General features: G+C 49.5%; 1 protein-coding gene across 1 annotated transcript; it reads left to right on the top strand.

The window, feature by feature from the left end:
- The first annotated feature begins 17,939 nt into the window (after positions 1–17,939).
- On the top strand, positions 17,940–62,778 carry PRAG1 (PEAK1 related, kinase-activating pseudokinase 1). Its single transcript, XM_043969527.1, has 6 exons — positions 17,940–18,117; positions 21,594–21,957; positions 23,321–24,906; positions 43,266–43,426; positions 56,517–57,115; positions 61,411–62,778. Exons 2-6 carry the CDS (start codon positions 21,643–21,645, stop codon positions 62,362–62,364), a joined length of 3,615 nt encoding a protein of 1,204 aa, XP_043825462.1. The 5' UTR covers positions 17,940–18,117; positions 21,594–21,642; the 3' UTR covers positions 62,365–62,778.
- The last annotated feature ends 7,948 nt before the right edge of the window (positions 62,779–70,726 follow it).

Raw genomic sequence — 70,726 nt, 5'->3', positions numbered from 1 at the left:
TGACTTTCCAACCTCTCAGCCCAACTTCTGTACAGGTCACACATGTCTAGATGTCACTCCCCTACTTAATCCAATTGTCTGAGAAGACAGTGAGAATGCTGGGGGGTGGGTTGGGGAGGGGGTACAATGTCTGGCACACAACAGGCACTTAATAAATGCTACTTGACCTGAATGCAAAAAATGAGTCTTCAGAATAATGGAAGTATGGGAATTTTGAGCCACAAAAACCCCTCTTGGAAGCTTGTCTCCATGCAGGATAAGTTAGAGAACTGGTCCCCTTGGAAACAAATTGACATGATAACTTTGTTGTATATTCAAGTGGAATAGCAAGTTGTGCATAGTCAATTTGCAGTTTCATGTGCGATCATCTTGTTTATCATACTATGTTATGGAAATGCTTGACTTATTCCATAGATTAAAAATAAATTTTGGGGGGCAGCTAGGTGGTGCAGTGGATAAAGCACCGGCCCTGGATTCAGGAGTACCTGAGTTCAAATCCGGCCTCAGACACTTGACACTTACTAGCTGTGTGACCCTGGGCAAGTCACTTAACCCCCATTGCCCCGCAAAAAAAACAAAAACAAAAACAAAAACAAAATAAAAAAAATTTTTTAAGAGTTTAAAAAAAGAGTAACCATAGCTGGGCACAGCATAGGGATGATTGGGTGAGTTAAGTGACAGGAAACAGAGGCAATGGAGCACAGTGCTGGTGGCAAGATGACAGTGGAGGAAGATAGAGGATGGGAGCCTTTGGTGAGAAATAGCCAAAAGTGACCCCCAGCTAAGAAGCTGAGAGCATGAACTGAGAGTTTAGTGGGCACATAATGTGAAAAAGACAAAGCAAATAGGCATTTGTGAGGGGAGAGAGAAACCCAGGTGTGCCCAGTGGAAGCCCTTCCTGACTGTAATCTAAGTCACAGAAACTGAAGAGGTTCTTGGGGAGCATCTGTTTCCATTAACTTGTAATAAAAACCATTCTGATTTTGAGCCTTGTAAAACTGTGTGCTTTTAAGGGGGAGCTGGTAACAGTCCTTGGAAGGAGGCGCTTCAGACACAGAAATTCCCAGATTATCTGGATGAGAGATAATCCAGAGAAGTGAGACATCCCCAGAATGTAAAAAAGCCCTTCTTATCAGGGAGGAATATAAAGATTAGACTTAAAATATATATATATAATGCCTATAATTTCTTTTTTTTTTTGCTGGGCAATGAGAGTTAAGTGACTTGCCCGGGGTCACACAGCTTGTGTCAAGTATCTGAGGATAGATTTGAACTCAGGTCCTCCTGAATCCAGGGTCGGTGCTTTATCCACTGTGCCACTTAGCTGCCCCATGCCTATAATTTCTTAACAAATGCACTTTGACACACACACATAACTACACTGAAAGATCCATTTCTCTGTGTGATCTCCCTGTACCTGTTGATGAATCCTGCTGCTCTATTCCATGATGCGATATGGCACTGTAGAGATAAATCAGGGTCCAGAGGCCAAAGACCTGTGCTCTGATTCTGGTCCTGTTCGTTACTAGATGCGGGATCTTGGACAAGTCATCTGACCTCTCAGAGCTTTCTTTGTGTTACCTTTCAAAGGGAGGCGTGAGTGGAATAATCTCCAAGGTGCCCTTCTGTGACCACCCTTCTGAAGCCTTTCAGGAATAGGTGTTGAGGGATCAGTCCTATTTCACCTGGTGCAAAGATGCAGAGAGATCCTTAGATCCTCGGTAAAATACAGAATGTCATGGGTTGATAGGCCTTGCTCTTGCAGGCCCAGAATGACATAGCAGCAGGCAGGTCACAGATTGTGTGAAGCATGGGGCATCTCTGCTGGGTCATAAAGTGGTCACTTGCTCATGTTGGACAAGGGAGAGAGTTCCAGAGGTACAAAAATAAGTTGGGGGACTTTCCAAAGCATCATTTCCAAAGCATCCCACCCACCCTGGGTTTGGACATGGAGTCTGAGCAAAACAGGATGGAGAGATCTCTGTCAGCATTCTTGTGATTAGCTATGAACTGATCCAACCCTTCTGGAGAGACCTGTGCATAACCTTTGACCCAGCAATACCACGACTAGGACTACATCCCAAAGAGATGATAAAAAAAGGGGAAAAGATCCACATGTACAAAAATATTTATAGCTGCTCTTTTTGTGGTGGCAAAGAATTAGAAATTGAGCAGATGCCCATCAACTGGGGAATGGCTGAACAAGTTGTGGTATATGGATGTAATGCAATTCTATTTTGCTGTAAGAAATAATGAGCAGTTCTGTAAAAAAGGGAGGGGACTTCCGGGGCAGAGCCAAGATGGCAGAGGAAAGGCAGTGAGCTCCCGAACTCATAACACAATCACTCCAAAAAACATCCAAATAATGCCATAGGAAAATGCCCAGAGCAGCAAAACTCACAGAAGAATGTGCTGAAATCATCTTCTAACCAAGAACGGCTTGGCAGGTCAGAAGGAGGGAGCTGCTGTGCTGATACAGGAGTTGGGCCCAACCCCACAGTCACCCTGACACAGATCCAGTCTTAGGAAGTCCTCACCAGAGAAGGAGACCCCCAGAGCCTCTGAATCAGCTGAAGCACCAGTGTCATCTGGAACTAAGATCACAGTCTGGTGAGTGGGCTAAGCCCTGGGCAGGGGAGAGACTACAGGGGTCTATGCTGGTGCTAAAGCAGAACTTGGATTTTATACCCCTACTGAGAACCAGGTGGTAGGTTCAAGTAGAAGTGGCCCAGGTGGGGGAGGGGCACAGGCTTGTTGGAGCTAACAACCACAACACACAAAGCTGGTTGATTGGCAAGTTGGTCTGGGGTCATCTAGAACCAGGAAACAGGCTGGGCGAGGGAAGAACCTGATTCTCCTTCAATCATACCACCTGGGACTTCTGAAGCTTGGGATACTGCAGCCTGGAAACAGTGCCCCGCTTTAAGGAGCTAAAAGTCTAGTAAAAGAAAGGCAAGATGAGCAGACAGAGAAAGGTGAGGACCATAGAAAGTTTCTTCAGTAACAAGGAAGACCAAGGGGCACCCTCAGAGGAAGATGTCAACATCAGGGCTCCTATATCTAAAGCTTCCAAGAAAAATAAGAATTGGTCTCAGGCCATAGAGGTGCTCAAAAAGGACTTTGAAGATAAAATTAGAGAGGTAGAGGAAAAAATGGAAAGAGAAATGAGGGTAATGCAGGAAAGACGTGAGAAAAAAGTCAACAGCTTGAAAAGTCAAATGGAAAAGGAGGTACAAAAGCTCTCTGATGAAAATAATTGCCTAAGAATTAGGATTGAACAAATGGAAGCCAGTGACTTTATAAGAAACCAAGACACAATAAAGCAAATCCAAATGAATAAAAAAATAGAGGGCAATGTGAAATATCTTCTGGGAAAAACTGCTGACCTGGAAAATAGGTCCAGAAGAGATAATTTGAAAATTATTGGACTACCTGAGAACCATGATCAAGGAAAGAGCTTAGACATCATCTTCCAAGATATTCTCAGGGAAAATTGCTCTGAAATTCTAGAAGAAGAAGCTAAAATAGAAATTGAAAGAATCCACCCATCACCTCCAGAAAGAGATCCCCAAAAGAAAACTCCTAGGATTATAGCCAAATTCCAGAGCTCTCAGGTCAAGGAGAAAATATTGCAAGCTGCCAAAAAGAAAGAATTCAAGTACTGTGGAGCCCCAGTCAAGATAGCACAAGATCTAGCAGCTTCTACATTAAAGGACCAGAGGGCATGGAGTATGATATTCCAAAGGGCAAAGAAAATGGGATTACAACCAAGAATCACCTACCCAGAAAAACTCAGCATTATCTTTCAGTGAAAAAAAAAGGAACTTTAATGAAAAAGAAGGCTTTCAGATATTTGTGATGAAAAGACCTGAACTGAATGGCAAATTTGACTTTCAAATACAAGACCCTAGAGAACCTTTTATGGAGCTGGGGGACATACCTGGGGTCGTACAGTGGGCAACTGTCTTGTGTCTGAGGCTGGGTTTTGGCTGGGATCCCCCTGGGTCCAGGGGTGATTTGTCCACTGTGTCACTTAGCTAAATAACATCTTTAGGGTTAAATTGAGGGGTGAAGGGAATTCATTGGGGGAGGGGGAAGGACAGAAGTGAAATCCTACATAAAAGTAACAGGAAAAGGCTTATGGAGTGGGGGAAGAGATGGGAGAGGAGCAGGGCAGTAAATGAATTTTACACTCATCAGAAAAGGCTCAAAGATCTTAAACTCATCAGAGCTGCCTCTAGGAGAGACTAATAGACACACCCAACTGGGTGGAGTAATCTATTTAATCTGGGCAGCAAATGAGCCTAACACTCAATCTCATTAGAATTGGCTCAAGGAGGGAATAATGTACACACTCAATTGGATGGAGTAATCTCTATAACCCTGCAGCAAAACGGGAGGGAAAGAGGATAAAGAGAGAGGGGCAAAAGAAGGAAGGGCAGAGTGGAGGAGGGGACAGACAGAAGCAAATCCCTTTTGAAGAGTGATAGTATGAATGAAGATGGATAATAGAATAAATATCATGGGGAAGGGAATAGGATGGAAGGGAAACAGTTAACAATAGTAATCGTGAAAAAGAGAAAAGGGGGAAAAATTGTAAAAAAAAATATTTATAGCAACTCTTGGTGGAGGCTAAGAATTGAGAATCAAGGGAATGTCCATCAATTGAGGAATGATGGAAAAAGCTGTGTTATATGATTGTAGTGGAATGGACTTGTGCTACAGGAAATGACAAACAGGATGATCCCTGAAAAATCTTGAAAGACTAATGAACATTGATGTATGGTGAAGTGAGCAGAGCTGAGAGGACATTGTGCATAGTGACAGCAGCATTGTTCAGTGAGTAATTGTGAATGACTTAACTACTCTCAGCAGTGCAATGATCCAAGACAATCCCAAGGAACTAATGAGGAAGCTTACTATGCACCCCTATGAAAAGAACTGATAAAAAGAACACTTGTGAATTTTACATATATAACCTGATTATGGATCTTGTGGAGGGGGGAGGAAAGGGAGGGAGAAAAATTTAGAACTCTAAATCTTATGAAAATGAATGTTGAAAACTACCCTTACATGTAAATGGAAAATAAAATAAATGTTTGTTGAAAAAAAAAAAAGAAAGAATGAGCAGGGGCAGCTAGGTGGCACAGTGGATAGAGCACCGGCCCTGGATTCAGGAGGACCTGAGTTCAAATCTGGCCTCAGACACTTAACACTTACTAGCTGTGTGACCCTGGGCAAGTCACTTAACCCCAACTGCCTCACAAAAAAAAAAAAGAAAGAAATAATGAGCAGATGGATTTCAGAAAAACCTGAAAAGACTTTTATGAATTGATGCTGAGTGAGATGACCAGAACCGGGAAAACATTGTACACAGTATCAACAATATTGTGTGATGATCAACTGTGATGGACTTGGCTCTTCTCAGCAATACAATGATCCAAGACAATGCTGAAAGACTCATGGGGGAAAATGCTCTCAACATCCAGAAAAAGAACTATGGAGTCTGAATGCAAACTGAAGCAGGCTATTTTTCACTTTTGTTGTTGCTGTTGCTGTTGATTTTTTCTTGCATTTTTCCCCTTTCTTCTGATTCTTCTCTTACAACATGAGTAATGTGGAAATATGTTTAACAGAATTGTAATGTATAACCTACATCAGATTGCTTGCTGGCTGCAGGAGGAGAGAGAGAAGGGAGGGTGGGAGAAAAATTTGGAACTCCAAAAAATATCTTTACATGTAATCGGGAAAAAAATTAAAATAAAATAAAAAATATATGTGTGTGTGTGTATGTGTATATATATATATATATATATATATATATATATATATATATATATATATATATATATATATATATATATGCATGTAAGTATAAAAAGAGAGTCATTTGCCTAAAAACAGACAAGGCTGTGTGTGTTCCCGGCTGTCATGGCTGGGGCAGTACCAGGGTGGCCTCATGCCCTTCCCCCAGCTCTCAGGGAGGCAGCTCAAAATCTCCAAGGGGAAGTGGATGGGGGGGTCCCCCACTTCACCCACTCACTGGGCTCCAGTCCAGGAATCCCCATGTCACTGGTTCTTCCAGCTTCAAAGGGCCTGCCTTTAACAGCTTAAAGTGGCTCTAAGGCTTTGGGGACACTCTATTGGGGTAGGAGAGGACAGAAGAACCCATTTATTTTCCATCTAAGCTCCAGCAATGGGGTTCTTGTACCCTAAAGGGGTTTTCTGTAACTTATGTACCAGTGATTGCCTTGGAATGAGTCCATGCTCTGGTGCCTCCTTAGGGAGATCCAACGACCCTACAGCCTCAGTGCTGCAGCCCCACAGCCCCACCAAAGTCCACATGCCCCCTTTTTTCCCAGAGTCTCTTGGGAGCTTGCACTGCCCAAGGCCTCGCTGTGAGAAGCTTTCTGGCATCGGCTGCACAAAGGCAGCTTGTTGGTTCACTCCTGTGTCAGAAGCAGAATCTTAACAGGGGGAGGAAGAGGGGAATGAAGCTGTTAGAACCTTTGGCCCCCAAGATTCCTTGCCTTGTTGGCTGGCTGCAGCAGGGTGGCAGAGAGGAAGCCAGAAGGACCAGTGTTCAAACCCTAGCTCTGCCCTATATTAGTTCTGTGACCCCGGGCAAGCTCCTTAACCTCTCTGTGAAGACTAGAAGCTGCCTTGGTTGAGGGAGGTTCCTTACCTGACACTGACAGTGGTTCGGCCACCCCATTTGCCAGTTCTTTTAGAACCCAAGGATGTTGTTCACCTGAGCCAAGATACTTGAATTCACCAGGCAGCTAAGGGTTCTCTTACTAATTCCTTACTTAATTTGAGTATCACCTCCCCTTTAGTCACTCTTGTTCCATCATCCCCAGTACAAAGGTGCATTCTCCTTTGCAGAGCAAATAGAAATCAAAATAAGAATTCACCATTTTCTCCTCCCTCTTGTAAATTACTATTGTCCTATCCACCCCAGTTCAAGGTCCTATTCCTTCTTCAAGCCTACCTTTTCTCCCAATTTAACGAAAAAACGAAAACCATCCTTAGGTTCCCTCACTAGCATCAGCTCAATTTGAGCTTTAGTATATCCAACACTATGTGATACAGTTGAAATAATGTTGAAATAAGCTCTCCTATTTATCTTCTGTTCCATGAACTTGTTTCCATCTCCTTAACACTTATTTTACAAATCTATGTCAAATGGGGATAGACTAGAAGCCTTCCCAATAAGATCAGGGGTGAAGCAAGGATATCCATAATCACCATTATTATTGAATGTTGTAATAGAAATGCTAGCTAAGGCAAGATAAGAAAAAGAATTTGGAGCAATAAGGAAACAAAACTATCACTCTTTGCAGATGATATAATGGTATACATAGAGAACTCAAGAGAATGAACTGAAAAATTAGTTGAAACAATCAATAAATTTAGCAGAACTGCAGGATATAAAATAAATCCACATAAATCATCAGCATTTCTGTGTATTACCAACAAAACTCAGCAGGAAGAGATAGAAAGAAAAATCCCATTGAAAATAACTGTAAAGGACAGTGAGGTAGCACAGTGGATAGACCACCAGCCAAGAAGTGAAGAGGACTTGATTTCAAATTTGGCCTCAGACAATTGCTAGCTGTGTGACCCTGAGGAAATCACTTAATCCCAATTGCCTCCAATAAATAAATGGAATAACTGTAAACAGTATAAAATGCTTGGGAGTCTATCTGCCAAGACACAACCAGGAACCCTATTAACAGAAATACAAAACACATTTCACACAAATGAAGACATTTTTTTGAGAAATATTCATTGTTCATTGGTAGCCTGAGCCAGTATAATAAAAATGAAAATAAAGCCTAAATTATTTTACTTATTCAGTGTCATACCAATCAAACTACCAAAGAATTGTTTTACTGAGCTAGAAAAAAAAATAGCAAAATTCATTTGAAAGAACAAAAGGTCAGGAATATCAAGGGACTCAGTGGGGGATGGGAGGGGAGGAGGTAAAGAAAGGGGGCCTAGAAGTACCAGATCTCAAGCTATATTACAAAAGAGTATTCATCAAAACAATTTGGATTGTTTTGGATATTGGATAAGGAATATATGGTGGTTCAGTGGACTAGATAAGGTACACAATGATAAATGACCACAGGAATTTAGTTTTTGATAAACCAAAAGATCTGGGGGCAGCTAGATGGCACAGTGGATAAAGCACTGGCCCTGGAGTCAGGAGGACCTGAGTTCAAATCCAGCCTCAGACACTTAACACTTACTAGCTGTGTGACCCTCTGCAAGTCACTTAACCCCCAATTGCTTCACTAAAAAAAAAAAAAAAAGAGAGAACCGAAAGATCAAAGCTTTTGGTGCAAGAACTCACTATTTAGCAAAGACTGCTGGTAAAATAGTCAAATTAGAAAAGGAAGGACTAATTTTCTTGTCAGAACTGTGGAGAGGGTAAGAATTTATGACCAAAGATGATATGGAGAACATTATGAAATGCAGAGTGGATCATTTTGACTACATAAAATTTAAAAAGTTTTGAACAAACAAAACCAATGCAAATAAGATTAGAAGAAAAGCAGAAAGCTGGAAAACAATTTTTATAGACAGTGTTTCCGATAAAGGCCTCATATCCAAAATATATAGAGGACTGAATCAAATATATAAGAAGACAAATCATTCCCCATTTGAGAAATGGTCAAAAGATATGAACAGACAGTTTTCAGATGGTGAAATTAAAACTATCTATAGCCATATAAAAAAAATGTTCTCGGTCACTATTTTTTTTTTGCAGGGCAATGGGGGTTAAATGACTTGCCCAGGGTCACACAGCTAGTAAGTGTCAAGTGTCTGAGGCTGGATTTGAACTCAGGTACTCCTGAATCCAGTGCCGGTGCTTTATCCACTGCACCACCTAGCCACCCAGTCACTATTAATTAGAGAAATTAAAACTAAAACTACTCAGAGGTACCACCTCACACCTATCCAATTGGCTAATATGACAAAGAGGGAAAATGGTAAATGTTGGAGAAGATGTGTGAAAATTGGAACACTAATGCACTGTTGATGGAGCTGTGAACTAATCCAACCATTCTGGAGAGCAATTTGGAACTGTGCCCAAAAAGCTTTAAAACTGTGCATACCCTTTGACCCAGAAATACCACTACTAGGTCTATATCCCAAAGAGATCATTAAAAAGGGAAAAGGACCCATATGTACAAAAATATTTATAGCTGCTGTTTTTGTGGTAGCAAAGAATTAGAAATTGAGGGGATGCCCATCAGTTAGGGAATGGATGAACAAGTTGTGGTATATGAATGTAATGAAATACTATTGTGCTGTAAGAAATGATAAGCAGGGGCAACTAGGTGGTACAGTGGCTAGAGCACCGGCCCTGGATTCAGGAAGACCTTAGTTCAAATCCGGCCTCAGACACTTAACATGTACTAGCTGTGTGACCCTGGGCAAGTCACTTAACCCCAATTGCCTCACCAAAAAAAAAAAAAAAAAGAAATGATAAGCAGATGAATTTTAGAAAAACCTGGAAAGACTTATATGAATTGATGCTGAGTGAAATGAGCAGAACTAAGAGAAGAACACTGTGCACAGAAACAGCAACATTGTGTGTGATCAATGATGATGGACTTGGATGTTATCAGCAATACAATGATCCAAGACAATGACAAAAGACTCATGGTGGAAAATGCTCCACACATTCAGAAAAAGAACTATGGAGTTTGAATGCAGACTTAAGTGTATTATTTTCACTTTTGTTGTTCCTTTTTTATTATTGTTCTTGTAGGTGTTTTTTCCCCTTTTGTTCTGAGTAATGTGGAAATATGTTTAACATGATTCTAATGTATAACCTATGTCAAATTGCTTGCTGGCCTTGGGAGGGTGGAGAAAAATTTTGAACTCAAAAAATATCTTTACATGTAATTGAGAAAAATTAAAAATAAAAATAAAAAATTTTTAAAACTGCTGGTAAACCTGGAAAGCAGTCTAGCAGAAACTAGGCTTAGATCAACATCTCATACCACAAACCAAGAAAAGGTCAAAATAGGTACATGATTCAGACAAAAAAGGGTGATATTATAAGCAAATTAGGGGAACATAGAAAATTTTACCTGTTAGATCTATAGATAATGGAAGAGTTTATGATCAAGTGTGAAAAAAATTAACTATAACTAATCTGAAAAATATATAACTATACTTTTATGAAAAATTATATCTATAAGAAAAATAATAATTTTAGAAAAATTATAATTGGGTCGAAAGTCCCATCTGGGTCACCATTCAAATCTAAGAATATTTTACTAACTTGGGGGGACTAATCTATGGATGTTTGACTGGCTGGCTATCTGACTGCTATTAACTTAGTATGGGCTATTTAAAAATTTCTCCACACTGCTCTGCTCCCAAATTGATAAGCAAAAGATTAAGAAGCCTCTTAATTAAATAATCAAAGCAGAGTTTATTTATGAGATACAATTTAAAAATAAGAATACAGGGGAGCAGAGCCAAGATGGCAGAGGAAAGACAGTGAGTTCTCGAACTCATGACACAATCGCTCCAAAAAACATCCAAATAGGAAAATGCCCAGAGCAGCAAAACTCACAGAAGAATGTGCTGAAATCATCTTCTAACCAAGAATGGCTTGGCAGGTCAGAAGGAGGGAGCTGCTGTGCTGATACAGGAGTCAATCCCAACCCCACAGTCACCCTGACACAGATCCAGTCCCAGAAAGGCCTTACCAGAGAAGGAGACCCCCAGAGCCTCTGAATCAGATGAAGCACCAGTGTCGTCTGGAACTAAGATCACAGTCTGGTGAGAGGGCTGAGCCCTTGGCAGGGGGGAGACTACAGGGGTCTATGCTGGTGCTAAGGCAGAACTTGGGTTTTTTCATCCCTGCTGGGAACCAGGAGGCAGGCTTGAGTAGCAGTGGTCCAGGTCAGGGAGGAGCACAGGCAGTCCCTCTTACACAGAAAAAACCCCTGAGGGCCTAAGGCTTTTTAATCTCAGCCCAAAGGCAGGGTCTCCAAATCACAATAAATTCCCACACAAGTAAGAGAGAGGACCACAGGAAGTGAGATGGATAATCTTGATTTCATGAAATTAAAAAGGGTTTGCACAAACAAAACCAATGCAGAAGGAAAGCAGGAAACTGGAAGGAAAATTTTTATAGCAATTTTCTCTAATAAAGGTCTCGTTTCTCAAATATATAGGGAATTGAGACAAATTTATAAAAATAAGAGCTATTCCTCAATTGATAAAATGGACAAAGGATATGAATAGGCAATTTTCAGAGAAAGAAATATAAGATATCAATATTCATATTAAAAATGCTCTAAATCACTATTAAAACAACTCTGAGGTACCATCCTACACCCACCAGATTGACAAAGTTGTCAAAAAGAAAAAAAGAGGGGGCAGCTAGGTGGTGCAGTGGATAAAGCACTGGCCCTGGAGTCAGGAGTACCTGAGTTCAAATTTGGCCTCAGACACTTGACACTTACTAGCTGTGTGACCCTGGGCAAGTCACTTAACCCCAATTGCCTCACCAAAAAAAAAAAGAAAATAAGAAAAATGGCAAATGCTAGAAGAGATGAGGGGAAATGTGTCTACTAATCCACTGTTCCTGGAGTTATGAACTGATTCCAACCATTCTGGAGAACAATTCTGAACTATGCCCAAGGGCCTATAAAGCCTTGAGTACTTTTTGAAGTAGCAATACCATTACTAGGCCTATACCCGGAAGAGATCAAAGAAAAAGAGAACGGCCCTATATTTACTTTTTATTTTATTTTATTTTTTTTTGCAGGGCAATGGGGGTTAAGTAACTTGCCCAGGGACACACAGCTAGTAAGTGTCAAATGTCTGAGGCGGGATTTGAACTCAGGTACTCCTTTTTTTTTTTTTTTTTTGGCTATTGGAGCATTTTATTTGTATGTATGTTTTACACCCTTAGAAAAAGAATCCCAGGATTTTTCCTCCTGTGTGTTTTCGTCTTGCTTCCTCATGGTCCATGATGCCAGCTGAGGTTGTAAGCACAATGAACCCAAATTGACGGTGTGGTAAAAAGTTTTAACAGTCGGTTAGATAATGGAGAGATGCCAGTTTTTGGGTTTTTTTAGGACCACCCTTTTGGGGAGGAGACCAACAGCATTGCCTGCTGAGCACTCAACTTCTGACTTCCGGGGTGCGAGCTTAAAAGGCAAGGAGAGTACGGAAGTGGGAGCTTTTTCCTGCTCCGCTGGTCTCCTGGCTGCGCTGCACAGACAGACGCGGACTGGAGTTGGACTCAGCCCGGCTCTCGGTTAACAGCACGCGCTTGACTAGGTCTCTCTCCCCAAAAGTGGCCTTGGGTTTTGGTGAGTTAGTCTATACAGAATATAGACTAAGCCTAGACTTAAGACGATTTGTATTGTATTTTTACTTTCCTATCCTTCTAATCAACATCACCTTTGACTACCATACAATAAAGGCTCTATCTAGAAAACCAGAAGCTTCTTCCATTTACTAGTCTGGGAGATAAATTAAGGGAAAGGTTAAGTAGGGGAGATTTATGATCTAATATCCAATTTTAATCTGCTACTTTTCCAGATCTTTCAATTGAACATCAAATCTGGGGCTGATTACACCACACTTGTTTAATTTGCCTGTGAGGTTCACAACAATTTTTCCTGCTCTGTGATCATCAATGATCTCAAATTTGCCAATGTAACTGTGCTTCATCATCACAGTTAAGAACCTGATGATTACTTTAGAGCACGGCCTAATGAGAACCTGGCATTTTCCTCATTTTTCTGCATTGTTGATGCTTTTGAGAGCATCTGTCAGGACATTCATGCGCACCATGGTGGTGGCACTGCAAGATGGCAGAAAGAGCAGAGAACTCAGGTACTCCTGAATCCAGGGCCGGTACTCTATCCACTGCGCCACCTAGCTGCCCCCAGCCCTATATTTACAAATTTTTTTATAACAAACATTTTTGTGGTGGCAAAGAATTAGAAATTGAGGGGATGCTCATAAATTGGAGAATGGCTAAACAAGTTTTGGTATATAATTCTGATGAAATACTATTGTATTATAAGAAATGACAAGGGGGGTGGTTTCAGAAAAACCTGGGAATATTTATAGGAACTCACAGAGAGTAAAGTAAGCAGAATGGGGAGAACATTGTACACAGTAACAGTAATATTGTAACAACGATCAACTATGATCAACTTCAATATGATGATCCGTGACAATTCCAAAGGACTCATGATGAAAAGGTTAGCCATTTCCATAGAGAAAACTGATGAGCTCTGAGTGCAAATTGAAGCATTTTTTTTCATTTTCTTTATTTTCCTTGGGATTTTTTTTTTTTGTCAGGGTGGCACAATATGGCTATATGAGAATATATTTGCAAGACTTCCTATGTATAATGGGTATCATATTCTTTGCCTTCTCAATGGAGTAGATGGAGGAAGACAATGTGGAACTAGAAATGTTTAAAATAAATAAATAGTTTTGAGGAAATAATTTTTCAAATTAATGGTAAAAAAAATCAAAGATAAATAAATAAAGTCTAGATGATCTGGCAAGTTCCCTATGCATCCACATAGGTCTCTTCAGACAAATTCTATTTTTTCCTCCTCATTAGAATTATTTTCTCTTGTGTCTTCAGAATTTCATTCTGAAGTTGAAAGTTGAAGAATGGGAATCTCTTGCAGAGGTAATTTGTAAGTCCATTTCAAAATGGAGAACAGCATGAGGTAAGATAGGAACAAGAATTTGGGACAGAGAGCAATCCAGTTAAGTAGGGAGACTGCAGTATGTATGGTGGGGTAGTCAGAGACAAAGCTGGAAAAGGAAGGTTAGGCTTAAACAAGGGAATGCCAAAATCAAAAGTTTATCTTTCTGGTCCAATAGAGAGAGTGCTGGGCTTGGAGTGAAGAAGAACTGAGTTCAAATCTGTCCTCAGATGCTTACTAGCTATGTGACCTGACAAGTTACTTAACTTCTGTCTGCCTCAGTTTCCTCAATTGTAAAATGGGTATAATAATAGTACCTACCTTCCGAGATTGTTGTGAGTATCAATATTTGCTAATATTTGTAAAAGTAGTTAGCAGAATGCTTGGCACATAGTAGGTATTTAATAAATGATTATTTACTTCCTTCTTAAAACAGTGGGAGAACACCTGAATGTTTTTTAGTAGAGGAATGATATTTAATTCAACTGAAAAAATACAAAAGAAAAGAACCGTGAAAAAAATAAATGAAAATAGTCTGCTTCAATCTACATTGAGACTCCATCTGCTCTTTCTCAGCAGGTAGAGAGCATTTTCCATCGTGAGCCCTTTAGAATTGTCTTGAATCTTTGTGTTGCTGGGAAGAGCTAAGTCATTCATAGTCAATCATCTAACAATATTGCTGTTACTGTGTACAATGGTCTTCTGGCTTTGGTCACTTCACTTTGCATCAGTTCAATTCATGCCAGAGAGAGAGAGAGAGAGAGAGAGAGAGAGAGAGAGAGAGAGAGAGAGAGAGAGAGAGAGAGAGAGAGAGAGAGAGAGAGAGAAAGAGAGAGAGAGAGAGAGGGAGAAAGAGAGAGAGAGAGAGAGAGGGAGGGAGGGAGGGAGAGAAGAGATCTAAAGCAGCAGAGTAGCCTATGCCCTCCAATGGGACACTCAGGAACGTTTTTAGGAATCTTGAACCAGGTAAAGGTCACAACATGTTAGAACATGGCCTGGGGTTAACATTACAGCATTGTTGAGTGAGCTTGGGTCTCTATTCCATTTCCTGCAGGAACTCCCCCTCCCCCCTCCCTCCAGAAAAGATTTCAAACTTTTTTCAGTGGAAAAGGGTCGGGGACAGCACTGATCACTTAGAAACTAGAGTGAAATGTGGTCATCAGCCCACCTCCCTCTGTAATCCACTTCCCTAAGAAAGGCCTTTTCTCCTCCAAGACTCACTTTTCTTACCTGGGCCTTTTCCCTAGTGTCTGGAAAGGGCTTTAGAGGAAAATATCATTTCTTAAGATTTCTAGAGAAACTACAAAAGAGGTTTGTCACCTGCTTGCCGAGTATAAAATAATTTCTAAAGGGGAAGTCAGCTAAGAGGGGATTCAGCCAGAAAGACCTGGATTCAAATCCCATCTCAAACACTTACTAGCTGTGTGACCCCAAGCTAATCATTTTACATCCCTTAGACTCAGTTTTCTCATCTGTTAAATGGAGATAAAGGATTGTTGTGTGGATTGAATAAGCTAATGTTTGTCAAGTACTTTGCAAACCTTAGAGTGCTATTTAGATGCTATTGTTGTTATTATTATCATTAGATTGACCTCTTGAGGCATCTAGATGACACAGTAGAAAGAGTCATGGGCCTAGAGTCAGGAAGACCTAACTTCAAATCCAACCTCAGGCACTTGTTGTGTGACCCTGGATAAGTCACTTAGCTTCTGTCTACCTCCGTTCCCTCATCTGTAAAGTGGGAATAACAGCACTTCCCTCCTAGGGTTGTTGTGAGGATCAAATGAGATATTTATAAAGTGCTTAGCACAGTGCCTGACACATAGTAGGTGCTATACAAATGCTAGCTATTATTACCATGATAGTAAACAGTAGAGAAATGATCATTAAAGCCATGGGAGCAGATCATGTTTCCAAGAGACCCAGGCTCCAGCCAGAGCTTTGGAGGAAAGAGCTGGTAAGATAAAGGGATTTCATCATTCCTGAATGTGGAGGCACATTTGTGGGTGTGACCATCCTTGTGGGTGACTGAGATGGAGTGGTGTCATGAGGGGGTTTGAGGGGAGCTGTTCTATATGTTGAAGTCTTCCAGGAAGAAAGCAGGCATTAGGAAGGAGGCAAGAACTGTGAGCCATGTCCCAAAACTCATAATAACCCATGGGAATCGATACCATGGACAAAAAGGATGGAGAGAAAGGCAGTCCAGGAATGAGACTTGGGGAATGGTCCCACTTGGGGATATGGAGATGGATCATGACTGAGTGAAGGAGGTTGAGAAAGAGCCCTCCTTCAGGAAGGAGAAAGTGTCGTTCCACACTAGAGCAGAGAAGCGGGGGATCAGTAGGAAGGGGTAAGCAACTGTGGTGTCAAAATTGCAGGGATGTCAGTGAGGACTGAGGAAAGCAACATGAATATTGAAGTCTCTAAGTCCAAAGACAGTAGTTGGGGAGGGGAGGAATGCTGTGATCCTGGAGAAAGCAGGGAGAAGGATGTGGTGGCCAGCTGATGGTTGAGGGGAGGCTGCTGAATGAAGGTGGCAGAAGGAGTCAACAAGGGCCCAAGGGACCCTGAACCAGTGTGTCTTTCAAAGTTGTACCAGTATTGGAGAGGCTGGCCAGCTATGGAACCTCTTTTCCCAATGAAGCTGGGTCCTCAGGTGAGCCAGAAAAAGCAAATGGCCAGAGGGATGAAGGGAGTGGTCAAAGATGAAGGGGAGTTAGTGGCAGTCCAAAGGGGGCAGGGACACAAGAGGGGAGCAAGGAAAAGAGATTCATCTCCCTTTGCTGGCTCTTTCCATCAGGACTTGTGGGGCCCAAGCAACCCCTGAGCCCAGAGGGGCTGCTCACCAATGCCTGAGGCTGGGCTTTTGCTGCAGATGAAGGCTGAGTCAGGGCTGATAAATCCTCAAGTAACCTGCTAAAAGGCGCCCCCCCCTTTTGTTCAGGGTGCAAATCCTGCCCTGTATACCATGTGACAGCAAGTCAGTCTTCCCTGGTCCTCAGTTTCCTCCTCTGTAAGGTGAGGAAGTTAGACACAACAGCAACTGCCATCCCTCCCAGTTCTATACTTAGTATCCTGTGTGTGACCTTGGATAAGCCACCTTCTCTTTCTGAGCCTCAGTTTCCCCATCTGTAAAGTGAGGAGGTTAGGCACAACAGCATCTGCCATCCCTCCCAGTTCTGTACTTAGTATCCTGTGTGTGACCTTGGATAAGCCACCTTCTCTTTCTGAGTCTCAGTTTCCCCATCTGTAAAGTGAGGGGGTAAAGGGAGCTCTGTGAGGCTGTGATCCTGGGCTTGTTTGCTGTCTCTTTTGCCACTATCTCATCTACCTTTAGTTTGGTTGTGTGCTTAGAGTGCTTACTCCCCACCCCCCATCCCCTCCACCTCCCCCAGTAGATCTGTTCCTTGAGGGATCTGAGGATCCCAGAGCCAGAGATAGAGGGGACCTCCTTGGAGACCATGGAGTCCTAGAATCTTGATCAGGGTCACAGAATAATGAGACCCAACGAAGGGGGGGCGGGGTGAGGTGGGGTGGGGGGAGGCCCGTTAATCCCGGAGCCCTGCACGGAGTTGGGGAGGGAGGGTCTAGCTGCTTTAGCCTTTTTGGGTCCTGGGGGGTGCTTCCTTAGGTCTCTGGGGACGTAGGGGGCCAACCGACGAGGGAGGGGTCACAGCCTCCCAGGGTGGTGGAGCCGACGGAGGCCTCAGGACTCCCTCCTCAGCTTCCCGGCCCAAGAAGCCGCCCCCCCCCCCATCCCACCGCTCATCGGGCCTCTCCAGGCCAACCCGGACTCCGCGGAGGCCAGCGCGGAGTCTTGTTGGATCTGGCACAGTTACCGCGGATGGAGAGGCACACGCCCTCGACTCGGGGGCCTCAACGGGGTCAAGCCTGACAGGGGAGGGGGGGCCTTGCCATGGGACAGTCTCCGGTCTTGCAGGTGTGCTTCTAGATCCCTGACGAGCTGCTGGCCCGAAGGGGAATAGGGCGGGAAACCGTCTGGGGGACTACGGAGGTCCGGGGAGGGTCCGAGGAGGGTCCGAGGGGGCTGGGGCGATGCGGGGAGGAGCCGAGGTAGCGGGGCGGGTCTGATCGGGGGCGGTCTGAGGGCCGGGGCGGGTCTGGGGGCGGTCAGGGGGCGGGGACGGGGGAGGGACCGAGGGGCGGGGCGTGACGCTAGCTGGCCCTAGAGGCTGGGGCTCCGGCCCGGCGCGAGTGCACGCGGCGGCGGCGGCGGCGGCGGAGGGGCTACCTCCCACCGGGCCGCTCACACTCACACGCGGGCACACGCGCGCCTGCGCGCCCCGGGAACAATGCCCCCGGTGTCCGGGCCGGGGGTTCTGCGAGGCCGGGGTCCTGGCTCCGTTCGACCAGGCCTGGGATCCGCCGGCAGCGGCAGGTGAGTCTCTGAGGTACCGGAACCCGGGGAGTTCCGAACACAGGCGGGGAAACTGAGGCAGCCGCGGCGGGGGGGGGGGGGGGCGGGGCTCTCTTCTAGGTCTGGGGGAGGAAGCCAGGAGGGCACAGCTGGGGCTCCGGACCTGGCTCTTGAACACCACCCACCCTGTAGAGGGCTGGGACCTCAGAGGCCAGCCCCCTCATTTTACAGAGAAGGAAACTGAGGCCAGAGAGAGAGGAAGATAATTAAGGGGAGGAGGCTAGGAGAAATCTGAGCAGGATTTGAACTCAGGGCTCCCTTAGCTCTAGCCATTATACCATACTGCCTTTCCACCGTGCTCCTCCCTAGGCCTAAGTTTTCTTGAGTCCTAGATCTTGTCCAAGTGGGCTCCCATCTGTTCTGCAGACACTGGGCCCTTGCCCTCCATGGAGAGTTGCTATCAGGCCAAGGAACGTGGGAAACCCATATAATGAGACATTATCTTGTAAGGCAAGTAACAGAGGAGGGACACATCAGAGAAGGAAGTGAGGAGGGCCAGACCAGTTCCAGGAGAAGGAGGGTTGTCTCCCTGGCTGGGTGGGCAGACCCAGACAGCAAAGGGTTGGAGATGGGAAATGCCCAGTGAGCTCTTTGGCAGAAGTAGGGAGGGAGCAGACCCAGGGCAAACAGTATGAGATAAGGTCTTCCGGCAGGGGGAAACCTTTGGCACAGCCTTCTCAGGCTCAGAGTCGGGCAGCCTGGCTCTCTCCAGCTGGGGTCCCCTGGCCTCCTTTGCCTGGTCCTTGGGTCCTTGAGATGGTGTGTGGGACCTGTCAGTAAGGAGCTCCTTCCCTCCCTTTCCTTCCTCACCACAGCTCCTGAACTCTCCCTGCTCTGAGTCCCCCCAGTGTCACAAAGGAGAAAGCTGAGGCCCAGAGTTCACTGGCCGTCTCTGGTCTGGTAGCCAGCAGGCGTTAAAAGTTGGGGCTGCTAGAGGCCCAGCCTGCTGAGTGGGGGCCGCGGAGCCCCTGGGCCTGGCCATCTGTTTTGAACTGCCAAGGAACCTTTTGGTGGCTTTGGGGTTTTTCTGGACCCCAGGGATTTGCCACCAGAGACCTTGAAGATTTGTTGTTTATTTTCGGTGTGTGAATGGGGGGTGGGGATGCTGCAGGGTTGGATTGCAGGGGGTGTTCCAGGACATTCCTGCCTGGAGATTAGATTACCCAGGGTAGAAAAAAAGCTCTGCAGCCCTATGGGACTATCCTGGCTTGGTTTGTCCCTCCCCCAGCCCGGGTGGAAGGCTGTCACTTCCTTCATAACTCTCCTAGGCCAGCTGGGGGGTGTGGAAATGTGTGTGCTCGAGCACACACACACACACACATGTGCACGTGCACACGCACGCACACACATGCACACACACACGCACACGCACTCACACTTCCCCCAGAAGAGTCCTTTCCTGGTCAGACATGCCTGGCCTGGCCTGGGGGCTCTGGCTGTCCAGGCTGGCTTAAGTTGGGTTTTTTGGGGGGAAGGGACCCACTGTATTGGTCTGTTAAACTCTAGGTAGGGCCCGGGCTACTTGGTCAGGTGCTGCTTGTTTCTGGCACCTGTGTCCCTTTCACATGGGCCAGCCTGAGTGATTCCCACTAACTTCACTAGTGCCAGAAACACACCCTTCAACCCAAGAGCTCCTCCAGTGGAAGTGGGCCCAGACCCTGATAACCTCTTATCACAGCTTCAGACCTGAAGGGCTGCCCATAGATTGGGATAATCTTACTCCCCGCCTCCCTGGCTCCCTCCCACAGCTGCCGAGGGGGCCTTGCGTAATGCTGAGGCCTCCTCTCCTCAGAGGTATGGAATGTGGGCTGGCAAGGTGCCGGTCTTCACAGGTTAGCTGGAGCTGGGCAAGGGGAAGCTGGTAACCCAGGCTTCCCAGGTAAGGCCATTGCTCTGGGCTAGCATCCGAAGAGCAGACAGCCCCAGCCAGAAAGGACTTGTGAGGCCTCGCATTTGACATGTAAGGAAACCGAGGCATGGAGCCCTAGCAGCTTTGCCCAACTAGCAGCTGTCTGAGCTGTGATCTCTGCCTAGACTATTGTTGTCAGCGTGAGACACTAGGTGTGGGAGAGGCTCAGAAGAAAGGATTCCAAAGAGGCAGGAGCCTGGCTGAGGGAAGATGGGACTTGGAGAGGAAGCAAGCCCAGGCTCCGTTAGGAGGCGTGTGGCCCAGGTTGTGTGTTTGGGATGGTGGAAGAGGGCCGGAGGAAGGCTTCTTTCCTATGCCGAGCCCTGCGCCGCTGTGGGAAATCACGCCAGCTCACAATTATGTAGCACCTACTATGTGCCAAGCACTGCGCTAAGCACTTAGATGTAGGATCTCATTTGATCCTCACAGTAACTGAGAGGTGGGTGCTGTTATCCATCCTGGTTATATCCCGGGTCATATAGCTAGTATCCACAGCATTTGAACTTGGGACCTCCTGACTCCAGGTCCAGCTGCTCCATCCACTGTAGCACCACCTAGCTGTAGATCAGAGGAGGACAGCGGGCCAGCACAGGAGCTTCCTGAGAACCAAAGACTGACCATGTCACCCCCCCCCATCCCCACCCCCGCCCCTTAGGTAAACTGCAGAGACTCCCTCTCACTTCTAGGATCAAATGTGCAATCCTCTGCTTGGCGTTCAAAGCCCTGCATGACCCCACCTTCCCCATCTTCCACTCTGATCCCCTAGGATGCAGTGCTACAGTCCAGCACACTCCATCTCCTGACCCCAGCAATGCCGCCCTCCGCATCTCCTCAGATTCCCTGCAAGAAGGTTTTCCCGGTCCTCAGTGCTAGTGTGTGCCTTCCCTCTGCAATTCATCCTGTCCTGCACTCTCTCCCCCTGCACTGTCAGTGGCTTCAGGGCAGGGCCATCCCCTGCCTTCCTCTCTCTCTCTCTCTCTCTCTCTCTCTCTCTCTCTCTCTCTCAGACACACACACACACACACACACACAAACACACAAACTTCCTGCCCCGCCCTACACACCGTACACTGACAATCCCATAATCCCCTCTAGTTCACACTAAGCCCAGCTGCCCAGAGGGGAGGGCTCTGGGCCCCCAGGCCACGCTTGTGTTACACATATCAGAGAAGAAAGCTTGGGCAGCAGCCTGCAGGGTGGACACAACTGAGCAAGGATCAGGCAGAGCTGCCCTGGTGCCTGGGTGGATGGGGAGCGCCAAGTGTCTGGCCCACCTGGGTTTGGTGTCTGGCTGTGGGCTGGCAGGGATGGGCTTAGAGCTCACAGAGATCTCTTGTTCTGCAGAGGAAGAAACTGAGGCCCAGGGTGGGAGCAGAATTTGAACCTGGACCCTTTGATGGCTTTTGGTCAGGTCTGATCAGTAGATGGCAGCTGTGAATGGACCTGCCAACAGCTGCCTGCAGGCCACTTGCATCTGTTTGGGGCTCAAGGATCACTGATCAGGCCCATGTCTGGCCTTTCTTTGCAGGGACCCCGTCAAGGACAGGTGTGGACCCTAGTGGGAAGTACAGCCCAGGATGCGCCAAGCTGACCCTCTGACCTCTGGGCTCCCAAAGATGTCCACGTGCAATGAGTTTGTGGAGCACGCCTGGAAGCCGGGCTCCTGCAAGAATTGCTTCTGCTCGCAGAGTGACCACCAGCTGCAGCAGTCATCCTCCACAGTCCAGCCAGGGGCCTCCAGCCTGGCCCTCAGGCCCCGGAGGGGCCCCCCAGAGGAGGAGGGCTGCAGCTCCACCCCCTGCACCAAGCCCACCATTGCAGTGAAGCCCACCATGATCACAGAGAGCTCGGATGCCTGGGCTGGGACAGATGCAGGCTCCGAGGCCTCACAGGTGAGGGACAGCATCATGGGGCAGATGGCCAAGGGCACAGAGCTAGTAAGAAGAGGTGACTCTCCAGAGCCGGGGCTCAGGCCCGTCACGTTTGGTTGTAGATCTAGAGTTGGGGACAGCTGGGCTTGAGGCACTCCCCCAGATGCTCTTGATATGTGGCCTTCTCTTCCCTTGTCTCCCTGGCCCTTGGGCTCGACCTCTCCAGCTCTGGGCTCCCCAGATCTCCTGAGGAACTCCCTGCCTTCCGGGCCATTGACTGTGAAGCCCCCCACTTCAGGCCAATGAGGCGGTCTGAGGCCTGCCCACTTCGGCCTCTCCTCTCCCACCTCTCAGGATTTTGTCTGAGCCCTTGAGAGAGATGATGCCCCATGTTCCCTCACAGCCCCAGAGCGGAGGGGCTGGGGAGTGTGGGGAGGAGTCTCTCCCCCTCGTTTTCAGGTGGGCTAGCCCGACCCGTCTGACCTTCAGAGTCAACCAGTCCCCCTCCTCCCGCCCCTCACAGATAAGGAAACTGGGAAAGGGAAGTCTCCTCGGCCCAGCCAAGCACTGAGCACCCTCTCAGCCTTCTGCTGAACCTTCTCAGAAGGAAACTTGGCTTGTTGTGGCTCCCCAGTACTTTAGTGGAGGGAAAGGAGGCCTAAGAAGGGTAAGGTGAGCAGGGGCTGGGCATGCTTTTAAAGGCTGCTAGGGAGCACCTCAGTGCACAGGGTCCTGGGTTCCAATCCAGTCTCAGACACTCACTGGCTGTGTGACCCTGGGCAGGTCACTTCCCCTTTGTCTGCCTCGGTTTCTTCATCAGTAAAGTGGGGTAACAGCAGCCCCTTACTCTCACGGTTGTTGTGAGGAACAACTGAGATGATGTTTATGCTTGGTATGCCATAGGGGCCACATAGATGCTTAGTCATCTTCCCTCCCTCCTCCCCCCATGCAGATTTTGCACTAGAATGGGAGGAGGCAGGTGTGACAGAGTGGGCAGGGCACTCACTGCTTTTAGAGTCAAAAGCACCAGGTTCAAGTCCTGCCTCTCACTTGGCCACCTTGGGCAGCCTCAGTTTCCTCTTCAGTCTAATGAAGAGCTTGGCCAGTGAGGTCCTTGCAGGCTGAGTCCTGTGCCCTGGGGACCCTCCCCTTCCTCTGTGCTCTCTGACAGCCAGCCTGGAGCGGAGGCTCCTTTGACAGAGGGCCCAGCATGGGGGTGGCCGCTTCCCTGTGGAGCGGGCCTGGCACTGCTGCCCCTGGACTATGCTGAGCCTCTCGGGCAGGGGTGGGGGAGGGCCCTCCTACTCTCTGCCTCCTCTCCCATAATCCCATAAACAATTCCCTCCCTCCCTAATAGTCATCTCTGACCCTTGGACTTACCCAGGTGCTCTGGAGGCCCACGCCCAGCAAGCTCTCCATCCCAGAGGCCGGAGACAGCCCAAGAACTTTCTCCAGCAGCAGCCTCGGCCCTCCCAGCCTTACCACCGGCTCCCAGCTGGCACTGCCCAGCCTGGCAAGGCCAGGGAACAAGGACAGAGGAGGCCTCGAGGACAGTGCCACCCCTCCCTGTCAGGAATCTCCACCCCCGGCCCACCAGAACTTCCACCAGAAACTGGCCGCTTTCTTAGAGAGGGCTGGGGGCAGCACCACAGCCCGGAGTGGGGTCCTGCCCGCTGCTTCCACGGGCAAGGAGCTGCAGAGCTCAGCTGGCAGTGACCTCAGGGGAGAGCACTGCTCCGTTGCCGATTGGTGTCTTCCTGGTACACTGGGCCCCAGATGTGGGTACAGGCAGGCAGGGGCTGCACCTCCAAGTGTACAGGAGACTACCTCGCCCCGTGAGGAGGGCTGGGCTTCAAGCAGGGAGCGCTGCTGCCAGGACCCTCCAGAGAACAGCTGCCCCTTCACCTTGGCCCAGAAGAAGCTGCCCCAGGCCCTGGAGGCAGCTGACCTGGCTGATGGCTCGTCCAGCCCTCCCGCCAGACACACAGACGATGACTACTGCTCCCTCTCAAGACAGCCTGAGCTGAGGAGACCCCAGGGCTCAGGCCCATACAGGGGCAGCCCCAGCAAATCCCCAGGGTCGCCAACCCAGCCTCCTGAAAGCAGCCCATCAGAACCCATCTATGCTGAAGTCACCAAGAGGAAGAAACCGTGCCCAGCATCCTTCGACCTGCCAGGCACTGGCAAGCAGGCTGGGCACAACCCAGGACACGACCCAGCAGGGGGCAGCTGGGGCCAAGGCGGGTCCAGGCCCGCTGATGTGGCCCCCCAGGTGGCGGCCAAGGTGACCATCGTGGCTGCCCACATGGAGGATGACCAACGTACCATCTACCTGCGCAGCCCTGACTCGGCCGTGGGCGTGCAGTGGCCTTGCGGGCACAGCGGGCCAGGCCCGGAGGGTGCCGCCATTGGGATATTAGAGACCAGTCCTCGGGAACAGCCACTTCACAGCCGCCTGCCTGGCCTGAGGGGTGAGGACCCGGGAAGAAGAGGCCCGGCCGTCCCCCCCAAGGTCTGCAAGGGGTCCCCAGACGTCTCTCTCCTGGCCCAGCTCAAGGATGGGTCCTGGAGCCAGCCAGCTGCCCCAGGTCCCACAGACACCTTGTCCTCCTCCTCTTCCTCCTCCTCCTGCTCCTCCAGCCGGTGCCTGATGCCAGCTCAGCCTTCCTCCTGGGACCAGAGAAGGCCTCGCTTCCAGGTGGGGGCCAGGAACTATCAGGGGAGGATAGAGGAAGAAGAGGGGGAGGGGGAGCTGAATTCAGGGCCTTCCAGCCCAGGCATGGCTCAGGACATGGAGCCACCCAGCTGCGGCCAGCGCCCCCGGGCAGAGAGCGTCTCTGAGCAGCCCGGCAGAGCCGAGGGAGCAGCTGGGCCTGGCTTGAGCAAGTCAGCCTCCTTTGCCTTCGAATTCCCCAAGGACAGCAGTGAAACAGAGAAGTTCTCCCCTCCTCCCCCTCCTCCAAAGTCAAGGTAGGTGGCACATGGAGACCCCAAATTCTGGGGAGCCTGGGCTTTGTCCATTGGGGCACAGAGCTGGGAGGCGTCCCTGAGGCCCGCGAAGCTAACCCTCTCATGATCAGATGCTTGTCACCCACCCATCACACGAGCCCTGGCCCCTGGGCCACAGTGCCAGCTAAAGGAACTCATCCTCTCTGTGCATTGATGCTTTTATGAGTTGCTGTGGCCCCCAATTTTTCCTGGTGATGATCGTCAGACCTGGGCCTTCAGCTTGCCTTCCACAGGACAGGTAGGGTAGGGGGGATTGGGGGAGAGAGAGTCTGTGTGTCTGTGCCAAGTCCCTTTCATAAGACCCGTCATGGTCCATGAGGCCCCTCCCTATGTGTTTTTGGAGAGGAAAGAGTCCTGTGGTAACGCTCTTTGGAGCCAGGCTACTCCAAGGGAAGGAGTTTTTGCCCCTGGATCGAGGTCCAAACCCTGCCTCCTCCATGTGATTCTGTGGAAGGCCCTTCCCTCCCTACACCTCGGTTTCCTCCTCTGGAAGATGTGGGAGTTGGCTTCGATGGTTTGAGGGCCCTGCTCTAGTCCGTGCTACTCTGAGTCTAGGCTAGCCTGGGGATAACCCTGCTGTGGAGCCAGGCATGGTCTCAGGGGGACCTTTGAAGGTTCAGGGCTGTCAGGGAGACTGCCTCCTCAATCTGCTGCCAGGTTTGGTACTCTCAAATGAATGGATGAATGGATGAGGGAGTGAGCGAATGAATGAATGAATTGATGGACAAATGACTGAATGAATGAGGGAGTGAATGAATGAATGAATTGATGGACAAATGACTGAAAGAATGAGGGAGTGAATGAGTGAATTGATGGACAAATGACTGAATGAATGAGGGAATGAATAAATGAATGAATGAATTGATGGACAAATGACTGAAAGAATGAGGGAGTGAATGAATGAATTGATGAACAAATGACCGAATGAATGAGGGAGTGAATGAATGAATGAATGAATTGATGGACAAATGACTGAAAGAATGAGGGAGTGAATGAATGAATTGATGGACAAATGACTGAATGAATGAGGGAGTGAATAAATGAATGAATGAATTGATGGACAAATGACTGAAAGAATGAGGGAGTGAATAAATGAATGAACGAATTGATGGACAAATGAATGAGGGAGTGAGTGAATGGATGGATGGATGGATGGTGTCAAGACCTTATTGAGCGTTCACCAGGCACCAGACTTGGGGCCGAGCCTTGATTACACACACCTAGAAGAGCTGGATGGCCTCTGTTGCCCCCCAGGACTTCCCTCCCTGTGGAGGAGACAACCCATCTGGAGAGGTTGGTCTCAGCTTTAAGGAAGGGTCTCCTGGTCCCCAGGGTGCCATCAGCATCAAAGCCAGTGGTGATAGGCCCTCTTCCCTGATAAAATCGCTCTGATATTGAAGCATGTGATGAACCAGGGGCATTGAAGGAGACAGCACTGCAGAGGTGGTGGCCCAGGCCCCCTTTCCAGGCGTTGCTTTTCCTGGCAGATGGTGGCAGGACCTGAGCTGAGTCCGGAGGGCTCCTGTGGATGGGCGGTCCCCACGTGAATGAGGGGAGAGGTGGTGTGACTTGCCCGGCACATGCTGCCTCCACCCGGCTGGCTTGCCCATCGTGGGGGTGGCAGTTGGTCCCTTCTCCAAGGGCTGCTCCCTGGGGCCCATGGGGGCAGGGTGGGCAGTCTGGGGGTGCTGCCACTCTGGGGCTCTTGGTCTTGGGCAGTCACTGTCAGGGCCTCAGGGAGCTGGTGCCAGTGGTCTGGTTCTAGGGGTCCCAGGGGCCCCTTCTTTGTCCTCTAAAAGGGAAGCCTCTTGGCCTCTGAGGGCCCTTCCAGCCTTTGGATTTGAATACAGGCCTCATGGGCTGTATGAGGGAGGGCAGAAAAGTCAGGATGATGCCTCTGTACCGCCTGCCTCCCAGGCTTTGGGGAGTGGTGTGGGATCAGGGCATCTGCTGTCCTCTGGCACCAGAAGCACCCCCTGCTGTTCTGCAGGATGGAGGACTTTCCCCATTGCGACCTCTTTCTTTCCACTGAAAAAATGCCTTCTGAAGGAAAAGAGAAGATAAAGGCTGTCTTGAGGCTGCCCATGGGACTTAAATTCTGGGGAAAGTTTTTCTCTTCATCCATCAGAGTTTGGGGGTTTATCCCAAAATGAGAGTGGGCAGTCCTGGGAGGCCGAACCACTGGGCTTTGTGAAAGGGAGAAGGGGCCTGCCATGGGGTGCTGCTGCTCCACTCAGGCTTGGGAGGAGGTGCCTGGTGACTTCTCTTCCCAACTGCTCTACAAGCCTTTGATTTCCCCCATTTTATAGATAGGAAATGGTGTCTCAGAGAGGCCATGACACAGCCCAGGGTCCAAAAGCCAGTGAGTGTCTAAGCCGGCCATCCTCTGGGCCCACCAGTCACTCTTTCTCCAGCTTTCCCCCACTTTTGCCTGCTGGGGTCAAACTAACCAAGCCCCGCTTTTTGCCCTTTGCACACAGTCTCACCCTTAGTGGATGCTTGCTGCCTCCAGCTGACTTTCCGAACCCCAGCTTGGGCTCCTCTTTGTGCCTCAGCTGTTGGCAGGCTCCCTGAGGTATCCCTGTGTATGCTGTCCCCAGCTCTGGGGCTCACCCCTTACCTGGAGAAGTGCTCCTGTCCTAGTACAGAAGCAGAGGAAGGGGTTTGTCTGAGCAGCCTTTTGGAAAACGTCACCGTGAGAAAGAAAGGCCTCTGTGCCCAGTGTCCAGCGGAATTCAGGGCCATGTGCTTGTTGGAAATCTGGAGCCAGGTTAGGAGGGGCTTCAATGTCAAGCCAGAAGGGTGGACCTGATGGGGAGCCCCTGAAGGCTGTTGAGCAGAGGCCTGAGGCGGTCAGGGCTGTGCTCAGTGGAAGGCTATCTGGGCAGCAGTATGGAAGACGGCTTGGAGTGCCAAGGAACTAGAAGCCTGTTGAGGGGTTATTGCAGTTGTCTGCGGCTGTGGACCTGAGCAGTGGCCATATGTGAGTGGAGTATAGGACAGAGGTAAACGAGATGGTTAGGGAGGGAGTCTCAGCAGAGTGGCGACTGATGGGCTATTGGGGTGTGGTGCAGGGTGAAAGAGGAGAGGTGACTGATCATGAAGAAGGTCATGAGGGGGAATGAGGGGGCGGAGGGCGGCGGTTGGTGTTGCCCAGATGCAGCTAGCGGCTGGGCATAGCTGGACAGTGGGCTCCTGGTGGCTTCACACTACGCTCAGTCATCATTGGTGGCATCAGCTTTGACAGTAAGGGAATCGTCCAACCCACTTCCTTGGGGACCTTTCCCCACTCTCTCCCACATGAGTGAGGCCATCCCTGCATTGGAGGGATCCTAGGCCCAGAGACTGTCAGAGCTGAAAAGTTCCTTGGAAGCCATCAAGGCCAATCCCCTCATTTATACAGAAGGGAAACTGAGGCCTGTAGAAGTGGTAGTGGGGGAGGGGAAAAGAAATATGCACATCTATGGTGCTTACTATATGTCAGGCACTGTGCTAAGTGCTTTATAAATATTATTTCACTTGATCATCCTAGTAAGGAATTTGAACCCAGGGCTTTGGAAGTCTTTCTCTCAGACCAGAGTGCCTTCTTTTTTTTGTTTTGTGGGGCAATGGGGGTTAAGTGACTTGCCCAGGGTCACACAGCTAGTAAGTGTCAAGTGTCTGAGGCCGGATTTGAATTCAGGTCCTCCTGAATCCAGGGCTGGTGCTTTATCCACTCTGCCACCTAGCTGCCCCCAGAGTGACTTCTTAAGGGCCACCAGGGAACCTTAAGTCAGTCCCACCCATTCATTCATGTACAGTGCCAGACATGGACTCAGAGAGGGAGAGAGGACTGGTCAAACCCAGCCAGCAGAGCTGGGATTTGGATTCAGGCTAGGTAAGGGGTCTCGGGCCATCTCTGTGTGAACCTCTTGTCCCTTGTAAGTGAAAGTGTGGAAATGTGACTTATATGCGAAGCATAACCCTGCCGGCCTCCCTAGCTCAGAGCAGATCCAGTCCTTCCAAGGCCCCTACTGAGGTAGGGCCACTGACAAAGAAATACCCCCAATCCCCTGCCTCACCACGCAGCTGTCATGTCTTTACACATGGGGAGGAGGGATGCTGTCCTCCCACTGATTCTTACCTGGGAACTTGGGCGGTAGATAATGGGCAGAGGTAAGAGAAGTGCCAGAGAAGATGTTTGTAAAAAGTCCTTAGCACAGTGCCTGGCACATAGTAGGTCCTGCATAAACTTACTCCCCACCCCTTGGCCTTCGTGCTCCATCCCCTCCCCCGGGGTCTCCTCTCCTCTCACTTTGGTCTCTTTTTCTCTGATTTTAAGCTCTTACATCGTGACCATGAGTGTCGACTGTTCAAAAGCAGAGCCAAGTTCTGACCCTAGGGCGTTTCAAGGGGTCATTGATTTTAGAGTTGAGTGGGTTGTCTCTCTGCAACATCTGCTGGCAAAGGCCTGTCCAGGTGTGTTTGAATGTAGGCAGGCCTGGGGAGCCTCCCTCACCTGAGAGGGCCAGCAGGCTGGGCAGACCACCAGGTGGATCAAAGGGCTCTTCAGTCAGTCAATCAATAGGCAATTAAGCCTGACACACACTTCTGAGTAATTAAGGTGGAGGCTGAAAGCGTTTTTATTTGGAAGTTAATCACATAGTAAGCATTAATAAATGCTCATTGATTGCTGGATTGATTAATGTTCAACAGGCAGCTGGTGATATTGGGCCAGAGGTCACAACAGAGGTTAGGGCATAGGGCTAGGTTTAGAGATCTGGGAATCATTTACTTGGAGAACTCTTGGAGCTGGTAAGCTCAGAGACAGAGAGAAAAGGAGGAGGAGGAGAGGGAGGTGCTATTATTATCCTCACTTGACACTGGAGGAAACTGAGGAAGAGGTTAAGTGACTTGCCCATGGTCACACCCTGTGATGAACATTTATTGAGCATCTACTATATGTGTGGCACTGTGCCAAGCACTGGGAATACAAGTAAGAAAGAGACAGTCCCTGCCCTGAGGGAGTTTACAGTCTAATGGGGAAGGAAGCTGGAGAGGGGCAGGGGGAGAGGAAGAAGATAAAACCAAGCAGGCGCTGGTGCCAAGGATGAGCTGGCTGGGATTTTGAGCCTTCTGTAAAGGGAGGCTATGGGAAGAGTCTTCCAGGCAGAGGTGTGAGTAACAAAATGGAAGCAGTCTCCATGGTGTGCCCAGTGGAAGGATTGTGGTCAGTCAGTATGTGAGGCTGGATTTGAATTCAGCACTTCCAGGCTCCACATCCAGTGCCCTATCCACAGTGCCACCTAGCTGCCAAGGAGGCCAAGAAAGAGGAGGATTTGGCCATTGGACTTGGTGAGTGAGAGATCCTTGGCAGCTTCAGTGAAGTGATGAGGTCAGAAATTCAGAGCCATGAGGCCAAACAGAAGTATAGACGGCCTCTTGGAGGAGTGTGACTGTAAAGAGCAGAGAGTTCATCTCTTAGGACGTGGGATGGTGGCAGGCCCCAGGAAAGGTAAGTGGCCTGGCCAGAATTCAAACCCAGGTCCGCTGGTTCCAAAAAGTCAGCCCTGTTTCTGCTCTGCCATGCACGACAAATGGCTTTCCTTCATTTTGTACAAAGACAAAGATAAAGCATTGAGAACTCTGGAAGGGGGAAGGGACTGCCTGTTTGGCTCGTCTCCCTAGCACATAGCACAGTGCTTGGCACATAAGAAGCTCTAAGGAAAGCTGAATTCATTTATTCACTTAGGGGGCCCCAGTGTGCTGTGCACAAGTAGATGAATACAAAATACACCAAAGTGAATACAGAGGAGGTTCCTGGGCAAGGTGGGAGGTAGTAGAGAGACCAGTTCCCCTGAAGGATCGAAAAAAGGTGGTGGCCCCTGAGCGGCATCTTCAGGGCAAGAAGCTGGGAGTTCTCAAGGGCGAGGGGAGGAGGGTGCACATTCTAGGCAAGGATGACCAGCCTAGGCAAGAGCAGATATGAGATGGAATGTGGTGTAGGCAGGTGCCCAGCTCTCTCCAGGAAGAGAGCAGCAGAGCCAGGAGACCTGTGCCCACCACCACCGGCACTCAGAGCCTTGGTGCTGTTTCCATTTGCAGCCACCTGCTGCTAACCACTGACCAGAAATCTCCCGCCACTTGCTCTTCTTCCAATCCTTCCTATACTTAATTACAGGCTGCCTATCAGGACATATTACTCCTAACCCCAACCTTCCATTCTTCCTTATCCCTCCCCCACCCGTGTTATACTACAACTCTTTACACCTCTTCCATTGTGCCCTCCAGAATTCCTCTTCCATAACTAATATACTTTCCTTCATTTTGTTTATTTTTAAACATTTCTATCCTGTTTTTCATTATCAAGCATTTATTTCTCCCCACCAGCCCCCACTGGCAGGGGGTGGGGAGGGGGAAGAGCAGACAAAGAAAGGAAGAAATGCAGAGCCCATTTGATGATAGTCTGGTCAAGCAAAACAGATAACCATGTTGGGTATATTCAAAACTGCATTTCTCCTTCTGCATAAAACCTCCCTGTTATGAGGTGGGCAGTGCTGTTGATCCATCTTCTCTAATCATGGTTGGTCATTGTGTTGATCAGAAAATTGTTTTTACAGAATTAATGTAATGACTCCTGGTTCTGCTCACTTCCCCCTGCATCAGTTCATATAAGTCTTTCCAGGTTGTTCTGAAACCTTCCTTTTCATCATTTCTTATACCGCAAGAGTATTCAGTTATGTTTATATGCTGCAAATTTTTCAGCCATTCCTCAACTGATGCGTGCGCCTTAGTTTCCAGTTCTTTGTCACCACAAAATGAGTTAATGTAAATATTTATGTACCTTCCTTCTTTGCTCTCTTTGTAGCATAAACCTGGTAATGGCTTCATGTACTGTTTAGTAACTTTGGTGGTATTCTAAATTGCTTTCCAGAATGATTAGACCTGGTCACAGCTCCTGCAACACTGCCTTAATGTACTTGTTTTCCCACAGTCCATCTAACATTTCTCATTCTCCTTTTTGTCATCCTTGCCAAATTGAAGAGTGTGATGTAGAATCTGAGAGTTGCTTCAGTTATCATTTCTGCAGTTATTAGTGATTCCAAGCATTCTTTGCAGGCTTGAGATAGCCTTGGTTACATCCCTTGACAACTGTCTGTTCATATCCTTAGAGCATTTGTCAATTGGGGCAAAGTTCTTATTCTTACACATTTGAATCAGCTCCTTGTATATCTTGAAAATGGGATCTTTATCAGAAAGATTGTCCTTCTCTTTCCCCCCTCCCCCCCAATTAACTGTTTCCATTCTAATCTTATGTAATGGAAGAATTTTGTGCAAAACCTTTTTGATTTTATGTAATCAAAAGTGTCTTTTTTATCTTTTCTAAGTCAGGTATCAGTTTGGAGCTGATCTGGTATGTGGTAAGGGGCTGATCTGAATGTAATTTCTACCTGACTGCTGTCCAGTTCTCCCCAAGGTTTTAGGAAGTGGCTAGTTGACCCCAGGGCCTGAGTTCTTTGGGTTTATCAAACCTGAGGCTGCTAGGTTTCTTTGTTTATTGTGTGCCCAATCTGTTCTCTCTGCTTCTTAGCCAGGACCAAATCATTCTGGTGATTGTTACTTTGCTTTTCCCCATTATTTCCTTTGACCTTTGGTTCCTATATATGAATTTTGTAATTAATTTTTCTAGCTCTGTCTTTGGAAGTCTGATTAGTATGGTACTCAATAAGTAAATTAATTTAGGCAATGTCATTTTTATCATATTGGCTTAACCTACCCATAAGCAATTAATATTTCTCCAGTAATTTAGCTCTGACTTTATCTGTACAAAGAGTGTTTCATAATTGGGTTCATAGAGTTCCTGTGTGTGTCTCGGCAGGTAGACTCTCGAGTATTTTATACTGTTTGCAGTTATTTTAAATGGAATTGCTCTTTCTATCTCTTGCTGCAGAGTTTTCTTGGTAAGATACAGAAATGGCTGATTTTGTGTGGCTCTTATTTCATTGGCTAGTTATCCATCCATCTATCTATTCATTTATTCCCTTCTTTTCCTTTCATGTTCCTGTGATCATTCGGTGAGCCCCCTGGCTTCCCCCAGATGACACTTTGCATTCATGGCGATGCTGCCTAAACCCCTGAACCCACCCTGTTCCTCCTGCTCCTCAGATGCCTCACTTCTGCCTCCTTCACTTCCATCTCCACCCCTCCCCCCAGGTCTCACCATGCTCCCCTCTCTGACCATTCCTGCTCTTCATTCCATATCTGCCTATGTCTCACCTCCCTAGCCCTGCTCTTTGCCCTCACTGTGACCTCTCCTTCTCCATATTCTTTTTTTTTTTTTAAGTGAGGCAATTGGGGTTAAGTGACGTGCCCAGGGTCACACAGCTAGTAAGTGTTAAGGGTCTGAGGCCGGATTTGAACTCAGGTACTCCTGACTCCAGGGCCAGTGCTCTATCCACTGCATCACCTAGCTGCCCCCTCACTGTGACCTCTCATTCCTCACCCCTCAGCATTTCCTCAGGCTTTTCCCTTGCTCTGGCTATCATAGGCCCTCATCCCCTCTGGCCTGAACTCTTGCAGGGGCCTCCTAATTGGTCTCCCTGCCTCTACTGCCTCCCCTCTCTTGCATTCTCCACATAGCTGCCAAAGTCATTTTCCTAAAGCACCAATCTGACCATGTCACTCCCCTCCTCAATAAACACCTATAACTCCCTATTACCACCTATGTGGTTTGTCACTTAAAGCCTTTAAAACCTGGACTCTGCCTCACCATTCATTCTTTACCTCCTCCCCATTCCGTGTTCTACAGTCTAGCCAGATTAGGTACTTGCTGTTCTGACCACATGACATTCATCTCTTACCTCAGTGCCCCCCCCCCAATGCACTCCTTGTTTATCCGCATCATGGGGCCCCTTATTTCCTCAGCTCAAACATTACCTTCCGAATGGAGGTAACCCTGACCCCACCCCTGACCTCTGGTACCTATCCTCATTACCTCCTGTCCTATCTGGATACACCTCTGTACGGGTTAGCTCCCCCTTTGACCAGAAGTTTTCTGGAAGCAGAGATTGACATTTTTTGGTACCGAACAACTTGTCTGTCTGCCACGTAGTAAGTCCCAGACACATGCTCACTGATTGGTGGTTTTGTATTTTACCCTAAAGGTCATAGGAAACCCCTGAAACTGCTTTTTAAAAACACACACACAAACTTTTTTTTTTTTTGGTGGGGCAGTGAGGGTTAAGTGACTTGACCAGGGTCACACAGCTAGGAAGTGTCAAGTGTCTGAGGCTGGATTTGAACTTGGGTCCTCCTGAATCCAGGGCCGGTGCTCTATCCACTGCGCCCCCTAGCTGCCCCCCATTCTTTTTAAATTTTGAGTCTAAATTTTCTCACTTCCCCTCCCTCACTCACTGAGAAGGCGAGGAATATTATATCAATTATACGTGTGAAATCATGCAAAACACATTTTGATATTAGCCTTGTTGCAAAAAGAGAGAGAACATTATATTTTGATTTGCGCTCAGGGTCCATCAGTTTTCTCTGGAGGTACATAGTAGCATTTTTCATCAAGTCCTTTGGAATTGTCTAGGATCATTGTATTGCTGAGAAAAGCTGAGTCATTCACAATTATTGAACAACATTGTTATTACTGTACACAATGATCTTCCAGTTCTCACTTTGCATATAGGTCTTGCCATGGTTTTCTGAAACCATCCCCCCACATCATTTCTTATAAAACAATAGTATTTCACCACAATCAAGTGCTACAACTTGTTCAGCCATTCCCTAGTTGATGGGCATCCCCATATTTTCTAATTTCTTTGCCACCATAGAAATTCTATAAATATTTTTGTACATAAGTCCTTTTCCTTTTTTAAAATCTCTTTGGGATATAGACCTAGTAGTGGGATTGCTGGGTCAAAGTTTTTTTGTTTTTGTTTTTTGTTTCTTTTTTGGGGGGTCAAAGTTTTTTATAGCCCTTTGAGTATAGTTCCAAATTACTCTTCAGAATGGTTGGATCAGTTCACAATTCTACCAACAGTGCATTAGTGTCCCATTTTCCCACATCCCCTCCAACATTTCTTTTTTTTTTTCTGTCATATTAACCAGTCTGATAGGTCAGAGTTATTTTAATTTGCATTTCTCTAATCAATAGTGATTTAGAATATTTTTTGAAAAGACTATAGATAGCTGTGATTTCTTCTTCGGAAAGTTTCCTGTTCTCTTGCATCACTCTAATTTCTTTTCCCAATTTTTCCTCTACCACTCTTGTCTCTTTCTTTAACTCTTCCAGAAATTTTTGTTGGGTTTGGGTCCAGTGAACATTTTTCTCTCAGGATTTGTTTGTAACTGTTTTCACATTCTTTTGAGTTTGTGTCTTCATCTTCCTTGCTACCTTAGTGGGTGTTTTTTATGGTCAAGTTCTTTTTTGTTGTTTAATCATTTTTCTTTTTCTTTTTTTTTTTGTGTGAGGCAATTGGGATAAAGTGACTTGCCCAAGGTCACACAGCTAGTAAGTGTTAAGTGTCTGAGGCCGGATTTGAACTCAGGTCCTCCTGAATCCAGGTCCAGTGCTGTATCCACTGGGCCACTGTTTAACTTTTTAGCCTATTTTTTGACTTTGATCTTTGTTATAGTTGGGCTCTGCTCACCTGGGGGTGGAGAGGCACAGTCCCAAGCTTCAGGCTACTGTTTTCAGGGCTGGTTCTGAGGGTCTGCAAGTTTTGGGTGCTTCCAGGATGATCTGGTACTCAGAAAAGTGCAGTCACTGCTCTCCTGTTCTATGATCTGGTCCTCTGCTCCCTGCAGCCACAAGTACTAGCCTTCCTCTTGGTCCTGGAACTGTGACCGGGGCCCCTGCTCCCTTGTAACTAACCCCCAGGGTTCCTCCCCACCCTGAAACCCTGACCTTGAGCTGCTTGTGGGCTATAGAATTGTGACTCAGAGCCAGCAAAGGGTCCCTTGTAATCTCTTTCTGACCAGTTGTCTAAGCCGGTCACTGTCTTTGAGCTGAGAGCTCCTGAAGCTGCCACTGCCACAGCCGTCTCCAGGCCGCACTGGTGCGGTGTGTGTGCTCTGCAGAGATCCCTTGCTGCCCACCCGAGCTGTCTTCCACTGGGGAAGAATCTCTCTGACGTTTTGTTGGCCCTAGCTCTCCAGAATTTGATTGGAGGCATTGCAGTTGTTTGTGGAGACACGGTGGGTGCTGCCTGTCTGGCGGTCTGGCCTCTTGAAGCTTCTGGAGGTGGGACTCAGTCCAAATGGATTTTAAGAATAACAGCTTGGCAGCACCACATTGTGGCATTCAGAGTAAACACAAAGTAGACCAAAGAAGGAGGAGGAGGTCCCATGGATGGTAGCTGTGACCCAGCAGGGGCCGGCACACGAAGGGACAGGTTCCCCCCACACACTGGAAGCACCTACTCCATGCCAGGCTCTTTGCTGCATCCTGGACAGAGCCCCAGATGGGGGACATGCAGCACCCCATGCTGAGAACAGCAGTGGCCCTAGGGGGAAGGCCAGCCAGAATTCCCCCCGAGGATCAGGTACCCTCCAAGTTGTGCTTCAGAGGATGGTAGGAATTGGGGCATCAGAGGGGGAGAAGGCACTCTCTGAAAGGGTGAACAGGCATGCACAGTAGTGGGCAAACAAGCACTCTGGGGGCAGACTGGCCGCGTTTGTGTTGGGGAGTAAGCCAGAGGAAGGCTGCAGAGGTAGGGGGCACCAGCCGGTGGAGGCCCTCTTTCCTTGTGGAGTCATTGGGAGCCACTGAAGGTTTGCTTTTTGAGCAGAGGTCTGACAGGACCGGAGTGCGGTCTAAGAAAGATGAGGGGAGGAGGGGAGGTTTGAGGTGGGCCTGAGTAGGGAAAGGTGGATGGGGCTTCCTGGAGTGAAACCAAGAGCCCCCCAGGCCTTCTCGCCCTCACAATCAACTCATTGCTTCCAATGCAATGGGGGAGAAGATGGGGCTTTCTGCCCCACCCCAGCCCCTTCCCAAGGCCAAGCCAGGGATCTTTTGGAAAAGAATGCTGCGCCCCCCTTTGGATGTGCCTGGTTAAGACAGATTAGGGAGTTGAGGTCTCTAGCTGGGAGAGGGGAGGCCACAGCCGAGGACGCTGAAGAGCTTTTGTGGCTCAGGAGGACCGAGTGTTCGAGTAAACAAGGCCGATGAAACATGGGGCTGGCAGAGACTGGGTGTGGCCTCCCAGAGAGAGCTTCCTCCCTGGGAGCTACTGCAGATTCTAGAGAAGGGGAGGCACTTCAGATGGTGGCATTTTATTGAGTAGGGCCTGGGTTTTGCCTTTCCTTGTTTCCCCCACACTTAGCCACAGTGCCTGGCACATGGTGGGAATCAGTCCCTGTTTACTGACTATTTGCCCTAGGCTAGAATTGTGCCGGAGTGGGGAGGGACTGGAGGCAGTTTCTCTAAATCTGGCAGAAGGTGACATATGAATGAATGAATGAATGAATGAATGAATGAAATGAGTGAATGAAAGAAAAGCATTTGTAAGTACTGGCTTAGCTGTCAGAGGGATCACAGAGTGAGGGGCGAGCAGATGACGGCTGGGGGAGTGGCAGTCCAAGCAGATGGGAGAGGCTCAGCTGAGTGGGCCAGCCCGGCAGGCAGAGGAAGTGCATTCTATAGAAAGAGTCAGGAGAGGAATTGTTTGTCACCTTCCCGTGGCTGGTGGAGGAGGGACCCACGAGGCAGCTGGGCCGCCCTCTGCCCCCCATTCTGCCCCCCCCATTCTCCGCTGGTTGGCGGCCCCGGGGGATCCAAGGGCTGCTGGAGAACAGAGCTGCCCTGAGCCATGATGAACTGGGATGGTAAGAAGGCTGAGATTTCTGTGGGAAGTGGGGTGGAAAGGCGGGGGGGGGGGACCTGTCGTTGAAGTTTCCTCTTTCACTAATACAAAGGAAAAGAGACTTCTTGTTTGGCACCAGACTTGCTTTGGCCATGTGTGTTCGCTCGCACATACATGCTGTGAGGCTTACATGTGGTATGGGTCTCTTGTGAGCCTGATTGGGGGCTCTGCCCCCAGAGGCAGGCAGCATCAGCCCAACATGCATGAGAGGAGCAGATGGTCAGCAAGGGCGAGAGTGCCCTGCGCCCTGCGCCTGGAGGGGCGCCCTGCTTTGTGCTACATGCCCAGCCCTGGAAGCCTCCCTGTACACTGCAGCCTGTGTTGCTCCCCAGGCTCAGCAGTATTTTTAGCTGCGGTTTGTTCCTGAGAATGAATGAGGAAGTGGAGCGGATGGTCCTTCTTCCTGCTGGGCTTTCTCAGTACCAGGCTTCCAGATCAGGGGCGGGCAGCTCTGAGGCATCCCTCCCATGCACTATGGGGGGAAAGCCCCAGGCAAGGCATCAGTGCGGCAGCTGCAGCAAGCAGCCCAGAGGAAGATAGATGCTACCCCTCTTCCAAGGTCTGCCCGGCCAGCTGAGAGCCAGGCAGAGGCAGGGGAGGAAGTGTGGGGGAGAGCCAGGCAGGGCAGGAGGAAGAGAGGGATGGAGTCCGAGGGAGGCCTCTTCCTCTGGTGTCAGGGCCCTTCCCGAAAGGGAGCAGAGTGACCGGCCAGGGCTCTCCTTAGGAGAGACCCCAGCAAACTTCTGCTGCATCTGCATCTATTGGTCATTCCATGGTTGGGTGGGTGTGTCACTTGGTTTGAGTTCTGAGCAAAATGACAGCTCAGATTTCCTTATCGTGTCAGAGAGAGGACTTCCCTCCAAGTGACCCCATAAGGAGGTTTGAATAGTGTCCCCATTTGACAGGTGAAGAATTTCAGGGTCAGAGATCACACCTCTGTAGCTGGAACGAACAGGTCACCTCTTCCAGTCGCTTCCTTGTAAGCACAAGTAAACTGAGGCCCGGGGAGATGTGACTCTCCCCAGGTTATATCACTAGTATGTGTGGCAGGCAGGGTTTGAACCCAGGGGCTCTGAAGCCAGAGCCCGTTTTCTTTCTCCCTGATATGCCTAAGGTCACAGAGCTAGTGAAGTCTGAGCCTGGACATAAGGAATGGAAAAATATGAGTAAACTTTGCTCATCAAGTTGGGACAATCCAGGCACAGGCCATGGGCTGCCCTCCTTGAGGATGGGTAATGACTGACCCTCTGGGGGCTTCAAGCTAAGACCATGTATGTGATTGCTTGTTGGGCAGCTTGTAGCAGGGACTTGTCCTCAGATACTAGTTGGACTTAGAGGGGGCACCTCAAAGTCCTTCCCTTTCTAACAGACTCAAATGTCACACACACAGAGAACTTGTAAGAGAGGCAGGTCCCCTCCTCCCCCACATCCACATCCATGTGCACATGTACACACACACACACACACACACACACACACACACACACACACACACACACACACACTTGCCTTGTCTCTGCTTGTCAGGTCCTGAGGCTTGCTCCCCTATACCCAGAGGAGCACCATGTACCAGGGAGTGTCCCAACCCAGCTGAGGTTGCAGACAGAGGAGAATGAAGTCAGGGCAGGAGGGATGAATGAACAAAGAAGGCCCTAGTGCAGGGCAACTGGAGGCCACTACTGGGATGGAAAAGGGGTCAGGCACCTCTCCAGCCATCGGTGCCCTTGGCTTCTGCTCTGATCCCTCTGTAACAAGCATCTATCTCAGTTATGTGCCTCACCCAGGCACGGGCGTCTCCTCACCAGAGCTCTTGTGCCACCTGCATGTGTGTCCTAAAGGAAGAGGGGGCCATACTGTGCAGAGTCCAAGCCTGGTCATGACCCCAGGGTGGGCAGCCGTGTGCCAGGGGCAGGCGTCTTGGCTCCTGCCACCTGATAGCCTCATGGAGGCCCACTTGGGAGCATGGAGGGGTGATGCCGTAGAACTGTGGCAGACACAGGGAAGGTGGCAGATGGCCAGTGGCTGGGGAGGCTTTTTGCCTCTTTCCCCATTAGTAAGGCCCAGGTGTTGGTTCTTCCTGAGATACCATGTCAGTCGACTCCACAGTTCACCTAGGTGCTGACATCGGTCCTATGGCCTCATCTGGCTGCCTCCCCCTTGGTGTCCTCACGGTCTGCTCTCCAACCATTCTCAGGTGGTGGGTGGTGGGTGGTGGGTGATACCGGAGATGGTGCCAAGGGGCGACACCAGGTTGACACCAGGGGTGATGCCAGGCAGGGGTGATGGCCCATGGGAAATGCCAATGGTGACGCCACGGCATACAGCATAAATTGGAGTGTCTCCGCAGGGGTGGTGGGGGGCTCTGGCCAAAAGGCCGAGGGAAAGGCCCCTTCTAGAAGGTGGACTGGAAGGGAGCCAGAAAAGCCGGCAGCAGAGGTGAAGGAGAGCGCTCCAGGCCTGGGGACGGCCAGCGGGAATGCCCAGGTCCTTCTCCAACACCTTTATTTGTCTTTACAAGGAGAAACTGTGACTTCTGCAACCATTTCCTCCAGCTCCTTTCTTCTGATATCGTTGATGGTGAGAAGGTCCAGGGTGTGATTCAGGTCCTATACCAGGATGCCCCATGGAGGCACTGGGCTCGGGAAGAGCTGGGAGTGAATCCTGCCACAGACAAGTTTTCACTGTGTGGCTTCACCTATCTAGGCATGGAGGTTAGACTTGACTGCCTCCAGCCCTAAATCAATGATCTTCTTCCCTAGTCACTTGGGGGCTATTGGACAAGGATCTGTCATGGATAGTGTCTGTGTTGTGGCCCATTTTCCTCTTCCCATCACTGCAGGAGCAGGGAGCCCCGGGATTGAGGGCCAGCTGGCATTTATCTTTGGAACATGGGCTTTGGCAGGCAAAGAGCTCATCACCCAGTGGCCCGGTCAACTGGACACGAACCTCTCATACCTTGTGAAGACAACCCCACCCAAACTAGCTCAATTCACTGCCACCAGCTGTGGTCCAGCACCCCAGGCCAAATCAAGTGGTGGACCAGCCAGCTTGAGGATGAATAGGGCACTGACCGAAGGTTAGCCCTCCTGACATAATAAAGTAATGACAGCTTGCATTTATACCTCACTTTAAGGCCTGCACATCACTTTTCACATTCTCTTACTTGATGTTCACACCGACCCTGTGGGGCCGATGTCATTCTTATCCCCATTTTACATATAGGGAAACTGAGTCTGGGAAAGGTGAAGTGACTCACCCAGAGGCACACAGTTAGTAAGCGTCTAAAGCTGGATCATAACTCAAGTCTTCCCGACCCCAGGCCCAGAGCTCTATCCACAGAGATACCAGATGCAGGCATATCAAGTTGAAAAGGAATATGGGGGCAGCTAGGTGGTGCACTGGATAGAGCACTGGCCCTGGAGTCAGGAGGACCTGAGTTCAAATCCGGCCTCAGACACTTAACACTTACTAGCTGTGTGACCCTGGGCAAGTCACTTTACCCCAATTGCCTCACCAAAGAAAAGAAAAAAAAAGGAATATGGGGTTCGGGAAATAGGAAACAGAGAACCTGACACTCAGATTTGGGTCAGTCGCTCCTAGAGGAAGGCCGTCATTTTAGATTTTAAGTTTTTTAAATATTCTGGACATGATAGACACAAATGAAAAGAGTTCCTATATACAGGGTAGAACAGAGGGAGAAAGCACTGTACGTGAAACCTCAAATCTGTTCCAGAGCACTTGCTTTTCTTGGATGCGTGGGATGAATGCACTTTCAAAGCTGTCCTGCTCACCTATGCTTCCTCCCTCTGTCTGGCTCTGTGTCTTTTTTTTGTTTTTTCCCATATTTCTGCATTAGTCATGTTTTAAAAGAATCAGAGTAAAAAGGAAAAACCTCAAAACAGAAAAACAACAGCACCCAAAACAAAATAGTATGGCCCAATCAGCATCCATATTCCACAGTTCCTTTTTTTTCCCCCTGGATTTGGAGAGCCTCGTGACATCATGATTTGTGGCCTTCCACGTGTCCTGAAGAAAGGCTTCAATGACTTAGTACTGTTCCCACACACCCCTTCCCTCCTCTCCCCAAATGGGAAAGAACAAAACCCTTGTGACTAATCTGCAGACAAGCGGAGCAAATTGCCGCCTTGGCCACATCCAGACACAGCTGCCACAGGTGGCATCCATCATCACCAACCCTCCGGCATCTGGCGAAATCCCTTCTCTTCAGTCTTTCAGACTAGTTTGCTTTCACAGTGCTGTTGTCCCTGTAACGGTAGCTCTCTGGTTCTGCCATTTTACTTTGTACCAGTTCATTCTCATCTTCCCAGGTTTCTCTGAAGCCTTCATCATTTCTTGATGTTACCACAATTTATTTATTTAATCATAATTTACTCAGCCATTCCTCAACCAATGGCTCTCATTTCCAGCTTTATACTATTACAAAAAGCTGCAAAATCTTGCCTCTGCCCTTGGGTTGGTCAACTCTCCTCTGGACCTGAGGTCAAGGCCCCTTCCAGCCCTACACCTCTGTCTTTGTTTTGTGCCAACCGCACTGGTATTTGTTCTTTGACCCCTGGTGACCCTGAACTCTCTTCGCACATGAGAAATGCACGACAGGAGATCTTAGACTCTTGGGTGACAAACACGTTCTGCCCTTGCTGCTCCTTGGGGCCTGGGGGTTCAGTTAGACACACCTTTGGTTATTAAGTGTTCCCTGGGAACAGGGCTCCCTGATCCTGAACGAGGGGCCAAGGCCAGCCAGACTCGAGCTACCAAAAAGGAAAGGCATAGCGTGGGGACCTGTTGAAGAAAGGGAAGAAAGCATCGCCTGGAGGCTAGAGAGAGGCCGTCGTCACTAAAGGGAAACTTCCCCAGTAGAAAGGGAAGCAGCTCTTCCAAAGAGCCACCCACTTTGCTTTCTTGGGAGGATCATGTGGTCACTGCCCTGGAGAGGACAGGACTGGCCTCAGCTCTTCAGGATTCTTGTAGAAGGGCCTTCGTGCCGAGAAGGGATTTCACTTGTTGTTCTTGTTTTTTAGGGAGGCAATTGGGGTTAAGTGACTTGCCCAGGGTCACACAGCTAGTAAGTGTTAAGTGTCTGAGGCTGGATTTGAACTCAGGTCCTTCTGAATCCAGGGCCAGTGCTCTATCTACTGTACCACCTAGCTGCCCCTCACTTCTTGTTTTTGGCAGAATCTGGAGCAGTGGGGAGAGTGTCAAAGGGGTAAACTTAGACCTGATGCCAGGGGAAAAACAACTGCCCCGAAAGGGAGTTACTGTGGGGGGGGGGAAGAGGCTGCCTCAGAGAGGAAGGGGCTGCCCCGGAGGCGATGCTTGGCCCCTCTTGGGAGGTCTCCAGAGAGGGGCCAGATGATGGCCACCTATTGGGGACAATATGTAGGTGGGGATGAGCTCCCTTCTCCCACTCAAATGCGTGATTCTGTCCTGGACCCCCTTTTCTCTTCTCTCCAGGCACCTTCTAAGAATGAACAAGAGCAGCCCTGACCTGGAACAGGCCAGCCATGGCTCAGCAGGAAGCCTCGGCCCCCCAGTCTTCAGCCGCATCCATGCTCATTTCACCGCCGGCTCCACGGACAGCCTGACCTCTGACTCCCAGACCTGCAGTGAGGGAGGTGAGCTGCCTGCATGCATGTGTCCACACACATACACACACACACACGCACGCACGCACGCACGCACGCACAGGGAGGACCAGCCGTCCTATCTGACCACGCTGTGACTTACAGAGGGAGGAAGGATAAATGCATGCATGGGACGTTGGCTTTTACAGGGTCCCCAAGTTTCAGACCTGTGGCATGATGGCGGGGTGGGCCTCCTGGGTCCACCTGTGTGAATGAGGGCTAGGACTCATGGACCTCTGAGGACACTTGAGAAAGTAGCGTGGTCCGGGGGATCTCTGCTTCTGGAGTCAAAGGCCCTGAGTTCAGGTCCTCCCTTGATGTTTACAACCTTGGGTGACCCTGGGTAAGTTACTCCCCCTCTCTATAAAATGTATATAATGCTGCTTATCTCCTAGAGAGGTTGTGAGGAAGTTCCTTGGAGAACAGTCAGGCTTAAAGAAACCAGGCCAGCGAGCTGGGCTGGAGGTCAGGTGGGCCCCCCAGGTTCACCAAACCTTGCCCCAAACACTGAGGTTTTGGTGACCACTCCTGAAGATGAAGAGGCCAGTTGAGTGGGTCCTGATCAGCCCCGCTCTGCCTCCTAGGCCAGGCAGCCCCACACAGTGGACAGACGGACTGCTCCCAGAACAAGCTTGGCCAGTGCCCCCCCTCTGTAGCTGGTGGGACAGGGGAGGGAGGAGGTGAGATGGTCCAGCCTCACTGACCCATCTTGTTACGGGGTACAGGGAAGAAGGAAGAAGGCTCCTTTGACAGCTGTCAGCTCTGTCTGGAAAAGGGACTGACTTATGCCTTCCAGCTGTCAAAGCCAAAATCTGCCTGTCCATCAGGGATGGGGTTTGAGGATGGAGACCACATGGGAAGCAGCCAGCAGACAGGGAGATGTTATCGAGAGAGCTGAGATGACAGAGGAGGAGACGGGTTTGGTGGGAAAACTTGTGCATGTGGAGGGGTTACTATGGCGAGACAGACGGGGCTACAGAAAGCCTGTGGGTGGTGGGAGATGAGGAGGAGGGGAGGAGAGAGTGAGTGTTTCCAGTAAAATTTGAGACAAAGTTCTCAGCTGAGAGGAAGAGAAGATTGGGACGAGCTGCTGGGGAGTTACTGGGGAGGAAAACCATGGGGCAGCTGAGATCACAGCATGTCAATTTGTGGTGGACTCAGCTCAGTTGTTTTTTTGTTTTGTTTTGGTTTTTGGGGGTGGGGCAATGAGGGTTAAGTGACTTGCCCAGGGTCACACAGCTAGTAAGTGTCAAGTGTCTGAAGCCGGATTTGAAACTCAGGTCTTCCTGAATCCGGGGCCGATGCTCTATCCACTGAGCCACCTAGCTGCCCCCTTAGCTCAGTTTTGCGATTTTTGTTTTTTCCCCCAGCTTCCATTGGGAGCAGGTGCTGGGGGGTGGTCAGGGTTGGGGCGTGGCAGGGCAAAGTGGGTGGTGCAATATGAGGACCAGGAAGAGGGAAATGTGGAGAGATGAGTCACTCAGGGCCTTCCTGGAGGCCAGTCGGGCCTTGTCTCTCTAGTGTGGAGCAGATACTTTTGTAAGGTTTAGAAAAGAACCTCAGAGAGACTAGAAGCCCCTTCAGGTGACATGAGAAAACAGGTCCAGAGGAGAGCACACAGCTAGCCAGGAAGAATCATAGGAACACACACTTAGGAGTCATCCAGAGAAGTAAACTGAGGCACGGGGAGATCAAGTGACTTGTCCAGTCATACAGCAGCCAGCGACTGATGGAATTTGCACCCAGCTCTTCTTGACTCTCTCCATTGCTTGAGGGGAAATATCCAGTATCCTCACACCAGCTGAGCCCCTTCTAGTCCAAGAAAGTGAATGATTCAGGGGAGACCAAGGCATTATTAAAGGCTGGTAGCCATACCCCAATAGATAAGTGGCTAAAGGACCTTGAAAGAATTGCAAAATCTTTACAACCACCAAATCACCAATGATAAAAGAAACCCAAATGAAAGCAGCCCTGAGGCCTCTCCTCACCAGAGATGACCAAAAATGACAGTTGTGGAAGGATGGGCACACTATTACATTGTTGGTGGAGCTGTGCATTTGGGAATATGCCAATAGAGTGACACCTTAAAAGGAGGCAGGGATTCCATGGAGGGCAGGTGAGGAATGAGAGCAGGCCCAGGGGATCAGCCATGGAGAGCCCGGTAGACTAAGGCCTGGGGGATTGGGGGAGGAGGATAATGATCTGAATGGGCCATGCCGAGTTGGAAGTGTGTGAGACACCCAGTTCAAGTGTCCAAGACAGCTGACGATGCAGGATTCAGGCAGAGGAAAGAGGTTGGGGCTTGGATGTCTTAGCGAGAGTCATTCAGGGGAATTAATGAGCTCCAAAGGTAAGAGAAGTTCCAGGACAGGTTCTAGGTCCACCAGCAAGGCAGGGAATGGGGCAGATGGTGACATGGTCAGCAGCAGAGAACAGTCATCCTGGACCAGAGGGCCCTGGACAGCTTCCAGGACGAGAATAAGTTAGAGGCCTCCATTCCTGCTGCCAGGCATCAGCCGGTGCCACAGTGGGAGGAAAGATTGGAGAGGCCCTGGGGAGGGCGGCCAGGGTGGCCAAGGCAGGGCCTCCTGTCCTAGTGGGCCTGGTGGAAGGAGCTGGGCCGGTGGGCCCGGAGGAGACCCTAGGGGCTGTGCAGCTGTCTTCCAGTGTTCGGTGGGCTGTCCCACCTATGGGGAGAGGAGCTGCAAAGTCAGGCTTAATGTCAGAGTGGTCCCCCAGGGAAATGGACTTCAGTTAAACTGAGGAAGAATGGGTCACTCACTCCTGCGTGCCTGGCACCATGCCATTCTCCTTGGCGTGGATGCGACCACAGCAGATCGCAAATGAAAGGGGAGGAAGGAACTTTCCTGGGGCTCTCCCTGGGAGCTGGGACATCCTCTCCCATCTCCTCCAGCAGTCCAGTTAGATGCAGAGTCAGGAAGGGCCGAAGTTCCAGCTTCTTCACCTTGAGACCCTTGTTGCATGACCTCAGCCAGGTCACATCACCTCTCTCAGACTCAGTCACCTCATCTACAAAATGGGGATAGAATAGCTGCCATGTCAAAGGTCACTGGGGCTACGATGAGATACTGTGTGTGGGAGGGGCTTAGCCTCTGAAGTCACTGGGCAGGATCAGGTTGTGGCCTGGTTGGTCTCAGCTGGTTCATTGCACAGAGTACTAGGAGGTTAGCAGCTTGCTCTCATTGCCCTGCTCATCATGCCTCCAAGTGTGCCTCATCAGGCTGGCTCACCCCCAAATCCCTCCGTCCCCTCACATTACCATCCCGTGGTTCTCCTCCCTTTCCTCCCTTTCACAAGCAGTGCCCCCACTTCCTCTCCTTCCTCCCTTCTTAGCCCCATACAGTCTGGTACAATCTAGCTGCTGCTCTCTCCAAAGAGGCTGAATCAAAGGGCTTTGTCTCCCTCGTCCTTCCTGGCCTCTGCAGCCACAGGCAGGGTTCATGACCCTCTGCTCCTGGCTTCTTTCTCCCCCCAGCTCCTCCTACCTCACTCACCGCTCTTTTTTCATGTCCTTACTGGGCTCTTTCTCTCGCTCACTGGGCCTGCGCCCCCAGCTTCTGGGCCCTCTCCTCTGATTTCTCCCCTCTCTCAATGACTCTCAGATCTCCCCATTAGAAGGGACCTCAGTGGGCCAGATTGTCCACAACCAGACCCTAAAAGAAGTCCCATGAGAACACCCCTGAGGAACAGCTGTCCTCCCAAAGGAAAGGGGGTCCCTCGTTCTGCCTCCTGGCAGCCCACTCACTCCATACTGGGATGGCTTATTTGCCACTTGTACCCACTGCTCCTGATTCTGTTCTCTGTGGCCAAGCAAAACCAGTCTGGTTGCTCCTGCCTGTGATGCCCACCCCTTGGTCTTCTGTAGCTAAATAAGTCTCCTTACTCTAACCCACCCTCTTGTGAAGTGGGCTCACCATCCCAGCTGCCTTGTCTAATATGTGGCACACAGAACTGAACACATCCTCCAGATAAGATCTGATGAGAGGAAAGGACAGCACAGTTGTCACGTCCCTATTCCTGGAAGCTCTCCCTGAATACAGCTTTCTTTGCTGTCAAACCATACTCAGATGGGTGACTCATGTTGAGCTTGCAATCCACTAAGACTCCCAAATATTTTTTAATTTTTAAAACTTCTAATTTATTAATTTTTAACATTCATTTTAAAATTTTGAGTTCCAAATTACCTGCCTCTCCCCCACCAAGAAAAGTGATATTCTATAAAACATTTCCATATTAGCTAAATTGCAAAAAAAAAAGGCAAAAATAAAGCGAAAAAAGTTGTGCTTCAATCTGTACTCAAGAATTCATTAGTTCTCTCTCTTGGGGTGGAGAAAATTTTTCATCATGCGACCTTTGGAATTGTCCTGGGCTGTTGAATCACTGAGGCTAGCTAAGCCATTCACAGTTGATCGTTGTACATTATTGCCTTACTAAGGAGCCTTATGATGTATGTGTTCTAAGGGGCCTTACTACCATCCACAATGTTCTGGTTCTGCTCACTTCACTTTGCATCAGTTCATTTAGGTCTTCTCAGGTTTTTTCTGAAATTTGCCTTCTTATTTCTTATAGCACAATAGTTTTCCATTACAATCATGTACTACCCCAACCTCTTCAGCCATTCCCCAATTGATGGGTGTCCCCTTCAATTTCCAGTTCTTTGCCACCACAAAAAGAGCAGGTATAAATATTTTTGTATAGGTAGCTTCTTGTCCCTTTTTTTAATCTCTTTGAGATACAGGCCTAGTAGTGGTATTGCTGGGTCAAAGGTTATACCCAATTTTATAACCCTTTGGGCCTGGTTCCAAACTGTTCTCCAGAATGGACCCAAATCTTCAAAACAGTACAATCCATCCACATCACCCCATCTTATATTTTGTGTTATAGAATTCTTGCATCCAAATATGCAACTTTACATTTATCCCAATTTAATTTCATCCTCTTAGGTTCAGTCCAGTGTACTCGCCTATCCCGGCAAGATCCTCTTCTGTCCTGATTCTGCCATCCGCTTTGTTAGTTCATCTCACCAACTTTGTGTCATCTGTCCCTTTATTCATCCTGGCCGTTGGCAAAAGAGCCTTAGACTAGAAAGAGTGAGCACAGATTCCTGGGGCGCCCCACCAGAGACTTCTGAACCCACCTACTTGCATTATCTTCTTATTTTAATTTTAGCAACAAACATTCATTTTATTTTTTCCAGTTACATGTAAGGGTAGTTTTCAACATTCATTTTCATAAGATTTAGAGTTCCAAATATTTCTTCCTCCCTCCTTCCCTTTCCTCCCCCCTCCACAAGATCGCATTCAGGTTATATATGTACAATCCACAAGTGTTCTTTTTATCAGTTCTTTCTTTAGGGGTGCATAGTAAGCTTCCTCATTAGTTCCTTGGGATTGTCTTGGATCATTGCACTGCTGAGAGTAGTTAAGTCATTCTCAATTGCTCATTGAACAATACTGCTGTCATTATGCCACATGCATTATCTTCTTTTTTTTTTTTTGGTGAGGCAATGAGGGTTAAGTGACTTGCCCAGGATCACACAGCTAGTAAGTATTAACTGTCTGAGGCCAGATTTGAACTCAGGTGCTCCTGAATCCAGGGCCGGTGTTCTATCCACTGTGCCACCTAGCTGCCCAAATGCATTATCTTCTGTAAGAGTAATGTGAGGTTCTTATCAAAAGCTTTGCTTAATTCTCCACTAACTTTCCACAGCCATTCCCTCATCTACTAATTTAGTAATCTGAATCAAATACATTTAGCAGCTACACAGCACAGTAGGTAGAACACCACTCTTGGAGTCAGGAAAACCTGAGTTTTCCTAAGCCATGTGACCCTGGGTAAATAAATCACTGTGCTGTTGTCTGCCTCAGTTTCCTTTTCTGTAAAATGAGGGTAATAATAGCACCTCCTGGAATCCCAGGGTGGTTGTGAGGACCAAAAGAGAATACACACACACACCCCTTCAAAGTGCTATCTACTGTGAGCCATTATCATGGACTGTTCTTAATTTTGGCCCCAACAGGAAAGATAGCTCAGATGGCATGCCATGTGCTTGGCGAAGGCAGCCTGGCTCTTGGTCATCACCGATTTTCCTTGTAGATATTCATCTGTAATGGTCGGCTCTAGAAAGTTTCCTCTACTCAAGTCAAGCTCACTGGCTTCTCCTAATAATTTTTATTGTCAGGATTTTGTACTTTAGTTTTCCTTCTCCTGTACGGTCTTTGTGCCCCAGAGGCGACCAGTAGGACTGGCAGCGATGAGATTGACCTTTCATCCAGTTGGGGCATCTTCGAATGGTGGATGGTTTTCCAATATGCTGGTGATTACCTCCTCCGAAGGGATGTTCCACAGGGTTCATGGCCACACCCTGGACAAGAGGCCAGCAGTTTCTCTTGGCCTTGTATTTGTGGTAGGCACGACCTGCCTTAAGGATAGGTTTATCAATATGACCTTCTCTAGCAACAACATCAACAACATCTCTGTTTGCAGAGGAGATGACTTTTATAGAGCCTGAAGGTAGCTTCACCTGTGTTTTCTTGGTTTCTGGATTGTGGGAAATCACTGTGGCATAGTTTCCAGATGCTTGAGCAAGCTTGCACAATGGTCCCTTCAGGCATAGTGCCAACTGGGATGACATTGACTGGCCTCTCCTTTACGGATTCCATTCAGTGATGATGGTGGTAGTGGTGATAACGGTGATAGCCAGCATTGATATTGTGCCTACCGTGTAGGCACTGTGATAAAGGCTTTACAGAGATTGTCTCCTTGTCTTCCTTTTCTGAAAACGGGAGCCACGTGTGCCCTTCTGCGGGCCTGTGGTCCCTCTTCCTTTGTCCATGGCCTCTCCCACATCCCTGACAGTGAATTAGCCCACCCCAGTTCTCTCAGAGCCTGAGGAGGTCAGTCACCAGGGCCTGTGACCTTAAGCTTTGGAAAGATGGGCAGCTGGGAGAGCTCCCCATGGCCTCCCAGGAGCCATGTTTGCTTTGAGTAGCCCAGCCTCCTCCCTCTGGTCAGTCAGTAAGTCACCCTCCATCCTAGCTTCACAGAGCCCCGCTTGGGGCCTTTCTTTGTTCCTCCTCTGGCCTTTTCCTTTCATGGGCTGCCCTACATGGCCATTCCGGGCGTCAGCACGCTGTGCCCTGTGTGCTGTTTCTACAACCCTCCCCGGCCCTCGCTCACCCATTCATTCTCTCTTGCCTGGCCTTGCTTCTATTTCCCTTTTGAGCAGCTTTGCAGGTAGGTTAATTAGCCAGTTCGACATTTTCTTCTCTAGCACAGTGTTACTGAAGTCATGCAGTTCACTCATGCAATCGGTTAGTTCATCCAAATACTCATTCATTCATGCATTCAGTTAAAGTATTTAATTATGTGAGGATGTCATTACAAATGCCTACAGGGCCCGCAGGACTATGAAAATCACTGAGGGTGATACAGGAGAATTGTAAGGCTTGGTCGCTCCCCTCTCCTTGGAGGGGAGACCTACAATGCAGGGCATTGTGTGACTTCTGGCTAAAAGGGGAAAGTGTGGGAGGAGCCAGACATCCCCTGTTCTTTGGGGGCTCCATGTGGGCTAGGGGGCATGGAGCTGCTATGTATGGAGTTCTCCCGAATGAGCAAGCCCGAGGCTCCCTGGAATTTAACACCCCGACCTTTTTGTTTAATTTCTGTTTTTTTAAAAATTCCCAACATCAAATGCCACATGAGACAAGCATGTCCACATACAAAGCAGAGCCAGAATAAAGGACCCATGCTGATGAGAGTCTGCACTCTCCCAGTCAACACCAGAATCAGCGGTGTATTTCACAGCTGTCCCGCTTGGCTTGGCAGTTTGTACTGAATTGACTCCTCTCTTCAGTGCATGTTACTAATGCTTCCATAACCCTCTTATCTTCCTTCTGTGCTGTATTTTGTGGGGTTTTTTCTTTTGGGGAGGCAACTGGAGTTAAGTGACATGCCCAGGGTCACACAGCTAGTAAGTGTCAAGTTTCTGAGTCTGGATTTGAACTCAGGTCCTCCTGAATCCAGGGCCGGTGCTCTATCCACTGTGCCACCGAGCTGTCCCTTTACTGTATTTTGTAACCCAAGCCATAGCCTTCCTCTAGCCTTGTTTTAAAAGAGCTTGTTTTAGGGGCAGCTAGGTGGTGCAGTGGATGAAGCACATGCCCTGGATTCAAGAGGACCTGAGTTCAAATCCAGCCTCAGACACTTGACACTTACTAGTTGTGTGAACTTGGGCAAGTCACTTAACCCTCATTGCCCTGGAAAAAAAATTAAAAAAAAAAAAGAGCTTGTTTTCATGTGTGTGAAGATCTGGGGCTGCTTCCTTTGGGAGCTACCTTCTCACATCCTATGGCCATTTACCAACTAGAGCATAACTTTCAGGCTTATGTATTTGAACCAGGGTTGTAGGTAGCCTGGAAATGAGACCTTTGTCACAGAAACTTGCTGCAAATATGCTTTTCCCAGTTAACTGTTTCCCATCTAATTTTTATTTATTTTATTTTATTTTATTCTATTTTTTTAGTTAGGCAATTGGGGTTAAGTGACTTGCCCAGGGTCACACAGCTAGTAAGTGTTAAGTGTCTGAGGTCAGATTTGAACTCAGGTCCTCCTGACTCCAGGGCCAGTGCTCTATCTACTGTGCCACCTAGCTGCCCCCAGTCGTAATTCTTTCTTTTTTGTTGTTGTTTTTGTGGGGCAATGAGGGTTAAGTGACTTGCCCAGGGTCACACAGCTAGTGAGTGTCAAGTGTCTGAGGCTGGATTTGAATTCAGGTCTTCCTGAATCCAGGGCCAGTGCTCTATCCACTTCGCCACCTCACTGCCCCCCCCCTTTTTTTTTTTAGTGAGGCAATTAGGGTTAAGTGACTTGCCCAGGGTCACACAGCTAGTAAGTGTTAAGTGTCTGAGGCCAGTTTTGAACTCAGGTACTCCTGACTCCAGGGCCGGTGCTCTATCCACTGCGCCACGTAGCTGCCCCCCCCCATCTAATTTTAACAGCATTATTTTTGTTTGTGCAAAAAGTTTCGAATTGTCCGTAAGTAGAACACTGTTTGATCTTCTGAGATTCCTTGTTTTGTCCTGAACTCTTCCCCTATCCATAGATCTGATGGGTAATTTCTTCCCTGCTCCCCTAGTTTGCTGATGATGAATTGCTTCTGCCTTCTCTACATTTCTTTTTTTGGTTTTGGGGTGAGGCAATTGGGGTTAAGTGACTTGCCCAGGGTCACACAGCTAGTAAGTGTCAAGTATCTGAGGCCGGATTTGAACTCGGGTACTCCTGACTCCAGGGCCGGTGCTCTATCTACTGTGCCACCTAACTGCCCCTTCTACATTTCTTTTTAAAATCTAAGTTAATTGGTGAGCTCCCTTTGCAACCACATTGGTCTCTTAAAAAAAATCCTGCCTGGCCTCCTCCTTGCAGTTGCTGCTTCTGCGTTCAAAATATCATTCTTGGGCATTCTCATCCTTCCTGGACCAACACCCATTTTAGCCCATTGGCATCTTCCTTATCCTTTCTCTGAACCCTTTGAATCAAATCTCCTTTCAAAACTCTTAAGTTGGGGAGCAGCTAGGTGACACAGTGGATAAAGCACTAGCCTTGGAGTCAGGAGGACCTGAGTTCAAATCTGGCTTCAGACACTTACTAGCTGTGTGACCCTGAGCAAGTCACTGAACTCTCATTGCCCTGCAAAAAAACCAAAAAACAACTCCCCCCTCCCCCCCAAAAAAAACCCTTCTTAAGATGCCTGTTCATATCATGCCCAGATTTTGTATTTGTTGCAAATTCTACTGAGGAGTGTTCCCTGCTTCCTCCCCCTCCCCCCACCCCATCCCCAAGGTTCCCATCATTTCTGTCCACTCGGTTTTACTTTGTACTTGTCTGTTTTTTTAAAATGTGTTTCTTTAAGGGCTGTAAGGTTTTTCTGGGGTTTTATTTTCTTATGCAATCTGCTCTTTCTTATTGAATTGTTTAATCAGTTCACATTGAAAGTTATATCTCTAATGAAAGTAAATATCTCTAATATTGAGGGTTTTTTCAAGTTTTGATTCCCACCCCCCTTCCACTCTAAACATAGTGCTGTAACCCTTCAGTTATTTTACCTTTTTTAAGGTGGCTCTGCTCCCACTGTCTCTCTTCCGATCCCCCCTGATCCCCGCTTCTCATTTGTTGCCCCTTTCTCTTTGGGGTTTTAAAGCTTTATCTCACCCTGGGCTGTATGCTGAACTGCATTGCTCTACAGAACACATTATTCCATTCCCTCCTACATCTTCTGGTGGGTGCTAAATAGTCTTGTGTGTCATTCAAATTTCCTTGCCTTTATATTTGAAGATCTTTTTCCTGATGGTCTGCAGACCTAGTTTCTGAATTGAATTGTATCTTGGAGTTTTGTGACCTTTGGGATTTGTTTTGGGTTTTGGGGGGCGTTGGGGGAAAGGATGATCTATAAATTCTTTCAATTAGAAATTCATTTTCTATGTTCAGAAGTTCTGAGCAGTTTTCTTGTATTTTTTTTTCAGCATTATGCCGTTAAGCTTTTTAACCATTCATGTTCTTCTGGGAGACCTATTATTCTTAGGTTGTCTCTACACATCCTATCTTTGAGATCAATATGTTTTGCTTGCATAGCGAACAGATTTTTTTTAATGTTGTTTTTTGCTTCCCTTCTTCTAGATTGTCCTTAACTCCTTATATTTGCCTTCCCAATCTATTCTGTCTTTTCTTTCTTTAGTGAGGCTTGCCATTGAAGAGTGAAATTTTTAGATTCTGCCCATTATTATTGCTGTGCAAGACAAATTCTGCTCTCATAATTCTCATTTCTCTTTTAAACCACTAAGAAACTGCGTGTTAAATGTTCTCAAATTACACAGGTCCTCTGTCTCATAAGTGTTGGATCACTTTTCCTTTATTTTGCAGTATTTATTTATAGATGCCTGGACTTATTTATTAGATCTAGAGGCATATTTCCTTCAATTGTGACTTGAATTGTCTGTTTATATTCAAGGTCTTTCAGATTTCTTCCTGGAATCTGTGGTGTTTGCAGTCTCTCCCACCCCACCCCACCCCACCCCACCCCCTCCTTATTTTCCTTATCACTCACTTCTTAACTCCCTCCCCTCTGATTGTGGTTTCCTTGGAGACTGAATCTCAAAGCACCTGACCTTCCTTCCAAACTGGGTAATGCATGATTGCATGGTTCACCAGCTTAGGTCTCTGCTGCAACTGACTTTTGAGTGGTCAAAACTGGCCCTGGTAATGCTGTGTTCTTCCCTTGATAGAGTGCTGAACACACACACACACACACACACACACACACACACGCCCCCCCCACCCCCAAGTGTCCTGTTGTCCATCCCAGCACTGGCGGTTCAGATTGCTGCCTGGCTGGTGCTACTTATCTGCCATAGCCTTGGCACTGGTTCAGCTTGAAGCTGGGATCTCCATGGCACTAGAAAGAAGAGGGAGGGATGACCAGGGTGTGGGAGGAAGTTGTGTTGCAAGCTCTGACCCATGTGTTAGGTCCTTGGGTCTCCTAGTGCAGCCTCACAGGCCTCGAGCTCAGGGTCAGTGAGTATCAGTTCATAGGTTTGGGATTTGTCTTTTTTTTCATCTTTTGGGTTCTGGGTGTTCTAGACTATGGAGACAAATGACATTGCTTTATTTTTGGCTCATGATTTCCATTTTGGAGATGTCTGAGAGGTTGTGGGGATCAGAGAAAATGTCCATCCCATTGCTCATGGTACTTGGAAGTTGGTTCCCATCCTTTCTACTACAGTAACCAATTCCTATTAACAAGAATCAGATCCAGAAGAGAATGATTTTTCTGAACAATGTGATGAATCAGTTTTCCTACAACATCCTTAGTCACGTCCTCTGCTCCATCCCCAAGAGTTGCACTGTTCTCTCAGGGAGCTGGCTCCCAGATCCCTCTCCCCCTCTCTCCGGGCCTGCAACAACACCACCTGCCTCTTGGAGATGTTGGTGGACGTCCCGCAAACATCTCCAACTCACCCTGCCCAAAAAAGGGTTCATTGCTTAAAAAACCCAGCCCCTTCTTAACTTCCCCATTTCCTTCTTTCACCATCCTTTGCTGCCAACCAAGACCACCAGCTCAGGCTCAGCCCTGATTTCTCTTCTTCCTCCCCCATCTGTCCAATCAACCATCCAGCCTTGTGCTTCTTCTCATCAGAACATTGCACATCTATGCCTCTTGGTCCTCACCGTCCCCCCTGGCATGGGAATTCCTGCATCTTCTCCACAAGCGTCTCTCTCCCGCCCCCCCCCCCCCAATCCAGCCTCCCCCAGAGGCCACAGTGATACTCCAGAAGCACACATAAGCCCAGGTCACCCAGCTGTGGAACTGAACAGACTCCTCCCCACTGCCTCCCACTCAGTTAGTGGGTAGCTCCTCTGTGCCAGGCTCCATGCCAAATGTGGGGGTCCAGAAAGAGATGAGCTGGCTTCCAGGAGCTTACAGGGTCTGCTGAGTATTAGGAATGTTTTCTGAACCCCAGCTCAGCAGCAAGTTTCTTATGACCAGGGAGTTAGTGGGTCCATGGCCCAGTTTTAGCTTCCCCGTGCAGCCTCTGAGTCCTTAGTTGGGTCACCTCCCTAGGCAGGGATCTTGAGGGGCACTTACCCCTCCCCAGGGTCAGGGAGGGATTAAGGACCCCTGGCTCTGATGTCAGAGGACCCGGGTTCAAATCTTGCCCTCCATTCCTACTTGCTGTTTGACCTAAGGCAAGTAGATCCCTTTCTGCCTTGGATCTGAGCCTTTGTGTGACTGACCATGGGCCTTTCCCTAGGCCTCAGTTTCCTCTTAGGCAAAATGAGAGCTCCAGCACACTAAGGTCAAATTCCCTGCTTCCCCTCTCCCCTTTGTTAGGGAGGAGAGGGAGGCAGGGTCCATGGAACCCCTATGACTGGTTGATTCTAGCTCAGTTTGAACCCTGCCAGCCCATACTGACAGCCTTGTGACCTAATGCCCGATCTGGGACCCCTTGGGGTCAGCCCTGGAAAGCCAGCCAGCACTTGGGGTGACTTTGCTCTGCTCTTTCAGGGCTTTCCTGTGAGCCGGCCCCTTGCCCCTCTCCTGGGCACCCTTCGGAGAATGGCTCTCCACACGGGCCCCTGCAGCCCCCTCCGCTGCCCCAGAAGAAGACGGTCAGCCGAGCAGCTTCCTCTCCCGATGGCCTCTTTCTGGGGCAGGGCTCTCCCGGCCGCCGGACTGCAAGCCCCCGGCTGAACCCCAGCCACTCTGAAACTAGCCTCTGCTCCCCTGAGGACTCTCGCTTTCCTGGGCCCGGGCTGGGGGCCCGCATAAGGAACCCGGAGGCCCCGCTGCAAGGGTCCCCCTCCTCTTCCCAGCTGAGCGTGTCCAGCCAGACCTCCGCCTCCAGCACCAACCTCCTCAACAGCATCACCAGCAAGGAGGCCACGTACACCAGGCTCAGCGGCCTGTATGCCCAGTCCCTGGTGCGCCTGGCGGCCAGGTGCGAGCGCCACTTCATGGGCAGCCAGGGAGCAGAGCCACACTTCAGCGAGAACAGCTGGTCCCTCTTCAAGCTGACCTGCAACAAGCCTTGCTGTGACTCCGGAGATGCCGTCTACTACTGCGCCACCTGCTCCGAGGACCCCTCCCGGCCCTACGCTGTCAAGGTACATGCCCTATTGCCCCACAGGACCCAGACTCCGAGGTCCTGAGGCCCCAGCACCCAGCTCTAGGTAGAGAGTGCTCTGGGCCAGGGTGGCCTCCCTTAGAGGGGCTGCCTGAGAGGAAGCAAGAAGAGGCTGATAGGAGAAAGCAGCCCCACAAAAGCGGGGAGGGGGGGGGCTCGAAGGCCATACCTAGGACTTTGAACTTGATTGCATGGGCAATAAGGAGCCATTGAAAAGATGCAAAGGGAAGCTCTTGAGCAGGGGCATGAAGGACTGTGTGGAGGGATGAGAGTCCATGGCAGCCTTCTGGGTGGAGGCCAAGAGGGTGGGAGGGAGAAGGACCTGAGTCTGACAGAGGGAGGGAGACAGAAGGGGGAGGAAGAGGGAGAAAGAGAAGGGAGAGGGAGCAGGGGGAGGGGGAGGGAGGAAGGGAGCAGGGGAGGGACAAGTCTAGGCTCTGGATGGGGGAGGCAGGGGGATGGAGCAGACTGAGGATCTGGGGGAAGGGGACAAAAGAGCTGCATAGAGCCGAGTTGCTGCCCACCAGGAGCTTAGGCCCCAGCTGGGATTGAGAAAGACAAAAGAAGAATCCTGGGCATGAAGCGGGGGTGGCGTTAGGGGGATGGCCTCCGGGATCATCTTCCCTGTCCCTGGTTCTTTCAGAGAACTTAACGGCTCAAGGTCTTGGGGCCTGTGTGTGACCCTGGGGAGTCCTTCTCCCTGGGCCTCAGTTCCCCGCAGTGGTAAATGAAGAGGTTGGAATCAGTGACAGTGGGGCCCCTTTGGGCTCTAATCTCTGGTCCCAGGACCCAACTGAATGAAGTTTTGTCATCCCCGTTTTCAAGATGAGGAAGTTAAGTCCAGGAGGTGCGGGGATTTCCTGAGGGCTCTGGGTGGGCATTGACTCTGCAGTCTGAATACAGGCGTTCTGGTTCTTGTCTCCACTTCACCAGATGCCTCTCAGGGAGGGTTTCAGTGCCATGCCCAGTCCCAGAATCTGGCTGGGACAGAGCTGGCAGGAGAAAGAAGTTCTGTCTTTGCAGTGTGAGAACTAGGCTCTCTGCAATGCCTACAGTGTCACAGGGTTTCCCTAAATGCCCTAGCGGGGATGGGGCACCCACAGACATGCTCTCCCTGCCCAGGGCATGTTGTTCCCCAGAATCTCAGTGTCACAGCAGGACAGGACCTCAGGTAATATCCAGTCTCAAATCCTCATTTTACAGAGGGAGAAACTGAGTCAGGGGCAAAGAGACAACTGCCTAGCTTACACAGGGAGGGAGTAAGCAGGACAGGGGAGGACCTGAACCCAGGCATTCTCTGCCCCACTCCAGACCCCCACCCCAGCCTGGCATACTTTCCACCTCTTCACCTCAAAATGCAAAAGGACCCAAAGCAGGGGTGACCTTGAGCAAGGCTCCTGGTCTCAGGGCCCAGGCCACTGTCCTAGGACTCTAAGTCACAAGAGCAGTGTGTCCCCACCACCGACAGTGCCCACGGTGTGGACTCAATCTCCAGCCAGAGACAAGACCTAGAGGACTCTGCTGTCACTTCCCATGTTTGGTGTTGCCAGCATGTTTTCTCTCTCTCACTGAACCAAAATAGAGAAGGGAGGGAAGCCCTGCAGTGGCCGTGCCTGTCATCTCTTCTGTGGTCAGGATCCAAAGGTGTGGATCTCCTGCATTTCTGACCAGTCATGGGCATTTATTTTTTTTTTAATCACAAAAGTAATTTATTATTTTCAAATTACATGTCAAGAGAGTTTTCAACATTTGCTTCCATAAGATTTTTAGTTCCAATTTTTCTCCCTCCCTCTCTCACCGTTCCCCAAGACAGAAAGCAATCTGATATAGGTTCTATATGTACAATCACATGAAACATGTTTCTGCATTAGTCACGTTGTGAAAGAAGAATCAGAGCAAAAGGGAAAAACCTCAAAGAAAAAAAAAAACAGCCAAAAAATAGAAGCAGTCTGGTTCAATCTGCATTCAGAATCCACACTTCTTTTTTCTGGATGTGGAGAGCATTTTCCATCATGAGTTCTATGGAGTTGTCTTGGATCATTTCACTGCTGAGAAGAGACGGGCATTTATTACGTGCCCACTAAGTGCCCAGCTCTCTGCTTGGTAATTGGGGCTGCAAACAGAAGCCATTGCACCTCTCCAGCACCTCTCCCTCGTTTTAAAATAGTGTTCTTTATTGTTTTTCTTGATGTGTTCTCCCAGCTGCTCCTCACCCTTCAGGCACCCAGGCTTTGGTTGCTCTGAGGGACACAGTTTTTTAGTGCACGTGTTTGTCAGCAAAAATAAGGGAGGGAGGGGGGCAGCTAGGTGGTGCAGTAGATAGAGCACCGGCCCTGGATTCAGGAGGACCTGAGTTCAAATCCGGCCTCAGACACTTGACACTTACTAGCTGTATGACCCTGGGCAAGTCACTTAACCCTCATTGCCTTGCAAATAAAGAAATAAAATTAAATTAAAAAAAAAATAAGGGAGGGAGATAAGCATTGTAAGGAGGCCCTGACCTCTCTTTGTTTGTTCTGAGCTTAACAAGCACCAGCACAGGTGGATTTTCCATATCCAGAGTGAAGCAGAAAGCCACCAGAGCCGACCCCAATCACTGCCAGCCTGAGCTGCTTCCTCTTGAATGCCTGTGCCCGTCCATTTCCCTCCTGGATTTCCTACATATTCTCTTTTGTGCCTTTCCCCTTTAAATGCCTCCATTGCTTCTTTTTAGATCTCCAGTCCCCCAACCTGCGCCTTCCAGACAGACTGCAGAACTTTTCCACTCTTTCTGGGAATGTTTCTAATCCGATTTCCTGAAACAGAATATTCCCATCTTTGTGCATGGGTCAGGGCAAGTCCGGCCCGCAGCTCCTACATTCCCCCTCCCTGCTCTCCCTTCCAGGCCTGTCCTTTTTTTTTATTGAGGCAATTGGGGTTAAGTGACTTGCCCAGGGTCACACAGCTAGTAAGTGTTAAGTGTCTGAGGCCTGATTTGAACTCAGGTACTTCTGACTCCAGGGCCGGTGCTCTATCCACTGAGCCACCTAGCTGCCCCAGGCCTGTCCCTTTTGGCCGGCATTCATGCCACGTATTGTCCCACCTGTGGAATTTTGAGGGTCTGTTTTCCAGCAATTGTCTCTCGGCCATCCCATCTTCTCGGGAGACAGTTCTGGTTTTCGTTGAGTCTGTCTTGTGATCTTTGGTCACCATCTTTGTCTGGGATTCTTCATTTCGCTCCTTTCCTTCTTTGCCACACGCTTGGGACATTTCACCCCATTTTCACCTCTTCCTTTCATTCCTCAGGGCGTTGACTCCCTGTTTTATCCTCAGCAGACAGTCCTGGTCTCATTTCTGGTGTTTCTGCTGATGTCGTCGGTCTGATTTTTTTCTGTGAACTGTTTCCTCAGCTCCTTTGCAGGTGTATTTTTCCAGGGGGTCAGAACTCTCTTGCTCATTTTGAAAGGAGCGTGTTGTAGTGGAAATAATGCTGAATTTAGCATCCCAGGACCTGTCTTTGTGACTCTGGGCAAACCACCATTAGTCTCCCTGAGCCTTGGATTCCCCACCTTTAAAGTGGACAGGGTGAGAGGAGAGAAAGTCTAAAATTCTGAGAGTGTGATTTCTGGTCCTCAGATCTCCCCCTTTCTGGTCATTTTGCTTTTCTTGGATGTTTCTGTTCCATTTTGAGGGGCATATTGGGTATCAGCTCAGCCCTTCTGAGTCTTCCCAGAAGTTTCTCTCTACTTCATTTTTTGGAGACGATACCTGGTCAGGGTGTCAGGAATCCTGAATTCCTGACATTCTTGTTGTTGCTCTATTCTCAGAGCGGACCCTCAAGTCCAACCTCTCTCCCAGAGACAGAGCCATCCTCCCAACTGCCATGACAACCCATCATTCCCCAAAGAAGAGAAGAGGACAACCCCTCCCCAGGAGCTGATGGGGAATAGTCCAGGGTGGCCGTTGCTGGCCCTTTTCCAGGGTTCTGTGGGTGGTTAGTTAAGGAGCCCACCTAAAACCCTGGGTGCATATTTAGGGGATTCTTGGCACCACCAGAACGAGTAAACTTGAGAAGACTGTATAAAACTGGCCATATCTTACATAATTATAAATCCAATTGTAGGATGGCCAGGCCAACCCTCTGATCTTTCAGAGGAGGACTCTGGGTGCCCGAGAGTCCCAGCTTCTTGCCTTGGATCCCACAAGTAGGCAGTAGCAGAACCAGGGTCTGAACCCCGGGCTGCCACCCTTTCCCCTGTGACGTGCTGTCCTGACTTTTCTCTCTTCTTGCTGTAGATCTGCAAAATGCCCGTGTCCAAGGGGGCTTCTTACTGTGATCTGTCGGTGCCCGTTCACTTCAACGTGCAGCAGGACTGTGGGCACTTTGTCGCCTCAGTGCCCTCCAGCATGCTGATGTCCCCCGAAGAGCCCCAGGACCAGGACTGCGTGGTGGTGATCACCCGCGAGGTGCCCCACCAGACAGCCGCAGACTTTGTGCGAGACTCGGCCTCTCGCCACTGGGCCGAGCCTGAAGCCTACGAGCGACGGGTCTGCCTGCTGCTGCTGCAGTTGTGCCAGGGCCTGGAGAGCCTCAAGGAGCAGGGCATCACGCACCGGGCGCTGTGCCTGGAGAACCTGCTCCTGGTGCCCTGCCCGGGGGCCTCCCCCGGGGCCCAGCCGCTGCCCCGCCTCATCATCAGCAACTTCCTCCAGGCCAAGCAGCAGGCGCGGGGTGGCGGCACCGACGAGCAGCAGAGGAGAACCCAGGCGCGCCTGGCCCCCGAGATCCTGGCCGCTGCCCAGTACAAGAAGTTCGACGAGTTCCAGACGGGCATCCTCATTTATGAACTGCTGCACCAGCCCAACCCCTTCGAGGAGCGGGCCCAGCTGCAGCAGCAGGACTACCGGGCCGAGGACCTGCCCTCGGTGCCCGCCCTGTCCCTCTACTCGGCCGGCCTGCAGCGGCTGGCCCACCGGCTGCTGGAGGCCGACCCCATCAAGCGGCTGCACATCTCGGAGGCCAAGCGCGCCCTGCAATGCTTGCTGTGGGGGCCACGGCACGAGCTGCTTCAAGGCACCCTGCAGAACTGGCTGCACATGAAGCGCGCCCTGCTCATGATGAAGCTGGCTGAGAAGGCGCTGGATGACCGGGCCACCGTGGAGCTGGAAGACTGGCTCTGCTGCCAGTACCTGGCCGCCTCGGAGCCCGGGGCCCTGCTGCAGACGCTGAGGCTGCTACAGCCCCTGTGACCCCTAGCACATGGGCACAGGCACAGGCACAGACGTAGGGCCGGGAGGGCCTTCTCCCACCACACACACACACACACACACACACACACACACACAGTCAGGTGGGCCCCCAGAGTGTACAGAGTCAGGAGGTGGGGACACAGGAAAGAGAACCCACAGTCCAGTCAGAGGCTGTGTCCACTCTGGGGGCAGCAGAGGCCTCCTGCCACCTCACACCACCCTGATGCAGCAAGGCAAGCCGGCAGCATGTTTGTGACTGGCTGCACACTGTCCTTTTGTCCACTGTGGGTAGCACAGAGCTGGCCCCTCTCCCCCCAACTCTGCCAGCACTGGTCACCCCCAGAGCAGAAGGGACTCGACCCAGACCTAGCCCAACCCCTACTTGTGATCGTTTGTTGGTTTGGTTTTTAACAGAACTTGTATTTCATTCTACCTTTGGAAATGGATGAGCCTTTATTCCCCAGGACAGGACCTGCTGTGTCCAGAGTGTGGGGCTTCTGCGTTCTTCTTCCTCTGTCGGGGGTGATGGGGAGTGGGCTTCTTCATGGCTCTTCAGGGCCTTCGAGGACTAAAGCTGGGATTGGAACCCAAGGCCTTCCCCTGGATGGCAGGCAGGGGCGAGGGCAGGGTCCCAGCTGGCTTGACTGGCCTGCTCTGTCCAGAGGGCTCATAGACTCCCTTCATCTGAGCTCTGGGTCGCTCCGCCCACTTCTAGGCCTTCTCAGCTCAGACTGAGCGATGCCTATGGTCCTGGGTGGGTCCCCATGTTTTCCCCTGCGCACAATGGAGGACGGTCACCTCCCTCCCCACCCTGCCATCCTGCAGGGCTATGTCCCTCCCTCTCTGACCTGTGTCCTTGTCTGAGGAATGGGCAGCCTCAGGAGGGCCCTTCCTGGGCCTTCTGGCCCCAAACCCAGTGGAGGCCGTCGGTGACAACCTTGGCTGCTTGTTTCTGTGCGTTCTGACCTGCCAAATTTTATTTACAGTATGGTTGTGAAGGAGTGGATGGACCAGCAAGGTCAGAACTGAGTGGTTCCCGTGGGACCCCAGGGTCATCTGGCTTTACTTCAATACCCCCAGGGGTGGAAAGCTTGCTACCTCCAGAAGCAGCCCAGTGCCTCTGGCTAGAGCCCCACAGCTGCTGGTCTAACCCTCCCCTTTCTCAAGTCCCCAGTTCTATGCCCTGCCTGCAGGTGTGTCTGCTACCTCACACAGAAGGTGGAGGCCCTCCATGCCCAGGGCCCTCATCTTCAGCCTTAAATCCTCCATGATCTCATCTTCCATCAGAGGTGACATGCCCTTCCGTTTTACCCAAACCCCTAGGCTCCAACCCAGCCTCCCACTCATCGTGCTTCATCAACTACTGAAACAACTAATGGCCATTAATGAAACACCTACTGTGCACCAGATGCTAGGGATGCAAAGAACAATCTGTGCCCTCAAAGGGCTTCCCTGCTGTTGGAGAATGAAAAATGTTCGTGGATAAGTAGAGACTCGGTGATGGGAGCGAGAGGTGGGGAAAGCATCTCTCCCCTCTTAACTCCTTCCCTGCTGCATACACATGTCCCTATTCTCTCTAAAACCCCGATCACACAAAACTTGACCGGGACACAGCTGCTTCCTCCAAGTGCCACCCCCACCCCATCTCTCTCCTCTCTCTGTGTGTCTCTCCCCCTCTCCCTCTGTCTCTGTGTCTCTGTCTCTCTCCCCTCCTCTTCCTCTCTCCCCCTCTTCCCCTGTCTCTGTGTCTCTCTCTCCCCTCCTCTTCCTCTGTCTCCCCCTTCTGTCTCTGTGTCTCTGTCTCTCTCCCTTCCTCTTCCTCTGTCTCCCCTCCCTGTCTCTGTCTCTCTCCCCTCTTCCACTCACTGTCATCTCCCCCGCCCCCCCACCCCCCACCCAGCCCATACTCCTCTACCCAGGCATGAAGCCTGAGTTCCTTTCCTGTCTCTGACACAAGCTCACTAGGACCACGGGTGTGTCGTTCGGTCTCTGCCCTGGGCGGCTCTGGACTTTCTCATCTGGGAGTTTAACCCTGTCCCAGTGAAGTCACAGATTCCACCCTCACTCATGCCCTCGAGATACCAGGGTAGGTTCCAGCTCTGTTAGGAAACACTTGGTGATAATCAGAGCAAAAGTGGCATGGTCCACACCCCCTCCATCCCAGCTCCCCAGGAAGTCAAGCCTTGCTGGGCCCTACTCCAAGGGATTCCTGCCCCAGCATGGGACTCCCTTGATGGCCTCTGAGGTCACTGCCGGCGCTGGGTCTCACTCTCTGCCTCAAGAGAGAACACAGAGGCTTGTGAGTAGGGGTATGCAGGCAGCCCAGCAGTGCCAGGCTTGGGCAGGCACCCCTTGCCAGGCGCCACTGTCTCCAGGAGACATGCCAGACCAGCCCCATATCTGCTCTCGTCTGCCTGGTGATCTTGGGGCAGGGCTGTGGAGGATGTCAGCACCATGGCAACCAGATGCCCAAAGAAAGGAGTTAGGCACCCCAGCCTTAAGCCAGGATCGTGGGGATGCTGTTTGCACCTGTCTGCCTCTGGGAGCCTCCCCACTTGCCCCAGCCTGAGGAAAAAGGATTCCTTCCGCACTCCCTAGAGCGGCTCATCAGACTTAGGCCCCTTGAGCCCAGGCAGCTGCCCTGTGACCCAGTGTTCCCAGCAGTCAGATCTGTGTGATGCCTCATGGCCCCCCAAATGGGGTAGGACCAGCCATCGGGGCAGAAGGGTCAGTGGCATCTCACCCTCCCCACAAGAGCTAGGTGTGGGCTTTTCTCCAGTACCACCACATGGACTTGCAGACAATCCAGTGTATTCCCAAGCAGGGTTGCTTGCGGGCATCTTGTACCCAGGGCCCAGGCTCCTAGAACCATGCTAGGACAAAGAAAGTGTTGTCTACTGCATGCACTAGGACAGGAGGTAGGAGATCAGAGTCCCCTGAGGGACCTCATAGGTCCAGGCTCATCAGACTAGCCGAAACCATCAGGCAGCAGGTCCACTGACTCAGGCCTAGTCCCTAATGACTCGTGTAAGCTACAGACCAACTCCAGAGACCCATGTTGCCCTGGGATCTGCCAAGTAGCCCTCCATGTCCCAAAGGACAGACCACGTAGAGCCACCATCCAAGTCACAGATGACCAGAGATCCCCTAGGTTTGGGCCCCTGTTATCATCTCAAAGCAACCTCCTTACTCCAGGCATGGTGACCAAGCGGGACTCTGGGGGCAAGCGCCATGCTACCAGTGAGGCCCCATGAGGTCAGTGGGGAGACACATCCTGGGTATAAAGCACATTACCAATAGAAAATTACAGCCGGCTGCTGGGCGGTGTAGTGGATGGGGCGTCAGCTCTGGATTCGGGAGGGCCTGGGTTAAAGTCTGGACTTAGACACTTGACACTGGCTGTGTGGCGCTGAGCAAGTGACTTAACCCTCATTCCCCCCCCCCCAACTGTAGAAGATACAGCTTCAAAAGGAAGCGTGACCCCAGGGGAGGGACCCATAGCACATCAGGTGAACAGGAATCCCCCAGCATGATGAAGTCTCCTGAGAAGGAAGTGCTGGGACACCACTGGGGGAGGGAGGGAGAGGGAAAGAGACAATTGGACCCTTCCAGCTCCCTAACACAAGAATTAAAAAGTGCAGGGTCAGCACTAAGGCCAAACTAAAAGTGCAGTAACGAGAGATCAGGCGCTCAGCTGGTTGCTGCCCCTCCCCCCAGATGCCTCTCTTGGGGGCTGAGGTGGCAGGGCACTCTGTGTCACAAGGCCCACTGTCAGCCGGCAGCCCCCGGGCTTACCCCAGCTGGGAAAGAAGAGACAGAAACCCCCTTGTCCTGGGATGGGCAAAATGCCATCTTGGAGGCCCCCCACTGGACAGTGGGGCACACACCCCATCCATCCCCATTGGTCTCTGAAGGCTAAATCCTAAGGCATGGAATGGTTATTTGGAGACACCCAAATAGCTCTGGGGTGGGGGTTGCCCCAGATTCCCAAGTCTCTTCCATTCTCCCATGGAGATGAGAGAGTGAGGAAATGTCAGAGTAGGAGGTCTGGTACTGCCCCATTCCTGGCTCCTTCCAAGGACTAGGCAACTAGGCAAAGGCTGGGGGGAGCTCCAGAGCAATCCTGCAAACCTCCGGCCAGATTCCTCCCCTGGACTACATCCAAAGCAATCAATGAGTGGGACTCGGGTCCTGGACAGTGATACCAATGAGCCACACGTCCAGTCCAGCCACGTGTATTCCCTGCAGGTGCTTGATAGGTGCTTCTTGATTGATGGGAAGCTCTCGAATATTGGCCCAACAGCTCATACTAGTTCAGGCCCTCAGTAAAGTATGAGACTGACCATGTCACTCCCCTACTCGAGAAACCTGCATCTCCCTCTTAAGTGCAAACTGCTCTGATTGGCATCAAAGGTCCCGCCCAAACATGGCTGCCAGCCACAGGTCCGACACCCCGACCATTCTAACCCCACGTGTTCCAGTACGCGATGCTCTCCATCCCTGGAATGCCTGCCCTCTTCACGTCTGCCTCTGGGAGCCCTTCCCCCTTTTATTTTTATTTTTAAAACTTGTCAGTTCCAAATTTTCTCCCTACCCCTCTTCCCCACCTGTCAAGGAAGGGAGAACCATGATACCTTTATACATATACAGTCATCCCAAACATTTCCATATCAGTCATGGAGGGAGGGGGAGTAAGAAACATAAAGTGGGGAAAACCTGCTTCAGTCTGCACTCAGAATCCATCAGTGCTCTCTCTGGAGGGGCTTTAGAGAGCATTCTTCACCATGAGTCCTATGGAATTGTGGTGGGCCGCTGTGTTGGCTAGAGTCACCAAGTTACTGTTAATGTGGAGCTCATTCTGGCTCTGCTCACTCGGCTTCCCATCAGCTCACGCGAGTCTTCCCTGAAACCACCCCATCCCCGGTCATTCCTTGCAGCACAATCGTGTTCTATCACAATCATAGACCACAGCCCTCTACCTCTTTCCATGGCTCCACTCAAGTACTGCCTCTTCCGAGATGTATTTTCTCAATGCCCACAGTTTTTAGTGCCCCCCCCCCAACTCTTGGGAAATCACTTTGTATTCATCCGGTCTATATCTTACTGTGGCATGTGTCTGCCACATTGTAACCCTCCCCATGGGGCACTAGGCCAGCCTCTCTGAGCTGGCTCACTCACCCCAGTCTGCCCTCCCATGAACATGTCTGGATTCTCAGAAAAGGACCACCACCACACAGATTCATCTCAAACTCTCTCAGGGTGCTTGGGGTAACCTAATGTTGGGGAAGGTACGCTCTTTATGCTCACCACTAATTCTTTAGCCCCTTTGGTGTTCTTTCCATTTACATAAAATCAGTCAATATATCATTAACTTTTAAAAAATGTTTTTAATCAGGTCAATAAGCATTTATTGAATGCCTATTTATTATATGCCAGGGACTGTCCCATGAAATAAGAATACAAAGAAAGGCAAAGAGGCCTTACCCTCAAGGAGCTTATAATCTAACATAGGTTTTTTAAAAAAATTACTGAAATATTTAGTTTCTATATTGCCAAAGTTCCCCCTATATTATTTCTCTACCCTCCCTCATAGAATAATAACAATGATAATAACTCTTATAACAATGATTTTTTTTTTTTTGGTGAGGCAATTGGAGTTAAGTGCCTTGTCCAGGGTCACATAGCTAGTAAGTGTTAAGTGTTTGAGGCTGGATTTGATCTCATGTCCTCCTGAATCCAGGGCTGGTGCTCTATCCACTGTGCCACCTAGCTGCCCCAATAATGATTTTTTTTTTAAGGAAAGAGGAAGAGTTCTAAAAAGTTATATGCAAATGAGCTAGAGGACCATAACTCTCAGCCTTCAGTCACTTCTCCACAAAAAGTTCTCTCAGGGGGCTGCTTAGGCATCCAATCCTAGCCTGTTCTGAAAAGCCTGGCTGGCCTTCACAAACTGCCCTAGAGGCTCTTCCTCTTCCCTTCTTCAAACTGACCACATCTCTGGGCCCCCTCTCCAGGCCAGGCTGTGCCCCCAGGCTCTGGCCCTGCTCCCTGAGGGCTTCTAACAGGCCTTCCCTCTGCTGCTCAGCCTTGATCCCCTTGGACAAAGTCTGGCCGAAGGCCTCCACTAGCCCCGGGTCACTCTCCATTCTTGGGGGTTCATGGGGAAGGTAGAGGCAGCAAGGGGGTGCAGTGAATCAGGCTGGGCCTGCAGTCAGGAAGGCCTTAGTTCAAATCCAACCTCAGCCACTGGCCAGCTTGGGGTCCTTGGGCAAGTGACTTTAGCTGGTGGGCCTCATCTGTAAAATGGGAGTCATGATGCACCTCCCTCCCAGGGCTGTTGTGAGGAGCAAATGAGAGAGGATCTTTGTCAAGAGCTTTGTAGCCCTTAAAGGGCTCTTAACATAGAGAACTCTGGAGCTGATGATTGTTGGCTTTCCAGACTCCACTCTCACTCCTCACATCCTTGTACAAGCAACATGGCGCCTGTCTGGTGCAGTGGATCCCCACTGCCCTGTCCAGCCTCCCTCCACGTCACTGCCATCCATGCTTGGCATTTCCCCTTCCCCAGCACCCTCCCCCAGCAGGACTCCCCCATGCCAGGCATGCTCTCCTGCCTCAGCCTCTTAGATGTCAGGCTTCCCTCTTCCGGTGACGGACCTGACAGAAATTAAAAATGGTTCTGTGTCTGACATATTGCCATAGGTTGTCCTACAATACAGCTTCCAACAAAACTCGGCTGTCACCAACCCCAGGTAACAGAATTATTTACCTTTATACTAAGAAAGTTGGAAAAGCACCACAATCAGCCTGTGGTGTGTGTCCAAGAAGACTTCGAGGTGTTCGTGCAGTGAGACCTAAAGTTCTTATGAGGCATCAAAGACCAAAAAGCATATCAGCAGGGCTTATGGTAGCTCCATGTGTGGTAAATGTGTCCGTGGCAGGATCAAGTGTGCTTTCCTGATTGAGGAGCAGAAAATTGTTGTGAAGGTGTTGAAGGCACAGGCACAGAGTCAAAAAAGCAAATAAAAAGGATGTGTTTTTTTGAATAATAAAGAAAATTAAAACGTGGGGGAAAAAATCAGCTCCAGAGCCTAACTTCTGGAAACCCTTCCTGCTTCTCCTCACTCTCAGGTCTTGCTCCATCCTGATGAGTGTAGGCTCATTTGGGCAGGGAAAGTTTTGTGTGCATGTTCCAAACACCAGCATGAGACTTTGCCACATAGCAGGCCCTTGATAGCTCTAATGCCAGTCATTTATTCTGCATGGCCCCAGACAGTCAGACCAAGAGAAATGGGCAGATGCTGCTGAAGCCAGCTTAGACTTGTTGCTAGAATTTCCATGATTGGGATGGAATACTACTGTGCTAGAAGAAATGATGAGGGGGATGATTTCAGAAAAGATTTACATGAACTGATGCAGAGTGAAGTGAGCAGAACCAGGAGAACACTGTATACAGCAATAGCACCATTGTATGATAATCTACTATGAATAACTTAGCTGTTCCCAGCAAGACAATGATCTAAAACAATTCTGAAGGACAAGTGATGGAAAGTGCTATTTACCTGCAGAGCAAGAACTGGTGGACTGAATGCAGATCAAAGCATACTATTTTTCACTTTTTTTTTTCGAGTTTTTTTCCCCCCTTTGGGTCTGTCTTCTTTCACAACATGACTAATATAGTAATATTATACCCTATATATCAAACTACTTACTGTCTCAGGGATGGGGAGGTGAGGGAGGGAGAACATTTGGAACTCAAAATGTTTAAAAATTAATGTTAAAGGGGGCAGTTGGGTGGCTCAGTGGATAAAGCACTGGTCCTGGATTCAGGAGGACCTGAGTTCAAATCCAGCTTCAGACACTTGACACTAGCTGTGTGACCTTGGGCAAGTCACTTAATCCTCATTGCCCTGCAAAAATATAATAATATTAAAATTGTTTCTATATGTAAGTGTGAAAAATAAAATATTATTTAAAAATTAAATGCCTAATTAGCTTGAGTGAAAACACTTCCCCATTTACAAGTGGAACTGTCCCAAAGGGAAATGGGGGGACTGACTTGTTGCTGGGGTCTTTATTGCTGGGGGTTTCAAGGGCAGCCTGGGTCACCACTTGTGTTGGGGTGAGCCCATGGCCAGGCCCCAGTGACCTACATCTTGGTGTCCTTGGGCCCCTGTCCACGATCTCTGAGTGATCTCCGGGGATGGGAGAAGGGCAGTTGGTCCAGGCCTCAGGGCAGGTAAGAGGGGAGCAGAACCTGACAAGGCCAGTAAGCCTGGCATGGAATTGGGGCAGAATTCTAGCCTGCTGGCTTAAGAAGGCGTTCGAGTCTCGATGAGGAAGAAGTCTCCTTGAGAGCCAG

The sequence above is a fragment of the Dromiciops gliroides genome, chromosome 6 (assembly GCF_019393635.1).
Source record: "Dromiciops gliroides isolate mDroGli1 chromosome 6, mDroGli1.pri, whole genome shotgun sequence".
Classification (NCBI taxonomy): domain Eukaryota; kingdom Metazoa; phylum Chordata; class Mammalia; order Microbiotheria; family Microbiotheriidae; genus Dromiciops; species Dromiciops gliroides.
This window is presented reverse-complemented; position numbering and strand designations above follow the sequence as displayed.

Coding starts and splice junctions, on each gene's coding strand:
- PRAG1 (XM_043969527.1), top strand. CDS start 21,643: ATGCGCCAAGCTGACCCTCTGACCTCTGGGCTCCCAAAGATGTCCACG. Junction 43,427..56,516: donor CCAGACCTGCAGTGAGGGAG/GTGAGCTGCCTG, acceptor CTGCTCTTTCAG/GGCTTTCCTGTGAGCCGGCC. Junction 57,116..61,410: donor CCCGGCCCTACGCTGTCAAG/GTACATGCCCTA, acceptor TTCTTGCTGTAG/ATCTGCAAAATGCCCGTGTC.